The sequence below is a fragment of the Oryzias latipes genome, chromosome 21 (genome assembly GCF_053564925.1).
Source record: "Oryzias latipes strain Hd-rR chromosome 21, Olatipes_Hd-rR_3.1".
NCBI classification, from domain to species: domain Eukaryota; kingdom Metazoa; phylum Chordata; class Actinopteri; order Beloniformes; family Adrianichthyidae; genus Oryzias; species Oryzias latipes.
Window position 1 is genome coordinate 7,675,134 of NC_136257.1, and position 72,089 is coordinate 7,747,222.

Below are 72,089 nucleotides of genomic sequence, written 5' to 3' on the forward strand. Positions count from 1 at the left end.
GTAATACCAAGTAAGAGAAGTATTCCTACCTTTCAAATTTTGATAAAAAGGAAGAAAGTGTGTATTATCATTTTCAAGTTGTGACTTGCTTCTCAGTCAAAGATGTTGGGCAAGCAAACAATGACTGACAGAGTGCCATCTGTTGGTTTTCTTTGGCTTTGCATGCTTCTACCTATTGGTTGGGATGGCTAAATCAGTTTGAGTTGAGTTAGAAACTTGTCTTAGAAAAATACGGTGATTCAAAGTTTGCTCAACCATTAGGTTGAGCAGGCAGTTAAAGGGTTTTAATATAAATAAAGTTTAGCCTAAAATACAAATGGGTTTTATACAAATATACACATTCTGTCTGTAGATTCATTACCCCCTATTTAAACTCAAGAAGCCTTCAGCTAAATTTGTTTGCTCAGCTGTTGGACAGGTCTAGTGGTTCGGATTTTGCTGTGGGTTCTTTTTCCGTGGTTATGAAGGCTGGAGGTCCTCGCCTGGATGAGTTTCTCATGTTGGATGAATTGTTGTGGTTTCTGGCTTATTCTCTTTTGATGTGTGTTGTTTAAGAGTCGGACGTGACTGTTGGCCATGATTCTGTGCTGGCTTTGTTGTGGTGGATCTCTGTTTTGTTTCTTTCTGTTGAAACTGTGTTCATTTGTTAGTTTAGCCTGTGTTCTGGATTGGTCCATCTATAGACCTGTCTCATCTGCGGACGTTTTACTTGTGAGTGGTGTCTTTGTGCAGCATCTGTGGCTCCTTCTCATTTTATTTCACTTAATTCGGAAACTGTGATCCTTGCGTTGTCACGACTGCATGCTCAGTTGTCTGGTTCTGCTCCACCGTTTCTCCCTTGGAGCTGGCTGTTTTGTGGACAGCCACCCCACTCTATATTCTTCAGGGAGTCCAGCCCTAACCTTCAGGGAACTAACATCAGCCTCATTATGTATATGTCTGTTTTTGTATATGGCCTTTCTGCTTAACCTGGCAGACGCGAATTTGTGTGAACTCTTGGTGCCTCACGTTTCATCCATTGTGGGCATCAGCAGCCTAATTTCTCGTGTTCTTTTGTTTGCACTTCGGCTGACCATGCCATCTCCATGATTAATTCCACCGGACGCAATGCATGGCTGGGGAAGGCGGATGTTGCTGGTTTTACTTGGTTTAGTGTTTAAATAACTTTACGAACTAATTTTATCCTGGCTGTAGAAACTAGATCACTGAGGCTCTCTAGGTCAGTTCCAAGAGTTAAAAAATTTGTGTCTGCAAGCCAATCCTCAGTCTGCCTGAATTAAGCAGATTACACTCGACTAAGAGTATCTCAATGTAGAGACTTTTTGTCATCCACATCTAAATGCATGAGGTTCAGTCAGTTTAAATACTATCAGAACCTATGATCCCTCATCGATCTTGAATTGTTCTTCATTGCGGTGTCCAGACACTTTTTTGCCAATTCATATTTAAGTTATCTGTGCTCTTGTTGTCCACCTATTTGAGAACCGCTGATATCAAGTACAAAACATCAAACCCACCCGAGCTGCCGTCCATTGCTATGTGAGATGGCGACCTTCCTCATCTACAGAATCTCCTTGGACCTTGGTTACCCTTCTATTCGCCTGCTCCTCGATGGCCTTCTGAAGGTGCATCCCTCCGGAAATGACGAAAGGTTACTTTAAAAAAATGTTGGTGTTAATTTTACAGCAGGTTCCATATTAACTGTCATTTCTTGTTGGAATCTGTGCTCTGATGGTTTTCTATGGTGCAATGAATACACAAATAGAACCTTCTCTTTAAAACTCACTACTTGATTTTACCTTCTCAGAATTGTTCTTAAAAGTACTTTTATCCCCTTTATCTCAAGCAGTTATTTATATATTCATTACTAAGACTAATACTGCTTTGTCTTTATCTATGCATTGCTTCCTGAGCCTGCGACCCATACTCCCCGGTCAGCAATTCAGTTTCTGGCGGATGATGTAAAACCCTCGACAAAGTCGAATGCCTTCCAAGTTACACAGTCGTCCTGCGGCTTCCCTGCAGATCGTTGGCCCTGCACTCCTTGATCTGGAGCTGCAACAATGACTGCTGTCCACGTACCCATTTATGCACTGAAAGTGATGGGGCGGTTAACCTCCTCCGAGTTTCAATTAGATTTCTTACTTGAATCAACCAATGTGTTAGCATTAGAATGGCATACAAAATCTTGGATTATAGATGTTTGAAAACTATATTGCCAGGTGGAAGCCTCTAAATTAGGACGTTCTAAAGCTGTGTTACGCCATGCAATGGAGCACGAAATTGGAGGTTACTTAAGCTCGTATCCTAGTGTGCTGGATGGAAGCATCGAAATTATAGCGTTAAGCTCGTTCATAGTACTCAGATGGAAGCTTCTAAATCATGGATATCACTTAAGCTTTTATCATTTGCCGGTAGAAGCTTCGGATTTGGACGTTAAGTTGTGTCGTCTAACAGGTTGGTGTTTGGTGGTTCAATTTGTAGTTCCCTAGAGTGCTCTTGCAGACATGGCTCCATGTTTAATCTGCTTGGCTTTTTTTCTGTTCTACCTAGATAGTATGCTCCCTTTGCGGTGCTGTACTCGAACGGGCGCGGCCCAACGGTCAATGGTGCCGGGTCACACATAGCAGATCCACTAGTGTGTTCCTTTCATGGCGCTGTACTCGAAAGGAAGCGTCCCAACGCTCTGAGTTTCCTCAGTCTGAATATGTTCCATGCTCAAAGTGGAAGAATTGAAACAGAACTACAAAAGCGTGAAATTACAGGATGTTACTACAGTAAGGGAGCAAGAATGAGACACAGCAACTTATTGAAGTGTGGTCGGAAAAATGCAGGCTCATTAAAACAACTTTAAACATGATACACAGTTTCTAACACTGTTTTACTGACAATCTATCTGTTTTAAACACTTATCTGTCACGATGCGGGTTGAGGGAGTACCCATATGCAGATGCAGAGAGGAGGAGGCAGGTGGTTCCAGGAGAACAAGGTCTTTAATTCACAAAGTCCAAAAGCCAAAATAAACACCACTGCAGCAGGCAGGCAAACTCGAAAACTCCAAAAACATAAGAACTGGGGATCTTAAAACTAACATGAGACTACAACAGACTATGGACCAGCACAGGAGGAATGGAAAGAGGACTGAAATACATACAGACAAACGAGAGACAGTTGAGTATTTTTTGCCTGGTAGACCATGCAAAAAAAATATTTCTTCTTTTTTAAGGTAAAATAAATTCCAGCAGCTCAATTACAAAGTGAGATAAATGTTTAAAAAATATTACTTAAAGAACGTAATCAGTTCTTATTTCAATATCTACTTTGTTCATATGTCTGTGTGGATGGTGGAATAGGGGGAGAGGTAGATTACGAAAGATATGGGGGGGAATGAAGAGAGTGTTGGAATGTAGGTCACTGGAAAAGTATGCAAAAAGGAGATTGTATGAGGGTGTGGTGGTGCCTGCAGCATTATATGGGGCTGAAACATGGAGGGTATAAAAAGAGCGCTAAATGCAAGAGGGATGACTGTGGTGCAGGGGAGAGAGGCTGCTCAGGACAGGGATGGGTGAAGAGAGTTTGTGTATGATTGAATGGATGGGTGTGGTAGAGGTCTGGGGCCTCATTTATAAAACTTTGCGTAGGATTTGCGTCAGAAGTGGCGTACGGATGAAACACAGGACGTGCGTACGCACAGAAATATTCAGATTTATAAAACCGTGCGCACGCACATCCTACGCATCTTTCCCTTAATAAATCACAACCAATTCTAAATGCAGCGCAGCTTTAGCGGCGTCATGACACGCCCATAGTTGCCCATAAATAGTCCGTGAAACGCCCACAAATTAATATTCATGGCTTGCTAAATCATGGCAAACACAGAGAGGGAATCAAAAAAACGTAACTTCATTCAATGTGAAGTAGAAGTTATCGTTGGCGAGGTGGAAAAGAGGAGAAAAATGTTGTTTGGAGGACACAGTGTGGGCATTACTAATGCCAAAAAGGCACGTGAGCGGCAAACGGTGGCAGACGCCGTAAATGCTGTAGCCTCACAACCTCGGACCGTGGCCGAAATAAAAAAGAAATAAAAGAAATGATCGGACATCAAAGTCGAGGCAAAAAAACGTCTAGCGCTGCATCGGCAGAGTGTGTCCGCCACGGGGGGGGACACCGGAGCTGACCCCTCTTGATGAGAGACTGGCGGCTATTATTGGGCAATCCCTATTAAATCCCCCTCATCGGCGTCCTCCTCCCCCTCCGTCACTCGGTGACTGTGGTGACTGAGGCGGAGGAGGACGCCGACGCGCCAGGTGACACAGGTAAGAGAAATAACTAAAATGAATGCAGTCAAGTCACATGTATGCAGGCTACACAATTACAGGTTATTAATATAGAACAATTTTATTTTAGTTGCTGGGTGTTCCAGCGGGGCCAGTGGTTACGATGCTGCAGCTGAGCAGCCGTCTGGCCCCAGCGTCTGCACGGCACGCGGCTCTCAACCCTCCAGCAGTGGACGCGTCCTCACCGATGCAGTCCTTGAAATGCAGAGGGAAGTCAGTAGTTCAATCAGAGAGGTGGCCAAGGAGTTGGGCGAAATCAAGACCGCCCTGACTGAAATATACTGCACGATGAGGGAATTCTTAAATAAATAATATTTTCCACACCTTTTGTTGTTCTTTACAAGCGACGCATCACTTCCAAACGCTGGCGCACAGCAGCAGCATTTGGCTCAAATGCGTGGGGATGGGGTTCAGGGTCGGGGCCAACACAGCAATCGGCGCCAGGGGGTAGAGGCACGTTTTGAAGCTGTGCCACATTGTGTAGCACAGCACATGCCAGCACGATTTGGCACACACTGTCACTTTCACGTGTTTCTTCCATCTGCCGACGGTGTCGCCGTTTCTCATTTCACCCGTTTTTGTGCGTACGCCTGGGTCAGAGCTTGTGTGAAGGACCGCACATTTTCCCGTCAAGTTTGCTTTTTATAAATCTCAACTATTGCGTAGAGAGTGGCGTACGCCTTCTTTTGTGCGTACGCAACGTTTATAAATGAGGCCCCTGGTCTTGGTATGAAGCAGCAAGGGAAAACCAGCTTTGGCTGAGGCCCTGCTGTGGAGGTGCCCACACTGGACTGTGCAGCTGACCCTGGTGCAGTGTGGTGTGGCTTAGACCAGGCCTTAGATCAGTCACACACACACACACACTGAAGGAGGAGGGTTTGGGGAAGAGAAGGGGGGAGTTAAGAATGTGTGCCCTGTCTAGGCTACCCCACTTTGGTGGGACACAGCCTGGGTATATAGATAGATATAGATAGACTTTGTGTCTGACGATTTTGTTTTTAAATTTGACATTTCAAAGCCAATCGAAGAAATACTTTTTTGACTCCAGTTGAATGAGATTCCTAAATCATGTGGTGTCTTACACAGTGTTAGCTTCTGCCAGCAAAGTCACCTTTCATGGAATACCTATTTCATTTGTAAATCATCGCTCATACTTGGTGAGAGTTTTCTGTGGCATTTTATGTCTATGCAAAGCATGTTAAAATTAAAATAGGAGTGGGATTATATAAACTTGCTTCTTCTGTAGTGCTTGCTTCTGTAGTGTCGGTCATGTGCATGTTTGGTGTGCTGTCGGAGTTCCTCAGGCTGCAGCCAGAGATTACTCTCAGAGCTGGCAGCACAGGGAATTGTGGGAAATAATCCCCTCTGCCTGCATTGGTCAAGATAGGGTTAAGCACGGGTGTTTCTTTTTGCCTATGGGTCCCTTGGCAGTTATGTTGTTTCACCCTTAGTTATTTCGTCCTGTTGTGTTTACTTCTTTTTAGCACCATGAGTGTGTGAAGGGGAGAGGATGATGACAGCTGTGCGATGTACAATGTTTAGCGTGTCAAAGTAAAAGTGCAGAGTACATCTTATCACGTGTCTCTGTCTCTATTGTAGTGTCTGCAGTGTGTGTCCACCACATATAATATACCGGTCCATGAGAATTTTGCCAGACGCCAAACTGGTCCATGGCGCAAAAAAGGTTGGGAACCGCTGCTCTAGATGACCCAACTCCTATTGTTAAAGTTCCTAGGATAGCACACGGGTTAAATATGTTCCAGGAAAAACAGGATGTCCTGCAGAATGGACTAGATTTGGTTCATCTTGCTACTTCTTCTCTGCGGAGTCTAAGTCCTGGGATGAAGCAAAAGAGTTCTGCAGAGCCAGAGGCTGATCTGGCAGTGATAAACACAAATGACGGAAATGTACATTGTTTTATTTAGTTCATGTTCGTTTGGATTACATCTTTTTCAGAGGAAATATAAAAGAAAAAATCTTAATAACAGAGCTTAGACAACAACAGTAACAAGAATAATGATAATTTCGTAAAATGTTAGGCACAACACACTAAACACATTACTTAAAACAAGCAAAACTTGTTTGTTTTTTATCTACAAAATCTGAATTCCAATGTTCTGCAGAACTTCGCAAAAAGACACTTTCTGTTCCTCCTGCTTGGTGTCAGGAAATAGTTTTAACATCTGTCAGGTATTTTTATATGCAGCTGTTGCAACAACATTAGAGTCTTAGCTATGGCCTTGTTGATTTTTACACCGCACAACTTCTATACAAAGCCAGTGGGAAACCATTAACATTCAATATCCAAAGACAGTTCTTAGAAAATTTATGAAACAAACAAACTGAGAGGATGTGGAATGTGAGGAGGATGGATTTTGTCTTCAAATAATCAGATGTTTTGGTGAGTGAAATTATCAATATGATTAATTATATTCCAAAATTATGTGGTTGTTTTCAGTTGTATAGCAATTTATTCAGTTTATTTAGAGCCCCTCAACCATTCATGAAGCATAAAAATGCTTAATGAAGGGTTAAGTGATTCAGACGTAGCACTATTAAAGGCCCAAGAGTGTAATGCACGGTCCCCCACTGACTTTGTGTATACAAGTGTCAGAAGATTCATAACCCCCTATTGTCACAGTAAAATCTGTCCAACACAAGAAGCTTTCAGCTTACATTTGTTTGCTCAGCTGTTGGACAGGACAAGTTAAAATAACAGTAAAAGCAGAACTTCTGTTCTGTTTTAGTAACCCCACTTGGATTCACTTCATCGAGGCTTCCTGTCACAATGACTTTCCACCGCATCTATGACAACCTGTGGCAGGAAAAGTTGTTCAGTGAACACATCAGTCTGCCAAGTGTTTCACATGTTCTTCGACTTTGTATCCTTAAAATGGAAGCCATTTATGGAAATCTTGATTCCAAAAATCCTGTCTGCCAGGTTTCCATATCAAATCCAGGTAAGAGTAACTCACAGATAAAACAACCTGAATTCACTTTATGTTTGTCTACTGTGGTTTCAGTTATAATTCTTCCCCTTTAGCTTCTATCAAGTCCAACAGGAGATGCTATCTCAGTGTTATTACTTTCATGGTGATGCTGAGTGTTCTTCTGGCTGGACTCGTCATTCTTGGCCTCCTCTGTGAGTATTTAACTCACAATAGACCAAATGTGACAATAAGATTCTGTCGTTGTTTGACATTCAAGTCAAAAATGTAATTACATTTTTTGCCTTTTACTAAGTTGTAGAATAGGAGGCTGCATGGTAATGTGATGGTTTACACTTTTGTTTCAAATAGTTAAGTCCCAGCTGGGAATTTTCTTTCTCTGTGTAGTTTGTATGTTCTCCCCGCACACACACGGGTTTTCTTCTTCCTCCCACAGTCCAAAAACATGCTACATAGGAGGATTGAAAAAGGAAAACATTTATCCTGCAGTGGTGCAGATAATAAGTCTGACTATAGGATGCTTTATGTGTTGCCTATGGATTTTTTAATTTTTAAAATATTTTTTTTTTTTTTAGTTGGCTCACTGTAACGGTTTCGGTTTCTTTGTGTTTTGTTCCTTGATTTCCTGTTTTATTTTGTAGTATTTACTGTTCTGTTGTTGTTTCGAGTTTTACCCTTCCCCATCAGTCCTGAGTGTTTCCACCTGTGTCTTGTTGCCTTGTATGTATTTAAGTCCTGTCCTTCCCTTCTTCCTGTGTTGGTCCATATTGTGTCGTTCCCCGGTTTAGAGTTTTTCGAGTTTCGAGTTTGCCTGCCTGTTGCAGTGGTTTTGTTTTGTAGTTTCGAGTTTATGTTATTAAACCTTCCATTCCCTGCATCCTCCTGCCTCCTCTCCTCTCTGCGCCTGGGTACCTCCTATTCTCCCCGTAACACTCACTGTCTTTGTAGAAAATTTTAGTATGTAATTATAACACAACATGGAGTGGTATAGGACACACTATAGTTCCTGTTTTAAAATGAACTAGAACTATTTAGGTTAAAATTGTAAGGAAAGCAGAAACAGGAAGAGGTGGGATTGATAAGTAATTTTGATGAACCAGTCAAACTGGACAGTTGTGCAACAAGGTCAAAGAAGCCAATTATGATTTTCAGGAGTTTCAGGTGGTCATGAATGTTTCAAACCTGAGTTTTAATACATTTTTGTCAACATTTTTTTCTGCTGTCCATTCAAGACTATATTCAGTTTAAAAGCTAAGAAAAGAACGATGGGTCGGCAGGTCAAATGAAGATCTGTATTATGTTTGACCTTTTTTAACATTTATTTTAGCAGGACGTTAAGCAATCTTTGCAAGAAACTACATGTAAATCTCTGTTTGTAAATGTAATAACTGTTTCCTTGTATAAGCAAACAAAATGTGGTACAAAGACGTGTGTAACAAATCAGTCTCACAAATGATTTTAATAATATCAGCTCAGAAGAGAAAAATGAAAATAATATGTTTTTGAAAAATGTTTTCCATGGAGATCTGTCTTTAGGCTCCCATTTCTCAGGGCGTATTAAGACTGGACACGTTTGATTTGTTTAAAATAAACTAGTCAAATGTTTACCCCAATAATCTGGCACAAAGTGCTTCCTGGTCTCTGACCCATCTTTGATGTGGTCTTGGTTTGTTTCCAATCAGTTCGCTCTGAGTTTCCTCAGTCTGACTATGCTCCATGCTCAAAGTGGAACAACTGAACCAAAACCATAAAAGCCTGGCATTAGGGGATGTAAACAGAGTAATGGAGCAACAATGAGATCCCGACCAAATTAATCGGACTCAATCTAGAGTCTACTCTAGACCAACAGACTTTTCAAGTCTGCCTTATATCAGCTTGTTGGGTAATAATGTCAATCTTGTCTGTGCACCTTTACACTGATAGTCTGTTAGCTAACTGCACTTGTTTCACTATCCATTATGTCATTAAGTCACTGATAAAGATTTTTTTGGCCTGAATTAATTTCAGATGGTGACTCAGTAAGAAATTTGTCAGAGATCTCTGACAGCAAAGAAAATTTGACTGAGCATCTGAATGCTGTTATTGAGAGGATGAATTCCAGCCTCATTGAAACTACCGAGAAGCTGATGGACTGTAAACAGAGTAAGTATGAAAATCCTGAAGTAAAAATCTGCTTTGTGAAGATTCATTGTTCTCCTGAGAGTCTTCAATGCCCATGTGGGCAATGAAGGCATCTGGAGGGACATGGTTTCTGTCCTGGTCGTGATAATATAGACCAACTGTACACCCTCTTTAGGGTGCTAGAGGGTTCGTGGGAGTTTGCTCCTCCAGTCTCTGTGTTTTATGAATTTGGAGAAGACGTTTGAACCCATGGTATCTTGTGGAAGGTGCTCTGGGAGTGTGGGGTCAGGGGAGCCTTACTGAGGGCTGTCCGGTCTCTGTATAACCGGAGTAGGAGCTTGGTTCTCACAGCCAGCAGGCAGTTTGACCCGATCACTGGTTCTGTTTATACTCTTTATGGACATCATTTTTAGGCGCAGCCAGGGGCCGGAGGAAGTCTGGTTTTGGGACCACAGAATTTCCTTTCTGCTCTTTGCAGATGATGTTGTCCTGTTAGCTTCATCGAGTCACGATGTCCAGCATTGTGAAGAAACTGGATTTTCTAGAAAGGACTGTATTAAATTTTAGGTTCGTACCCGTCAGTTTCTTGCACACAGAAATAAATAAATAACGACTCAGAGACAGTTACTTATCTTTTGTGGAGGTTTTACTTCGCACAAACACGAAGGGGACAGACAGATGAACATGGTGCATTCAAAGTCCGAACCAACGAGCTCAGGGATGGGCCTGGTATATAAACCCTGCATTTGCATATTCAGAAGATCGTCCGATGGACCTCGTGTGAAAATCACGCCCCCAGGTTACTGCTGGAGAGAAGCTCCAAGGCTAAAGTGAAGATAAGTCAGAGGCCTGCTCAGCAGATCACATATGCACAGAAAAGAGGGAGGATGAGAATAAACTGTGAAAACAATAGCTTGGTTGTGCTGTCTTCAAATGTAATATAATTTTGAGATGACAATACATGCTCAGTGAATGCAGTTTAAACCATTAGTGTAATAAAAGTTAAGGGCAGTTTCTAAGTATTCTTCACATACCCCCCTGTTTGTCATATCAAAATTATATATGGAAAGTCAGCAGAACTCCTGTCATCATCAACCATATACCAATTCACGAAGATTTTCAGTATAGGCAGCATATTGGCTCTGCATCGAAAACAAAGGTGTATAGGTACAGGCAAATGCACAAGAAAACATAAAATCAACGTGAATAAATGAGCATATCAGAGGTGGTAGGTGATACATGAGTGTTTATGCGAAAACCTCCAGGGCGAAACTTATACCATCTGTGTGAAACATTCAGTGAGCGATCAGGGAGGGCAAAACTCATCAACGGCTCTGTGCCCTTCAGCAGCCATCACTAAGGATACGCATGCATCACCAGTCCAAACCTCAGCACAATTTCGTTAATTAAAGTTACATACTACAAGAAACATATTAAGAAATAAAGAAAATAAACAAATTGAAATCGAACAAAAGAAAAACAATAAAATAAATCTGTAAAGACCAGTTTCAACCACGAGCGGATGCGAATTAGGTTAATTGTAGGCATAATGCTGATAGAGTTGGCCTGGCAGCGATATTTCATTTGACACATGGAATCAAACAGATGACGAAAAGAAAAAAAGAAAAACAACACACAGAGGACCGGAGTGACTAGTTTTATCAGTACACTCCACCAGAAGTAAGCCAATAAAGTGGGGACCCAGACCAGTAGGCGTCAGTCATCTGAGAAGAAATTTGTGATTTAAGGGCCTTGACCTCACTGATGATGTGAGTGAGATCTCCAGAGGAAGAGGGAATAAAAGTACAAGATGAAACCACGAGCAACAGCTGGACCCATGTTAGCTGGTTCGAAGCTCACTGTAGCTGGAAGAGAGCAGTGCTAGAGGAAACACACCAGGGAGCGCCCCTCGCCAGGAGTAGTGTCACACTGCAGCGGTTTCGTAGTTGGACTTTAACCAGGGATGTGTCTCAAAATGTCAGTCTCATAGGCTCTCAGCAATTTACAGTGGCTTACGTGAATCCAGGAGGGTCGTACAGCAATTCGTACTGCAGTTGGCATGGTGAGGAGAACCTTGAAGGGTCCTGTCCACCTCGGGTGTGACCAATAAGTCCGTTGAATGGCCTTCGAGTAAAGCAGGTCACCAACAGAGGCCTTCTGGTCGGGATGCAGAGTCTGTGGGGAGGAGAGAGCTGGAGGCAGACTCAATGTGTTCCGTTGTTCTCACAGCTTTCTTCAAATAATCATGTAAATCATCAATGGTGTCAGTAGAGCCAGGCATGAGAGTAGAAAAAAATCAGGAAAAAAATAAATAAATAAATGAAATAAAAAATAAAAATTGTGATAAAAAAACACATTGAAAGTGAAACAGACAAGAACAGCGTCTCATTTTAACAGCACCATGAACAGGCTGATAACAGTTTGACTAATGGGAAAGCTTGGACGGAAGGGAGAATTCGCACAAGAGAATCACAGGTCACATTGTTTCAACTATCAGCCGCGCAAGCAGCTGCAGCTTACAGCGAGTGAGTAAAGGTGGGGGGCTGATCAGATAAAGTGGTGAGATCCGGGGAGAGAAATAATTTTGCTAGAAACAGAAACTAAATGTCCCAAAAAATTTTAACCTGAGTTTGGGCCAGCTGGAGTTTAGTCTTACCGCACTTATTGCCGTGAGAGTTGAAACTTAGAAAGATTAGCAGAGATGTCCATTAAAAAAAATGTAAGGCGAGTTAGTGAACAAGAGATCCTCAGGAATGCTTTTAAGGGGTCAATCCTGATTTACAAGCAGAAATGCAGGGACCTGATCAGTGGGGTCAGAAGGCTGCAATCAAACTTTTTATGAGCAGGGGAGACTGAACTAAAAAAAGGGAAGCGGCATCAGCCATCTGAGTCTGATCATGTTTATTCAAGATGGAGGTGTGTTCTGCACAAACTGATCCACGTCTGCTTTGTAAGAAATGATACTTTCTATAGCTTTTTCTGAACATCTACCCTAGTCCATGTCCTAAACACTAAAATACCCCCAAAAAATACACACTAAAACACGACCTAGTTTTATTCTGAGAGCATAGAAAGTCGTTAAATCTGCTTACAATGGAGAAATCACCCCTCCTTTCTGCGAGTCCTCATCAGCCTGTCTGCAGGCTCGGGCACGCGCACTCTGATCTGTGAAGCTGCCCCCCCCCCTCCTTTTGCTCGGCCCTGCACTCTGATCTGCTTAACTTTCTATGAAATCCATAATCTTTAACCCATTTATCCAAATACTTGATTAATGTCTGATCCTGACTTTCCACATACTTCCAAACTTTATGAAAAGCTTTCTGAACCTGAGCAATGTGCCGTCTTTCTTTTTAGTGAGATTTTGTGAATGAGCCCCACCCAACTTTTTGAGGTTTTTGATTGACGATCAGCCACAAACGCCCTCAGGAATTCAGCGACCATGTCAAGCTTCTACAAAGGCTAGGCCCTTTGCGGACGTGGCTGTCCTGAGAACCAGCTTCTCAATTTCAATCACAAACCAGAGTTCCCACCCAAGTAACCCGTTTTATGGATTCTCCAGCGCTGAATCTAATCAGCAGAAAAAGCTTGGAGAATCAGAAAAGAAACCTAATTATTTGTCAACTGAGTCACTATTTTGTTTTAGAACTATATTAATCAAAGTGAGCACACACCACAGGGGCTGTCGAAAAAGGGCAAACTCAGACACAGACAGAGAGACATAAAAAGCGTTACACACACATTGTTTCCCCGGAGCTCCGTTTCGTCTCAAAAGTCATACTCAGCCATCCCAAGGCTCTTTTTCTTCGGCTTCACTCGCCGCGGCTGCACCTACACTTATGCCTACACTTCCGGCCTACACTGACGTCCCTACACCTCTTCTCCTTCCCTGGAGGACTTATTTCCCTACACTTATGCCTACACTTCCATCCCTACACTGCCATTCCTACACCTCTTCTCCTTCCCTGGAGGACTTATTTCCCTACACTTATGCCTACACTTCCATCCCTACACTGCCATTCCTCCGCGGAAGGAAGGCGGCTACAATGACGGCCTCGCGCGCCGAACCACACTTGTCCCGTCTGCGCAAGATGACTCGTGCACGCGCAGCACCTTGCCTGCAAGCGGAGCCTGCAAGCGGTGCTCTGTTCAGCGTGCTCGCGCAGCGGACTGCAGCCGTTTCTCTATTCTTCCCCCAACGTTGATGCACGCACACACAAAGACACAGACACAGTCAACATAAAGCCCTAACAAGTAAAGAGAGGACAGGCTTTCTGTGTGGCGTACTCACTTCAAGCAATGAACCTCGCTATTTGATGAGGGTCCGACGACGCTGAGGGCACAACTGGATCCAGGGCGGGGGATGCCGATCCTGAAGGCGGATGTTTCAATGCTGAGGCTGTGATCTCAGACCGAGCTCGGTTTTCGGGCAACCCCCCCCCCCCCCCCCCCAGGGGCTCCAGCGATGTCCAGGGCGCCAGTCAGCCGGCTCGAAGGACCAAATGTGAAGAAACTGGATTTTCTAGAAAGGACTGTATTAAATTTTAGGTTCGTACCCGTCAGTTTCTTGCACACAGAAATAAATAAATAACGACTCAGAGACAGTTACTTATCTTTTGTGGAGGTTTTACTTCGCACAAACACGAAGGGGACAGACAGATGAACATGGTGCATTCAAAGTCCGAACCAACGAGCTCAGGGATGGGCCTGGTATATAAACCCTGCATTTGCATATTCAGAAGATCATCCGATGGACCTCGTGTGAAAATCACGCCCACAGGTTACTGCTGGAGAGGAGCTCCAAGGCTAAAGTGAAGATAAGTCTGAGGCCTGCTCAGCAGATCACATATGCACAGAAAAAAGGGAGGATGAGTATAAACTGTGAAAACAATAGCTTGGTTGTGCTGTCTTCAAATGTAATATAATTTTCAGATGACAATACATGCTCAGTGAATGCAGTTTAAACCATTAGTGTAATAAAAGTTAAGGGCAGTTTCTAACTATTCTTCACAAGCATGTATTGGGGTTTGCTGCAGAGTGAGAAGGGGCTGGGATGAGGGACAGCACAGCTAAGTCTGAGTCCATGTCCAGAGACAGGTAGTTGGTCCTTTCTGGGTGGGTGTAGGGCTCCTGCCACAATAGGAGGAGTTTAAGTATCTCAGGGTCTTGTTCACGAGTGAGGAAAGATCAGAACATGAGATCGACGGGCAGATGGGAGCAGCATCTGCTGTTATGCGTTTGTTATTATGGTCTGTTGTGGGGAAGAGAGAGCTGAGCCAGAACGGAAAACTCTCAATTTACCAGTCGATCTTCGTTCTTTTTAATACTCACCTATGGTCATGAGCTCTGGGTCATGACTGAAAGGACCAGGTCCCTAATACAAGTCTCTGAAATGAGCTTTCTCCGTTTGGTGGCTGGGTACTCCCTTAGAGACAGGGTGAGAAGCTCGGTCACCTGCAGAGAGTTCAGAGTAGAACCGTTGCTCCTTCACATCCTGAGGATCCAGTTCAGGTGGCTCGGGCATGTGGTCCGGATTTTCCAGGCATTTTCCAGTGGATGAAGGCCAGAGGAAGACTCAGGACACGCTGGAGAGACTATATCTGTTGGCTGGCCTGGAAACACCTGGGGTCCCCCCAGAAGAGCGTGAGGAAGACACTGGGGAGAGGGAAGTCCGGGCATCTCTGCTCAGTGTGCTGCCCCCACCACCCAGTTGATGAGCAGAAGAATATGCATGGATGGATAAAAGCAACATCTTTTATTATTTCATGGAACTCAAGCTATGAATCCAAAAAAATAAACATTTAAGAACATTAATAATGGTAAAGGTTTACTTAGTGTGATAATGTTGATGGAGTTAATTGTAAGAAAACAAATTGATTGATAATAACAGCTTTTTCAAATTTTTATTCTGTGAAAACTTTAACTTGACACTGTGGTGCATAGATGGAGCAGTCAATCTCTGTTCTGAGGATTGCAGGTTTAGTTCCCACCTTGCCTGCTCATGTGTCGAAGAAGACACCAAAACCCACATTGTTCTTAGTGGTTGGCGCCAGTGTTCGGCAGTGGAGCCACCATCAGTGTGTGAATGTGTGTTTGTGTGGGTGAATGGGACTGAGACTGTAAAGAAAAAAGATCTTGCCATATTTTCTGCATTAGGTGCGAATTAACACCTTTAGCCTCTTAAGCTTGATGTGCAACTTTGGTAAAGTCAACAAATACTTCCTTATTAATTGGTATTAGAGCACATAACAGGCCAGGTTCTAATGTTGTTGTAACTGATTTAAAAATACCTGATAGGTAATAAAACCATTTCTTGACACCAAGTAGGAGGAACAGAAAGTTACTTTCTGTACATTTTTGCTGAGCTTTTGCACAAATTCAGAATCTGTGGATGAAAAAGAAATCAAATCTGCTTGTTTTGAGTAATGTGCTAATTGTGAGTTGCTTTACACTTCAAATGTACTCCAGGGAAACCAGGATGTCCTGCAGGATGGATCAGATTTGGTTCCTCTTGTTACTTCTTCTCTGTGGAGTCTAAGTCCTGGGATGAAGCAAGAAAGTCCTGCAAAGCCAGACAAGCTGATCTGGTTGTGATAAACACCAATGACGAAAAGGTACTTGTTTTTTTAGTTTGTGTCTGTTTTGGGTTACTTTTTTTTAAAAGATAATACTAAAAAAAACATCTTTACAACAGAGATTACACAAAAACAATGATATAATTATTTAGTGAGTACAACCCAAATCAGTCCAAACAAATGAGGAAGTGATAACTGCAGTCAGCCCCACATTGAGGAAATCTAAAACACAGGATAGAGTTAGTGAGGGGAAACAGAAATTGCAGGGATAAAAATGACAGAGCCATCCTTACAGCATGAATCAAATGTAGGACTAAGAGGTTCTTCCTCAGGGGGAAGAGGAAGAGGCAAAACTCCAAAAAGAACTAGTTCCAAACGACATAATCCACTTCAATCTGTCCAGATGTGAGCAGTCAAGTAAATCCAAATCTTGAGAACAACTTCCACAAACAAGACAACAAAAATCTCCTGACAAAAAAAAAGACAAAAAACTCACAGTAATCCAACATAGCAGTACTCTTCAGAAATCCACTCTGACAGTCACAGCAACATGAAATCAGACCAAAGAGCTTGCACCTGAGTGAATAGAAGTCTCGTATATATGATGTTGTTTACAGGTGACAAACCTGCGTTTAAATGGACGAAAGTAATCGGAATAAACGCATAATCAGAATAAACATGCATCATGTAAACACACCATTCAGAATACTCTGCCCTTATCAGACTCGTTCGGATCAAAATTTCTTTCCAATTGAGATAAGTGTGTTATGCCGTTGTTGATACGATCGTGGTGCATATAAACAGTTTATTATTCTGATTGTAGGTCATTACTGCGCTGGCTTTGTGTCATGTGTTGCTCCAGAGAAAGCTTTCGAGCGTGAACAGAACCGGTCAGCTATTCTGTGCGACCGGACCACGTCTCTGTGCAAAGCACAGTGTTTGCAGGCGAGAGTGCTTTGTTACGGTGTGCGCTCCTGTTTCAGACAGCAGTCCATAGGGCTGCTCTGCATGAGCGAGCGAGCTGCCAGACTCAGGAGATTCGTGTCTCCCGGGAGGACCATGTCTCCAAGCAGGTGAGCTCTGGGACAGTTTTGAGCTAACAGAGGCAGCTTTTGAATGAAAAAAAGGCTGTGTAGAGTCAGGCACAGGGTCAGGAGACAAGAGATCAGGTCCAAATATGACGCTCGGTAAGGAAGGCAAACAAAACATCACACTGAACTTCACTCGGTGCAAATCTTAGGTATCCCTTGTGCTATTTTAGATGAGCCCACCCTTACTTAGCACTGTCTAGTGTGTAGGGGTGCTCATTACGTCGATCGCGATCGACCGGTCGATCTTCAAGGACATCAGGGTAGATTGCGGGACAGAGAAGATTAAAAAAAAAAAGTACTTCTAAAAAATCCACCAGCACATCACCGAGAAGTACGGGACTTGATTGACATGCAGAACGGCCAATCGGACATCCTCTGAAGCATACGTCGCTGCAAACGCGTGTTTAAAATCACTGAGTGCAAACTCTCTGTCATCAGAAAGTTGCTCTCTGCCCCGCGTCACGTCAAGTTCCCGGTAGAAGACCGCTCCGCGCAAGCGGAGTGTTTATTGAAGCCGCCCGCGTGTCTCCTCTTGCTATCAGCTCTGCAGTTCTCGCCCGATAAATACAAGCTCATAAGGAAGCTGTTTTGTCCGAGTCACGCGCTTCGTACGGAGCCAGCAGCGCCTTTGAAACGCCATGATGTTCCCTCTATTGCACGGTTTACAGCAGAGCATGACATACGATGGTTGCTGCTTTCTGTCTTTGTAATAAAAAGCTTCATCTGTTAAGACAAAAGTATCTTAATGTACTCTCACTGTGTAGCTTTTAATCATCAGTACTTAAACAATAATGTTACTAATAAGCATAACTAACAAACTTTTAATAATAGTATTTTATATATATATGTCACGATTTTCCAAATCCTCGATTTGATTGCATTTTCGATTCTAAGGTCACAGTTCGATTCAATTCTCGATTTTTACATTTATTCTTTTTACAGCACAGATTGTCATTTTTTAAACTAGACTTTTATGCAATATAATATCTGACCTTTGTTTGCAATGTACCACACTACATGGTCAAATTTAAAACTTTGATTAACAACATAATGTAACAATAACTTAAAGCTTTTGTCAATTGAAAACTTAAAATACACTGCCATCCACTTTCTCTTTTGTAAGTGCAGTCTTCTTTACAAAAGATGACATTCAAGTTCACAACAAAACAAACAAAAACAACAAAACAGACATGGGGGGCTGGGGGACAGCTGTTTGACCACCGGGGGACAGTCTACCAGCTGTCCCCAACTTACCCCCTTCCTCATATAACCTCATATTAGGGTGAGGGGGTGGGGGGTTTAGCCTGCGATGCGCCTGGGGGGGGCCAATTGGCAGTGGCCCCCCTCCTAGGGTTGCCGTATGGAGTGGGCCCCCCCTCTTTCGGTTTTATTTGCACCTTAAACATGTAGGGTCCTTGGTAGGGGGGGTGCTTGGACATTACTGCCAGCAAGCAGCAGATGTCCTCCTAGCACCCTACCCGCCAATTTTAACCGCACCTTAGACATTTAGGGCCCCTTGGTGGGGAGGGTGAGGGGACATCACTGTGAGTAATCAGGAGATGTCCCCTTAGTGCCCTACCCGCCAATTTTAACTGCACCCCCCTTAGTACACACACCCCTCCCCCCCCAAAATATATACATTCCAACATAAACACACACACATGCACACACACAACCTCTCAAACACACATACACGCACACACATTTTGCAAGGGAGGTGGGACCTAGGACCATCTGTCCCCTACCCCTTCCCTGGTGGGGGGGGCGGGCCCCTTGGCAACGGCGGCCGTGTCCCCTGGGTGCCGGTTCCCTGGGCCCGGCAGTGCTCTCTCCGCACGGTGGGGGGGTTCAGATTACACCTGAGCCGGGGGTGTTCGTGTCCCTGGGGGGTGGGTCCTGGTCCTTGCCCCTGGGCGCTGGGCTCTGCCAAATCTCCAACTGTGGCCGAGCCTGGTCGGGCCATATTTACAACACCCCTTGTGGGCCCCCTTTTTTTCCCCCCGGGGTTCCCCCCTCCTGGTTGGGGGCTGCGGGCCCCTGCCTTGCTCCTCCCTGGACAAACCGTGGGCCGGGTGGGTGGCTGCCTGGAGTGCGGAGCGGGTCTCCCTTGGGGGGTCCTGGCTCGTACCTGGGGTTGGGGCGGGGGGATGCCCGGAACTCCTGGGTGGTGATGGGGTGCTCGTCTGGGGCTGTGGGCGTCCTTCTCCGGTGGGGCCCTGCGTTGGGCTCCTCCCGGAGCGGCTGGGGGGCTGCTCTCCTGGTTGGGCTGGGGCGGCGCTCTCTTTCCCTCCGTGCTTCCCTGCTCTCTGGCTCTGGGGGCCTCGCGGCGGTCCTGCTGGCCCTGGCCTGGGTGGCGGTCTTGGTCACCCTGGGGGCAGTTGTTCCCTGCCTGTTCCCGTGTGGCGTTGGGGGGATTCCGGCTGCCGCTGCTGCTGTGGCGGGGGTCTTGGGGTGGGGTGGCTGGGCACTCTCCCTTCTTCTTTCCACGTTCCACCATCCATTTTAGAAGAACATAAACACTCACCTGAGCACAGGTGTTAGCTCACCTTTGTACTAACAGTTTGTATGATTGAATGACTGAAATATTTCACACTAGTTGGTTTTAAGGCATAAGTATGCGTGTGAACACTATCTGTTTTGTGTACATGTCGACATGTGGACATTTTTGCAGCTAACAGGTGTGTTGATAACATTTGAGTGTGTGTGTGGACAGCCCTTTTTTACTACATTTGAACCTTACCGTAATGATAAACAACCAGTAAACTTGTTGCTTTATGCTGCTTCATGGTCTTATCCCCCCTCCCCTCCTATTATCACCCTCCTACCCCCCTCTCTCTCTAACATCCCTCCCTCTTCTTCCCTTCTTTCCTTTTCCGTCCGGCCCAACACCCAAGATTTTCAAACATGGTTGGAATTAATAAAGTTTGGCCTCAATTACAAAAGGGGTTTATTCAGACATACCTCTGGTTTGTATGAAGATTCATAACCCCTATTGTTAAAGTAAAATATGTCCAGCACAAGAGGCCCTCAGCTCTCATCTGCCTGCCCAGCTGTTGGACAGGACAAGTTAAAATAAATAAATAAATAAAACAGACATGTCCATAGTCTCTGAAAAATCAAGTGTCTTAAACCATTTGATGCAGAGAAAAATAATTAAATCAATAAATAATATTAAATGTAAATTTATCTGAAACATTAACACAGCAGCACCAATATATTTAACGTTTTTAGTCTGAAGAAATAGGTAAAAAACTTTGTTCTGATTTTGTTTCTAAATGATGATTGTTTATTTATAAAGTGCAGTTACCTGCATTACCTGCTGTCTTTATGTCAAATACTGACACCAACTAAACAGGCAGACAAAGAATATGGAAAATAAAGACACGTCACCAAAATGTCTACAATAGTTCATAAAGAATGACATTTTTAGCATGAGCTGAAGAATCCAAAAGGCACGCGGTGATTCTGATCAGCCCACCACCCCTCCCCTTTCATTCTCTCTCACACGCGAGCCGCGTGTGACTGGAGACGGGAGCACGCACCTGCAGGGACGGAAGTTCACTGGTTCAGGCTGTTAAAAACTCTGTGATGTAAGAGAATATAAGAAAACAACAGTGGATCAGATTTTTTCCAAGCACTGAGCTGCTGTCACCGCCGACCCCCGTTAAATTTGTGCACCTTTGCCGGCTATGCCTAAGACCGCTACTACTACGCCCACCCCCGGCATGGCCCCACTATTTGAGAAGCACTGGTTTAACAGATAAATAAATAAATCTATGTTTTTGATGTTGATGTTTTTTTGTTAGAGGAGGTTGACTTGCAGCACTTCAACACAAGTGTTTTTTTCCGCTTGGCAAGTAACCGGACGCAACATGGGGGCATGGCAGCATCGACAATTCCATTTTTTAATCCGAAGTTTGAGACTGTGACTTAATTTCGATCGATTTATATATGTGTATATGTATATATATGTGTATATGTATATATACACATATACATATGTGTATATGTATCCTCTACCAGAGGCCTGGGAGTTTGAGGGTCCTGTGCAGTATCTTAGCTGTTCCTAGCACTGCGCTTTTCTGGACTGAGAGGTCTGATGTCTTTCCAGGTATCTGTTGTAGCCACTCCTCCAGCTTGGGGGTTACTGCCCCAAGTGCCCCACTTACCACAGGCACCACTGTCACCTTCACTTTCCAGGCTTTCTCCAGTTCTTCTCTGAGTCCCTGGTATTTCTCCAGTTTCTCATGTTCCTTCTTCCTGATGTTCCCATCGCTTGGCACTGCCACATCCACCACAACGGCTTTCCTCTGTTCTTTATCCACCACTACAATGTCTGTTTGGTTCGCCATTACCATCCTATCAGTCTGGATCTGGAAGTCCCACAGGATCTTAGCCCTCTCATTCTCTACCACCTTCGCAGGTGTTTCCCATTTTGACCTTGGGGTTTCCATTCCATATTCTGCACACATGTTCCTGTATATTATTCCAGCCACTTGATTGTGGCGCTCCATGTAAGCTTTACCTGCCAACATCTTACATCCTGCAGTTATGTGCTGGATTGTTTCAGGCGCCTCTTTGCACAGCCTACACCTTGGGTCTTGTCTGGTGTGGTAGATCTGAGCCTCTATCGCTCTGGTGCTCAGGGCTTGTTCCTGAGCTGCCAGGATGAGCGCTTCAGTGCTGTCCTGTAGGCCAGCCCTTTCTAGCCATTAGTAGGACTTCTTTATATCAGCCACTTCAGTTATGGTCCGGTGGTACATCCCATGCAGGGGTTTGTCCTCCCATGAGGATCTGTCCTCAAGCACTGTATCCTCTGCTCTCCATTGCCTGAGACATTCACTGAGCACACTGTCAGTTGGGTCCTTGAGCTTGATGTACTCATGCATCTTGGATGTTTCATCCTGGATAGTGGCTTCTACGCTCACTAGTCCTCGGCCTCCTTCCTTGCGGCTCGCATACAGTCTCAGGGTGCTGGATTTGGGGTGGAACCCTCCATGCATGGTGAGGAGCTTTCGTGTTTTAACATCCGTGGTCTGTATCTCTTCCTTTGGCCATCTTATTATTCCTGCAGGGTATTTGATAACTGGCAGTGCGTAGCTGTTTATTGCCCGGGCCTTATTTTTGCCATTGAGCTGGCTTCTCAGGACTTGCCTCGCTCGTTGTAGGTATTTAGCTGTTGCAGCTTTCCTTGTTGCCTGCTCAAGGTTGCCATTTGCCTGTGGAATTCCAAGGTACTTGTAGCTGTCCTCAATGTCTGCTATTGTTCCTTCTGGGAGTGAGACCCCTCCTGTGTGGACTACCTTGCCTCTTTTTGTCACCATCCGGCTGCATTTCTCGAGCCCGAATGACATCCCAATGTCAGTACTGTAGATCCTGGTGGTGTGGATCAGGGAGTCAATGTCACGCTCGCTCTTTGCATATAGCTTGATGTCATCCATGTAGAGGAGGTGACTGATGTTGGCCCCATTTCTGAGTCGGTATCCATAGCCAGTCTTGTTGATTATTTGGCTGAGGGGGTTCAGACCTATGCAGAACAGCAGTGGGGACAGAGCATCACCTTGGTATATCCCACATTTGATGGACACTTGTGCAAGTGGCTTCCCATTGGCTTCAAGGGTGGTTTTCCACAGCTTCATTGAGTTTCCTATGAAGGCTCTTAGAGACCTGTTGATGTTGTACAGCTCCAAGCATTCAGTGATCCATGTGTGTGGCATTGAGTCATAGGCCTTCTTGTAATCAATCCAGGCTGTGCACAGGTTGGTGTGTCGTGACTTGCAGTCTTGAGCGACTGTTCTGTCGACCAGGAGTTGGTGTTTGGCTCCTCTGGAGTCTCTACCAATGCCCTTCTGTGTGTTGCTCATGAATTGATCCATGTGCTTATTTATCTTGGTTGCAATGATGCCAGACATGAGCTTCCATGTTGTGGAGAGACAGGTTATTGGCCGGTAGTTTGATGGGACTGCACCCTTTAAGGGATCCTTCTGGATCAGGATCGTTCGCCCTTCCGTTAGCCATTCGGGGTGAGTGCCATCTCTTAGCAGCTGGTTCATTTGTGCTGCCAGGCGCTCGTGGAGTGCGGTAAGCTTCTTTAGCCAGTACGCATGTATCATGTCAGGGCCCGGTGCTGTCCAGTTCTTCATACCTGAGACTCTTTCTTGGATGTCTGCCACTGTGATGGTTACTGGATTCTGTTCAGGGAGGTTGCTATGTTCTTTTCTCAGAGAGACCAGCCACTGGGCATTGCTGTTATGTGCTGTCTCTTTCTCCCATATACTTTTCCAGTACTGTTCAGTTTCCAGCCTTGGTGGGTCTGCTCGGCTGTTTTGACCCTGCCACTGAGCGTACACTTTTGCAGGTTGAGTTGCGAAGAGCCTGTTTATTCGTCTGGCTTCATTGTCTCTTGTGTACCTCTTTAGGCGGCTGCTCAAGGCTAGGAGCCTTTGTTTGGCAGTTTCCAGTGCTTCAGGTATGGGCATCTGGCTGTATCTCTTAGGTACTTGCTTTCACATTGTACCTGTTTGAGCCTCTGTCAGCCTACTCACATCCTTCCGAGTTGCCTTGATTTTAGCCTCTAACCGTTGCTTCCATGGTGGGTACTGTTTTCTTCCATGGTTGCTCTTATAGCCAAGCATCTCAAGGATCACTGCTGCTGAAGTGTAAACCAGTTCATTGGTTTCTGTGATGGTTGTGGTAGGAATTGCCCTCAATGCTTCATTCACAGTTTCCAGTAGACTTTCAGGCGGTACATCACTTAACCGTTGTAGCTGGTGTCGGGCTTGCCTAGTCTTCATTGTAGACATGATCTTGTCTTTCAGGTCAGTTGCTGCCTTGCTCAGCGGAATTGTGGTATTTGGGGCTGTGTACCCAATCTCAGGGTGGGAGTGTGGTATAACCTCCTATCTGAAATGTTCTGGCTCTCCTGTGGCATTGTATTGTATCGCTTCAATCTCAAGTTGTGATAGGAGTTGCCGTTTGTGGACGCTGGGCTACCAGTTGTTTGGCAGTTAGCCTTGATTGTGGGTTTCGAAGCATCCATTCATTCCACATTCTCTGCATGTAACCCCTCTGGGTGGGATTACTCGAGTAGTAGCATTCTAACAGAACCTTGTTTTCACATCTAGTCCATTTCCGTCTTGTTCCAGTAGCCCACTTTCCATCAGGGTGCTCTGGTCCCTCAGCACCTGACGCAGACCTTGTTTGGCCGGGCGACGTCTGAGCCGGCATGACATGTGGTTCATTGTCTCTCATGTTGTGAGGTAGGCATCAGCGTTAAGGGTCTTGCCCAAGGACCCTCACTGGGTGATGTTAATTGCCCGCCATTGTTATGGTAATTGCCTCATTTCCATGATAATTGCCCCATTTCCGTTGCCATTTTTTCCATTACCATTAATTGTTCATTCCGCCCTGGGAATCGAACCCGGGTTTCCTGCATGACAGTCCTGCACCTTACCAACCGAGCTACCAAGCCGATCATATATATGTATATATGTATATGTGTATATATATATATATATATATATATATATATATATATATATATATATATATATATATATATATATATATATATATATATATATATATATATATACACACACTATAGGTAGATTCAAGACATTGTCGATTCAAAAGAAGTAGCTCACACGCCAAAAAAGTGTGAGTGTCCCTGGTCTAGGGTCTAGATGACCCAACTCCCAATGGTAAAGTGCCTAGGATAGTACAAAGGTTACGCTGTGGATGATTGAATAGATGAAAGTCTGGGTGTGGAGCATCCGGAAGTGTGTAGAACTCTGGGGACGGCTCCCGCTTATGAGGTGCTGTGTAGGACATTATTCAGAATTAGCATTCATAAACACATATGAAATCTCTCACACACACTAGTGAAATGCTTGTATACATACAACTGAAAATATATTCATTCACATACACATGTGAAATCTCTCACATACACATGTGAAAATGCTCTCACACACACTACCAAAATCCTCTCACACACACTACCAAAAAATCCTCTCACACTCAGTACCGAAATCCTCTCACACTCACTACCGAAATCCTCTCACACACTACTGAAATCCTCTCACACTCAGTACCGAAATCCTCTTACACTCACTACCGAAATCCTCTCACACACACTACCGAAATCCTCTCACACACACTACCGAAATCCTCTTACACTCACTACCGAAATCCTCTCACACTCACTACCGAAATCCTCTCACACACACTACCGAAATCCTCTCACACACACTACCGAAATCCTCTCACACACACTACCGAAATCCTCTCACACTCACTACCGAAATCCTCTCACACACACTACCGAAATCCTCTCACACTCACTACCGAAATCCTCTCACACACACTACCGAAATCCTCTTACACTCACTACCAAAATCCTCTCACACTCACTACCGAAATCCTCTCACACACACTACCGAAATCCTCTCACACACACTACCGAAATCCTCTCACACACACTACCGAAATCCTCTCAGACGTGGAAGACTCTGAAGATAGAACATTAACTATTTTGTAACGATCATCTATTTATTTATAGTGCTCATTACGTTGTTTAGGGTAATTAGATTCTTTAAATTGATATATTTACACACAACAGTTTTTTCTCTTTGTTATTCAGATTTTTTTATATAACACAAGTAAACCAAACAATAGAAAAACCCAAATAATATAATAATCCTTAGTCTCTCAAAACCGATTTGTTTTCTTTAAATGTCCCGTTAATGTCCGTGCTGTAGCGTCTTCCTTTTCAAAGTTCACGGTCACTCCCACCCCCGACACGTAGGCATTCTTCCCAATGAAACGATAGCCAAACGAAAAAAAGGAATCCTCTCACCCAAGGGTTGACTGTCCAAGTTTGTCCAAACATAAATAAATCCCCAAAACGGAATCCAGTGCCTCGGGCGTTAGATGCGCTTCTTTTTTCTTTTTCTCCTCACGTCTCTCGTAGACTCCCTGAAGTTTTTCCCCCGTCACGACAGGATGCGCTGCCTCCCCCCCCCTTACTTTGGTCCCCTTTATCAAATCAGTCCCCGTTACCGTCAGTCACATGACTTACAGCTGACGTGTCCTTAATACAAAAAAACATAAAAAATAACAACACATTTCTGAATGACATTTCCTGAGGAAATCGGAAATAGGACTTTACAGTGTTATGGGAACAAATGTTTTTGACACAGAATTTAATCATAATGTCAATTCCATATTTTAAATAATTTTGTGGCTACAATTTCATTGAAGAAATTAAGTGTAATTTTTTGAATGGTTCTATTTATTTTGATGTCTTACATTTTAGTTTATGAAATATTTATGAATACTGGAAAATATCATGGTTTTTTTTTTTGGCCGGATTTTTGGATTTTCATTTAAATTTTTACAAATGAAAGTATTTTTTTTATAAAACAAGTGATATGGTTTGACTCTGAATAAAAAATACTAAACGTTGAACTCACAAGTGTTTCATGTAATTAGACTATACGACTTATAATCCAATGTTGGAAAAAGAATGTTAAACTCTAACCTTGAGCACAATTAGCAACAAATGCTTAAGTCTAACTAAAAAAAAAACTTTAAGTTAGGGTTAGGGTTTAACTCATAAGTTGTTTGTATCTGGCCAGAGCATCCAGAGGAAATCTTCTGAGACGTCTGCTTCTCCTTGCAGCCCTGTGATGCTGCATATCTGCTTGTTTTCGGTTTGATCTCACGAAAACGGTTGAATTATTGCCAACAGGAGATTCATATTCAAAGCCATTTTCAGTAAGGTGTAAGAAAACTGCAGAAAAATATGCCTCCTCACAAGAGCCCGTAAATCGTTCACTGGCACAAAAATAAAAAATAAATATTGGCATGGACTAATAACTTGGGGGTTTAATTATGAACAAATACATTAAATCAACACCAATGTGTTTGTAAGTTAATTATTTATAAATCAGCCACGTTTTCCATGATCAGAACACAGCAGATTTGTTAATAGTCTTCATAAAATGTTCATATTTATTATGTTTTTACTCTGACAAATAGGTGTCATTCTCCGCATTAAATAGAAGTAGTTTGCCTCCAGAGCAGGTGGTGGCGGAAATGCGCCACTTTGTTTTCGTGTCAAGCGCCTTATAAACAACACCCGAAAGAAAAAAGTAGTGAGCATGGGTGTCCGCATTGCTTTCAAAATTCAGAGAACTAAATAGAGAACTATATAGTGCTGCACTACAAGGTTTTAGTAGTTAGGGATTAGGGTAGGAATTCGGACACAGCCCGTGTTTTGACAGCTGTGTAGTTAACGGGGTACTATCTCCAGTTACGGTATAATCAGTATCAGTGTGATAATGTGGTAGTAAAAGATTCCAGGACGTTTTGCAACTGTAGCTGCGATTACAGGCGCATTGTTTACCTGTTTCTAAGCCTTTAGGTAAGACTGTTCATTGTAAGTGTTATCTGCACATCTTTCTCAGAACATGATGGATGTGTTGGTGGAGCAGTCCGCTGAGCCTGCTCATGACGCGGAGTGGACTCTGGAAGTCGAAAATAAAAATGTATAAAAGAAAAACAAAAATGTCACCCAGACCAGTTTTCCCTCAGGTGCAAACAATCTATTATAGTTTAAAGTTGTTACTTTGGTCCGAGTTGTTTTAGGCTGCCGATACACATCACCATAGCAACGCTTTTGACTGCCATTAAATCTCGCGATAATCAGCCAACTTCCGTTTCTACTGAAATGCCTTCCGTTTCTATCAAAATTTTCAGTAGTATGTGTGAGAGGATTTTGAGTAGTGAGTGTGAGAGCATTTTCGGTAGTGTGTGTGAGAGGGTTTTCGGTAGTGTGTGTGAGAGGATTTCAGTAGTGTGTGTGAGAGCATTTTCGGTAGTGTGTGTGAGAGCATTTTTGTAGTGTGTGTGAGAGGATTTTCGGTAGTGTGTGTGAGAGCATTTTCGGTAGTGTGTGTGAGAGCATTTTCGGTAGTGAGCGTGAGAGGATTTCAGTGGTGTGTGTGAGAGGATTTCAGTGGTGTGTGTGAGAGGATTTCAGTAGTGTGTGTGTGCGGATTTCCGTAGTGTGTGTGAGAGGATTTCGGTAGTGTGTGTGTGCGGATTTCCGTAGTGTGTGTGAGAGGATTTCGGTAGTGTGTGAGAGCATTTTCGGTAGTGTGTGAGAGCATTTTCAGTAGTGTGTGAGAGCATTTTCGGTAGTGAGTGTGAGAGCATTTTCGGTAGTGAGTGTGAGAGGATTTCAGTAGTGTGTGTGAGAGGATTTCAGTAGTGTGTGTGAGAGGATTTCAGTAGTGTGTGTGAGAGGATTTCAGTAGTGTGTGTGTGCGGATTTCCGTAGTGAGTGTGAGAGCATTTTCGGTAGTGTGTGTGAGAGGGTTTTCGGTAGTGTGTGTGAGAGGATTTCAGTAGTGTGTGTGAGTGCATTTTCGGTAGTGTGTGTGAGAGCATTTTTGTAGTGTGTGTGAGAGGATTTTCGGTAGTGTGTGTGAGAGCATTTTCGGTAGTGTGTGTGAGAGCATTTTCGGTAGTGAGCGTGAGAGGATTTCAGTGGTGTGTGTGAGAGGATTTCAGTAGTGTGTGTGTGCGGATTTCCGTAGTGTGTGTGATAGGATTTCGGTAGTGTGTGTGTGCGGATTTCCGTAGTGTGTGTGAGAGGATTTCGGTAGTGTGTGAGAGCATTTTCGGTAGTGTGTGAGAGCATTTTCAGTAGTGTGTGAGAGCATTTTCGGTAGTGAGTGTGAGAGCATTTTCGGTAGTGAGTGTGAGAGGATTTCAGTAGTGTGTGTGAGAGGATTTCACTAGTGTGTGTGAGAGGATTTCAGTAGTGTGTGTGAGAGGATTTCAGTAGTGTGTGTGTGCGGATTTCCGTAGTGTGTGTGAGAGGATTTCGGTAGTGTGTGAGAGCATTTTCAGTAGTGTGTGAGAGCATTTTCGGTAGTGAGTGTGAGAGCATTTTCGGTAGTGAGTGTGAGAGGATTTCAGTAGTGTGTGTGAGAGGATTTCAGTAGTGTGTGTGAGAGGATTTCGGTAGTGTGTGTGAGAGGATTTTCACATGTGTATGTGAATGAATATATTTTCAGTTGTATGTATACAAGCATTTCACTAGTGTGTGAGAGTTTTCATATGTGTTTATGAATGCTAATTCTGAATAATGTCCTACACAGCACCTCATACCCGCTGGTGACCAGAGGGGGAGGCAGAGCTCTTACTTCTGACTGTTCCACTGAAAGTTTTTTCCTTTTTTCATTTTAATGAGGATAAGTTAACATTGTACTGTAAATTGAAAATGGATCCAAAAAGAATCAAACACGATTGTTAAAAACTCATTGTTACTTAGACAAATTGATCATTCTAGAAGGTTGATCCACAGGAATCCTTCAATAAAATGTTGATGGACAGAAGCTTGTTTGTAAAGGATTAATTAGTTTGTTGATATCATCTGTATTGTGCTTATGCTTGTTTCGTAACTTAAGATAATAGTTTATTTATTTATTTTTTTATTTTTTGTTCAATTTTTTGATGATATCCTATTTAAATCTAAATGTGTTTAAATTATTAGCCTCTGTTATTGATTTAAACACATTTTTCAATTTTTTGCAGACTTTTCTTGTTGCATTCAGAGATAAACCAGTTTGGATTGGACTGACTGACAAAGCCGAGGAGGGAACCTGGAAATGGGTAGATGGAAGTCCTCTAAATCTGAAGTGAGTGTTCAGTCTGGATCAGTGCTACTAAAACACAGAGTGGGCTGGGGGTTGGTCTACTGTAGCTGCTTGCATTTGATTCTAATTTTTTTTTATGTAGTGGGGTAAAACCCACAAAATTAACACACACAGACACACACCTACACCCTTTTTAAACCCTTGTGTTATCCTGGGCACTGTAACGTTGGGAGTTGGGTCATCTAGACCCACTAGACAGTGCACTGAACCTTTTTTCTTCAATGTTTTGTGATCTTCACTGGTGTCAATGGATTACATGAAATCTTTCCACCTTTATCCACCTTTGTCATGGTAAGGAGAACACATCGATGTAAGGGTGGGGTCATAGGATAGCACAAGGGTTATTTGTAAGTATATGGTACATTTTGTTTTTATACTTAAGAGATTAAAAAAATTGGATGCATGTCTGTATGGTGTCTGAAGAAGATTCTTTTATTTTCTGAACTGACAGATTCTGGGGAAAGAATCAACCTGATAGTGATGGTGGAGGAAAAATTCACGGAGAGGAAGACTGTGCTGAAATTAGAGAAACTCTTGGATATTGGAATGATCTTGCATGTGGAACTTCTCTGCGGTGGATCTGTGAAAAAGAAGCAACTTTATTTGTTTGACAACTTTAAAATAAGATTCATATATTTCACCTTTTTTTTTTGTTTGTCAGAATACATACAAAAAATGCCGAAAATGAGCTTCTTTTTCTAAGGTAAAAAATACCTGCAGCTTAATTTGAAAGTGAAATAAACATTTTGAATATTATTCCTTATTCAAAGAATGCAATCATTTCTTTTATCAATATCTACTTTGTGGTTAAAGATTTTTTTAAATTTGACATTTCATTGCCAATCGAAAACATTCTTTTCTCTTTTTTTTACTCCAGTTTAATGAGATTTCTACATCAAATGGCTTCTTACGCAGTTTTGGTTTCTGCTTAAGTCACCTTTCATGCAACACCTCCTTTCATTTTTACATCATAGCTCATACTTTGTCTGAGTTTTCTGTGGCGTCCCACAATCTTCTGTCTATGCAAAGCATGTTAGAATTTTAATTTGTTATAGGGAATAACAACATAAAAACTGTTTACTGTTCTGTTAATTGATTGTAGTTTTCTGTGTTTTATTATACATTTCAGGGCCGGACTATTAAAAACAAACAACACAAAACACAATGCTAAGGTAATAAAAACCTTGACAATATTGGACTTGAGTTTTCCCAAACTGGGTAAATTATTTTTTTGAGTGTCAATCACAACATAGATGCAACACGAAAATACTTGCAGCTAAACTCTTGAATGTTTGTAAAGCCTTATCTAAAATATTTTCACAATAAAATCAGATTCTATATAATCACAAACTATTCTTCTAAATGGATGAACCAAATAAAAATGTTGATCTTTAAAGAAATAGCACTCCAACACTGTTAGCAATGAATCTGTTTTAGCCATGTGTGATGACCAAACAATAATAGCACATTGCAGTCGGTATGTATTAACTACACACCACAATACCGGTAGGTTAGATTATTCAATTGATTATTTGATTTCAATAATTTACTTATTTTTACAAAAATTGGGGTCCTAGCTCATAAAACCCACAAAAAACAGGATTTCAGGGAATTAGAGTACCTCTGAGAAATCACTGTTTACTTCTTAGTTTTTGCAAAAAGACAAAGACTGAGATTATGATCACATCAATTAAATTAAAGTATTTCCAAAACAATATGTCTACTTGGTTGGGAATCTCTTTGCCTGAATGACTGCCTCAATGTGCCGTGGCACAGATGACATCAGCTTGTGTCATCGCGTGGCAATTATGGAAGCCCACATTTTGTTGATGTCCCCGTCTTGTGCCCCTCATTTTCTTCTTAATAATACATTTAGGTTTTAGGTCCCCTGAGTTGGTGGGCCAGTCAAGCACTGTGATGGTATGGGCATCAAACCAGGAAATCAGAGTTGACCAATACCAGCGCTGGACATTGCAGCCCAAATCCTGACTGTGGAAATTTCCTACTGGACCTCCAGCAGTTTGGGTTCATCTGGTCAACAGTCCAGTTCTTCTTCTCCTTGGCCCCATTGAGATGATTCCTCTGTTCATCCAGGCTCAGAAGTGGTTTGACCGGAGAAACACGGCAGTTGTAGCCCATCTCCCGAACGTGTCGGAGTGTAGTGGTTCTTGAAGTTGTTCCCCCATCTCATTCCACTCTTTCTGGATTTCTGCAGCTTTTTGAATGTTTTGATAATCCACTGAAGTCCACAGCCGTCTCTTCTGCTGCTGCATCTTCTCCTGCCACATTTTACTCTTCCATTGAACTTTCTGTTGATCTACATGGACACAGTGCTCTGTGAACAGCCAGCCTCCTTAGCTAGGAACTTTTCTGGCTGATTACACAGTGGCAATGCCAGGCCTGAGAGAGTGGAGATGCTGTCTAATTTGCAGGTATCTGAAAAAATAAGATTTTACTAGACCGAATGCTCTATTTAGCAGTTCAAATGTAAAATGTTTTGATGCCCTTCCTTGTGGCGAAGGGAGGGTAAGAAAAAATAGCCGCGTTTACATGGGCAAAAGTAATCAGAACGCATGATCGGAAAGAAAATGCTTCATGTAAACGCGGCGTTCAGAATACTCTGCCCCGATCAGACTCATTCGGATCAGAATTTCTTTCCGATCGAGATAGGTGGGTTATACCGATCGTTTATCCGATCGTGGAGCATGTAAACGCTCATTCCGATCGTGTGTCACTATTGCTCTGGGTTACGTCATGCATAGATGCTGTGTGGCTCTGCGGACGCCCCGTGAAAAGCGCCGCTCCGCTCTCGCCACTCTGACTCTCCCCTCTCTTTCACCCCTCACGAAGGGGATGCAGGGAAGGAGCGCTTCGTGCCCCCCGACGCTCACTCGGTCCACTGGCACCCGAGTGAACAGAGGAGCTGGATTAATAATTTTGTGTCCGAGGGGGGAGGATGCTTTGCTACGTGTGCGTTTTGTTATGTGTGGGAGAATCCAGACTGCGAGCCGCCCCGCCGCTCTGGGTTAGCGGCTGCAGGACTCGGGAGGAACCGTGTTCGAACAGAGCTCAGGCCGCTAGCTCACAGAGTCGCTTTGGGGCGGCCCGTGTGAACTTTTCAGAGCAGAAATAAATGTCGCGTGGTGTCACGTGGATTTGTGTTTCCAGTTGTGTCCCGACAAAATAAAGGCTGATGTTATTTCCATACATTTATGTGCAGCTAAGATGCAGTTTGCTGCGTTTCTCGCACGGTCCTGGATTTTGTGTCCATCAAGGCTAATGTTGTTAGCCCGTGTTAGCCTGTCCTAAGCCTTCTTCCAGCTCTGTTTCATTCATAAAACAGCACTGATCACACGGATTAAATATAACGATGAGCAAACAGGCGCTTCATAATATTCATGACATTAATAAAAGCCCGTTTGGAAGATCGTCTCGTATTACGGAACTGCAGCACATGCTGTCTGTCTGTGGCAGTGGTTTGTTTACAACGGGACCTAGTTCCGCATCCGGGTGATTTTACACTACTGCGCATGTCCAGATGATTCATTCCGAACGAAAGTGTGAGCCATGGGAACATTTGTTCTAATCGGAAAAAGGTTTTCTGATCCCATGTGCACGGGTGAATTTTAACCCAACCATTGATCCGATCAAGATATTCTGCCCATGTAACCGCGGCTAATGATTCGAAGCAATAGGGCTCAAGAGTGAGAAATCGCACAGATCATAATGCTTCCTAAACTGAACCCATATACTCAGAGAGTGTTTAATTAATGGGTTGCAGATGTCTGTAATGGAGGGGAGAGGGAGAGAGGAACCCAGCCATGCAGGAAGAGGTGTTTCTGCTCAAGTGTAGTTCCATCGCCACCCAGTCGGGGGAAGCATTGCACTTTTATGGAATGAGATGTCTGAGGTCTTTCAAGGGATCTGCTGTGGGCCCTCCTCCAGCTTGGGGCCGTGCTCCAATTACCACGGCCACCACTGTCCTTGACCTTCAGCTTTCATGCTTTCTCCAGTTCTTCTCTACCAGATATGGAAGTATTCTTCAACCTAAACTTTTAAAAGGCTTATTTGATTTGATTATTTCAAGCAATAAAAAATAACTAACTAATGCAACAGAACATTTTTTACAGATACAGATATCAAGTAATCCATTTTTTTGAATATATAGTACACACATCACATTAGATTAATTAAATGCAATGATAAGTGAATGGTACTGCATTTAACAGACATGGAATATTCAGTGACATTCAGCAGAATATTTTATCACCTTATTCCAGTGATCATCGCTACACATTGCTGATCAAATAAAGGAAATTGATAGCTTTTTGATTGTCATCAGAAAACACTTTCACATCATTTCAGAAATTATTGGTATGTTTCACATGTCATGTAACTGTCAGGTGGGGAGGTTGCCGTAGGACCCAAAATGCAGAGACAGGAGGCAGGTGGTTCAAAGTATAGAAGGTTTTAATCCTATAAACAAAAAGTGCTGAGGATCAAGGAAAAACAAACAAACACAACTCTTGTGAAAACTAGATAGACATGGGAGAAGACAACCAAGCAGATGATGGTATGGACCAATGAGTTATATCACTAGAAGAGACACGCCCGCTTTAGAAGCCTGGCCGACGGTGGCGGAGCGCGACGCCATCTTGGTGAAGTCGATGACGCCCACATGACAATGATTTCTATTGCTTTTAGTGGTGTCTAAGTTGCTTTTATATACTATATATATTTTTCCTTTTATATATATCTATACATATATGTAAATATATTATATTTATACATATAATATATATAGATACATCATTTGTTGTTGTTAAAGCAGAGAAACAGTCAGCCTTAAAAGCTCAAACTTTAATGAAAATGCATTGTTGCAGGACTTCTTACAAATAAAAAAATTATTACAAAGAATTTTTAAAAATAATTTCTAAACATTTAGAAGTTTTAGACTTTTTTGACATGTAATTTAAATAATTTAGAAAAACCCAACAATAAGTCAATAATAATAATAATAATAATAATAAATCAACAGTAAGTCAATACATACAATAAATAACAATAAATAATTAATAAGTAAAAAAAAACAATAAAAAATAAGTCTGTTAATAATAATAATAATAATAAAATAAATATTCAAAAGAAGTCCAAAAGTGAACAATAGATTTACCATAAAAAAACAACAACAAAGAAAAACAATAGATTTATACTGATTCATGTGAGTGATCAATGTAACACAGATGTTATGGTGTTGGGTTTCAAGCAAACAGTCTGGCCTCTTATCTAAATGTGTTTCCACAAATGTTCTGAACATAGCCAGACTGTATTGCTAGTTGGTACCACAGTGATCCCCTCTGGGTTAGCTCTTTTTATTGCTAAAGCCAACTTTTTCCTTAAGTCTGAATCCATTGGAAACCTGCAAGAAAAGTTAATTCAATGAGTCAGAAATGTATAAATCTATATTATTATAATAGCCTAGTCCTAGTATGCTGTATACAGGTTTAGCAAAATAAAATGTACATTTATGCTGACAGCAAATTATATGTACATCATGCAGCATGTTGATAACAGCCCTGCAGCAACATGCATGTCAACATGTGTATGATTAATGAAGCCCCTGCAGCATAAAAAGAAAAAAATTATAGTACTTACCTGTGAAATGATATACCTTCCTCCTTCATGGACTCAGTTCTCTGATTTTAGCAGTTGAAACCCGCACAATGAACTGGTATTATGCAAAATATGTGTTCACATGCATTCACTGCAGTAGTAACTTGACCTCACCAAGATGGCGGTGCTCTTCTCCCATGAGGAACCACGTGATGTCTCGTCTAGTGATATAACTCATTGGTATGGACCAGCACAAGAGGCTTCTTCTTCTTCTTCTTGTGATTTTATTGGCGGGAGGCACCAACGTGAAGGTGCATTACCGCAACCTACTGTGTTGGAGTGTGGGTCAGAGTGAGGATTACCTAATCAAATTTAACTAACAAAAAAGAAAACAAAAACACCCCTAAATTCTCCTCAACAACCTAGTTCTTTTAAAAAAAAACTATAATTACACCATTTAATATCTCCTCCCCTCCCAAAAGCTTCTCTAAAGTCAGCCGTTCACCCTCTTTCATCCGTACCCTACTTTCCAGTTGTCGTCTTTCCTCCCTATACAGTTCACAATGACATTGAGCATGCTCCACTGACTCTTCCCCTTTCTCACACTCGCACAAACCAGTTGGATGTTTCCTTATCAGATGCAATGTATTATTTAAACCAGTGTGTCCCATCCTCAACCTTGATATTATGCTGTGATCTCTGGTGTTTACCCTGACATTCATACCTGTCCCTACTTTGTCCTGAATACTAAATAAATGTCGACCTTTTCTCTCCCTTTCCCATTGTGTCTGCCATTCTTCCACAATAGGCCTCCTAATAATTGCCCTAATTTCCATTCTACCTAATGGAATTTTTATCTCCATACCCCGTTTCAATGCCCTTTTTGCCAGGAAATCAGCCATTTCATTTCCCTCCACCTCCTATGTGCTGGTACCCACATAAATCTAACGTTCATTTTCAAGTTTGCCAACCTGAACAAACTCGCCTAAATTTCATATAACATATTTGATCTGCTCTCAGAATAGTAAGACTTCAGAGATATCAAAGCTGACAATGAATCTGAACAAATTGTACCATCTCCAATTCTGTTCTGTTCTAACCAGTGTAAACTATATGATATTGCCAATATTTCAACTGCAAAAACTGAAAGATCCTTTGACGTCTTAACTCCAACATATTTGTCCAATGTAGGGATACAGAAAGAAAAACCAGTTCTCATTGTGTCTGGGTCTTTAGATCCATCTGTACATATGGGTATAAAGGAAGCATGGACTGTGTCTAATCTGTCTGCTGTTATCTCATCCCAGTTTCCCTTCCCTTTTCTATCCTCCGTTGTTCTATGGAGATACAAATCCACTTGGAGTGGTCGGGTACAAAAACGTCTTAACTAGGGTTTTACATGAATATTTGCTTTTCTCCCTAACCTAGCTAATTTCCAAGCAGCACTTTCGTTTGTCCCATTATCACTTTCCCAACAAGGATCAGTAGCTCTCCTAACCATGTTCTTTACACCTACACAACCCTGTATTTTCACCCAATAGTTAAGTAGCAGCTGTTTAATTCTTAGTTTCAATGGTAGATCCCCCAGTTCAACTTGTAATGACACAGCAGGAGTTGACCTCATAGCCCTAGTGCATATTCTCAAAGCCTGATTTTGGATGACTTCTATCTTATGTAACAGCGTTTTGCACGCTGTATTGTAAACAATAATTCCATAATCTGTGACTGACCTAATCATTGTAATATATATTACAATATACATGTGTGTATATATATATATATATATTTGTTTTAAAGCCTGTGCACTAGCTCCCCACCCAGTCCCTTTCAAGCATCTCCTTATATTTATGACTTTCTTACATCTTCCTACTATACTATCAATGTTCTCTCTCCATTTCAATTTTGTATCCAATATAACACCCAGATACCTAAAACTATGTACCTATTCAATTGCTTCTCCATATAACCTTAAGTTCAAAACAGTTCCACGTTTCCTAGTAAAAAACATGCATTTAGTTTTAGTCACTGAAAATTTGAATCCCCAGTCATAAGACCAGTTTTCCCCTCCGTAATCGCGTCTTGTATATTTCTCTCCACATACCGAGAGAAATACCACATACCCCTCTTCCACAAGGCTCCATCATCTGCAAATAATGCTTTCCCAAATTCACATCCAATTGAATTAAATATATCATTAATCATAATTGAAAAGCACAGGGCTAATCACACTACCTTGTGGGGTTCCATTATCCACCACATACCTATTAGAAAAGGACTTTCCTATCCTAACTTGAACATATCAAATAAAAAACCCTTAATCCAATTATAGATTCTTCCATGAAGTCCTAACCTAAATAATTTTATCAATAAAACCTCTTTCCAGACCATATCATAAGCCTTTTCTATATCAAAAAATACTGCCACCAAATATTCTTTATCTACTTGGGCTTTCCTAATGTCTGCTTCTAGGCAGATTACAGGGTCCACTGTCCCTCTACCTTTGATAAAACCATTTTGATATGGAGACAGCAAATTTTTACTTTCCAGGTAATAATACAATCTCTCATTTATCATTCTTTCCATCACTTTTCCAACATGTGATGTAAGTGCTATGGGCCTGTAATTTTCTGGGCTGCTTGGATCTTTCCCAGGTTTTAATATAGGAGTTATCGCAGCCTCTTTCCAATCGTTTGGCAATTTACCGTCACACCAGATTCTATTATACATGTCCAATAATTTCAACTTCATTTTCCTACCTAAATGCTTTAACATAACATAACTTATACCATCCCTACCAGTTGATGTCATTTTAGATTTATGTAGTCCTAAATCCAATTCAAAGTTAAACGGAGCATCCATAGTTGTCAAATAAGTGTTACCATCAAATTCCTTGTAGTGCAGTTCCCTAATTTCATCTCCCCTCCCTTTCCTATATCCTGACAAGTTCTCATTACTTTGACTTCTCACAAAAGTTTTAGCCAACATTTCTGCTTTATCCAAATCCGATATCACCAGGTCATCACGCATTTTCAATACTGGATATTGTAACTCCCTCCTTATACCCTTCATTTTCCTAATCATTCCCCAAACCGTACTAACCAGAGTTGTTCGACCAATTTATCACAAAAACCCTTCCAGTACTCCCTTTTCTCCTTTTTAATAATCCTTCTTACCTGTGCACAAAGTCTCTTATAATTCAACAGATTTTCATATGTGTGAGTCCGTTTTAAGAGTTTCAAACCCTTATTCCTATTTTTAACTGATAACATGCAGTCTTCAGTCTACCATGGAATATTTCTCCTCGTCATAGTTGCTTTACTTCCTGAAATTGTCTTTTGGACAATTCGCAAAAATTATTACATTTCTAATTTTCTTTTCCATTTCTTCAGCTGTACTCTCCATACTAATGTTTGAACATTCCTCCTCACACATATAAGTAAATTCATCCCATTTTGCTTTATGAAAAAGCCATCTTCCTTCCTTTCCATTACTTGGTGGTTCTCTATATCCACCAACCCTAGAGAACACAGGATAATGGTCACTCCCCATTGTGCTGTTGTATACATCCCACCTACAACACCCTGCCAAAACATTTGAAACAAAAGTAAGATATAGTGCTGAGATATTCCCTGTTCGAACATCAGTTCTTGTTCCTCTCCCATCATTGAGACACACCAAGTGTAATTCATCCATCAAATCCTCCACTACCTCACCTTTAACATATGTCACTCCCCCCCCCCATAATGTGCTATGTGCATTAAAATCCCCACAAACAATGACACACCCATTTTCCAGATGAATAATTGATTTAAGAAGACTCAGATCTAACTTTTTGCATGGATATAGTAATTAACACCGCATTCCCGTATATTGGGAAATTTTAAATTCTAAATTTGGCGTCAACCATGTCTCTTGAATACATATAATTTCCGGTTTTTGATCCAAGTCATCTATACACTTTTTCAATTCCTGTCCATTCGCCAATAAGCTCCTTGCATTCCATTGAAGTATAAGAACCATTTACTATCCCACACTTCCCACCTCCTAGACTGGGCACTTAGGTTGTTCCAAACCTCTTCCCATGTCAACTCATTGATGTCCAAATGGTTCGCCGCCAATTTTACAATGATTTGTATTCGTTCTGTTTTTTACTTACGTTGTATTAATAACTCCCGCTACAAACGTGACTAGTTTCTTCAAATATAACAACATTCTCAAATTACTGAAGTAATTTAATTGGGGCAGGCAGCACATCAAAAAATGACAAGCTGGACTCACCCAAAGCTATATGTGATGCAGAAGGGGCTCCCTACCAAGTGTCCATATTGGAAGAGTGTCAGGAACTGGTGATAGGGAACCTTAAATGCAGGAGACCAGGCATGGAGACAGAACATTAAACATTGAATAAACAAACTGAAAAAGACAAAACCCAGACAACAAAAATGTGACACAGCAGAGATGACCTGACAAGGACGAACGGAAAATCTGAAAAACTAAATAGGCTGAGGGCAATTAACTAAAATGAGGATAGCTGTGGATAATGATGATCCTTGACCAGTGTGACTGAGGACCACTCAAAAGATGACCAAAGACCAAAAAAAAATAATAATAATAATAACACAGAACCCTTACAACGAGTTGGGGTGAGAATGTGATGGTCTTTGTTTGTCTGAAGATTATTAACCAACTATTGTAATAGTCAAATCTGGTCATTATCTCTTATTTGTTTGCTCAGCTGCTGGACACTTAGAGGTAATATAGAAAAACAGTAAAAGTTTAACTTAGTAGAAATTCTGTGTTATTCACCCCACTTTCCAACATTCAACTCACCCAAGCTTCCTGTCACACTCCAACTACTGTCATATGACATTGACTTCCCATCACTTCAGTAAAAACCTCAGACAGAAAAAGCTGTTCAGTATGCGTTCAGTCAGTCTGGTACACACTTCACACGTTCTTAGACTTTACATCATTATAATGGAAGACATTTATGAAAATGTTGAACCTAAAGCTCCTGTCTGCCAGTTTTCTTTGTCAAATCCACCAGATAAGAGTGAACTCACTGATAAAACAAAATTGGTCACTTTTCTATTGTAATTTCAGTCATAATTCTCTGTCTAAAGCTTCCATCAAGTCCAACAGGAGATGCTATCTCGGTGTTATTACTTTCATGGTGATGCTGAGCGTTCTTCTTCTGACTGGACTCGTCATTCTTGGCCTCCTCTTTGAGTATTTACCTCACATTAGATCAAATGTGACAAGTTTTTTTTTTCTTTTACATTCAAGTCAAAAATGCAATTGTTTTAACCTTTATTAAATTGTGGCATGTCAGACTGCATGATAATCTAGTGGTTTGCACTTTCATTTCATACAGTCTTATACATAAAATAAATAAACCATGTGGGTCTCACCACCAGCTGACGGTGCCACACCGTCACATCATCCCCCTCCTCTGGGAGATTGACACTGTGCGGCAATCCAGTCCAGCAGTCCGCCACCGTGCAGTCACCACGCCGATTCCCTCCAGGCAGTTCCGCAGACGCCCCTTGTCCAACGTTGTGGCACTGCAGTCCAACAGCCAGGCATCAGCGGGGCCCTCCTCTGGCTCGTGCTCCTCCACCCACGTCCATACGTCAGATGGATGCACTCGCTGCAGCTGCTTCATGATGGCGATCCTTCCGATCTGCTCCTCGGTGCGCCGCTCTGGTCGGACCCTGCCCCGGCAATGGCCCTTCAATCGGCGACACGCCCCCCGCTGGCCTCTTGCCGGATGGCACCCCAACAGATCGGAACCGCCGACAACAAGCCTCTGGCGAGATGTCAAGCCTCACCCGGAGGGCTCCGCTCAGGCCCGGTAGGCGTGGGCCCGCCCCCTGTACTTCGCCTCCAACGCTTGCGTAGGCTGCAGTGGAACTGGGCGGTTTGGCCATCCCGCCTCCGGCCATCTCCGCGCTCCGGCAGTCCGCCGCTCTTGCTGTCCGTGAAGTCCACCGCTCATGGACGCCGAAAAGTCTCTTTCCAGGCTCCTGGCCAGGCCTGATGCACTGATGAGGCCACCCGGATCCACCCCCTCTTCCTCAGAGGATGAACTGCACAATGGAGGAGCTGAGCCTGATGTAGGATCCTTCTCATCCCCAAACCTCTGCGTCTCCACCTTTTTGTGGCTGGCCATCTGCAATTCCACTTCTGACACCATAATTGTTGTGGGTCCTGCCGGGAAATAATGCAGAGGAGCCAGGGTGAGAGTGGCCTTTCCTTTATTCAAGACCTCGAGCACTTCACAAGCTCCACGCAGGGCACTACAGGTCATAGCACATCAGTCTCTCTCCCTGTTTTCACTTTCTGTGACACATCCATATAACCCCTAGGCCCCTCTTACTGGGCGTTGCTCTCCTTAGACCACAGGTAAGGTCACAGAAAACAGTCTTATACATAAAATAAATAAACAATGTGGGTCCCACCACCAGCTGACGGTGCCACACCGTCACACTTGCTTCGTAGCTGAATGGTGACTCTAATTTTCTATGAAGTGTGAATATGTGTGAGCCTGTAATGGAGTACAAAAGGGTGTAACTCGCACTCCTCCTAAGAGAGCAGGGATACACTATAGAAGCAATTCTGTAGCATAATTAAAAATAAAAGTCAAAACCAGAATAGCTTTTTCATTTTCAAAATGAAGCTGCATTTTTTGACTCAAAATTTTTGACCCAAAATTAAAATGAAAATGCAATCCACCAAAATGCTTTTTCATTTTCCACGCTGATGCCTGGCTGTTGGACTGCAGTGCCACAACGTTGGACAAGGGGCGTCTGCGGAACTACCTATAGGGGATCGGCGTGGTGACTGCGCGGTGGCGGTCTGCTGGACTGGATTGGGGAAGGAGGGGGATGATGTGACGGTGTGGCACCGTCAGCTGGTGGTGAGACCCACATGGTTTATTTATTTTATGTATAAGACCGTTTCCTGTGACCTTACCTGTGGCCTGAGGGAGAGCAACGCCCAGTAGGAGGGGCTTAGGGGTTATATGGATGTGTCACAGGAAGTGAAAACAGGGAGAGAGACGGATGTGTCATGACCTGTAGTGCCCTGCGTGGAGCTTGTGAAGTGCTCGAGGTCTTGAATAAAGGACCGCAGTGCTGCTACGTAGTCCTGAGAAGCTGTGTAAAATCATCAGAAGTTCACTACCATCACAAAGCCCTTTCCTCTGCTGCTAACACAATGCTCCACTGCTCCAAGCATGTCTGTGCCTCTTAGCAGCCGGACACACAGAGAAGGCACTGACGTCATTTTCACTGCCTCCCCGCTGGAAATGCTTTTTCAAATTGAATATTGAGACAATGTTCGCAGGGTGGATGTTAAAATGCAAATGCAATCTTCTGTTTGTATTTTCGTCTTAACTATGAGACAGAATAAGTGGGTTTTAATAAAAAAAAAAAAAAAAGAATTTTGAAGTATTGATTTTTCATTTTATTTATGAGTCATTTGATGCAGCTTCATTTTTAAAATTAAAAAGTATTTCTTTTAATCTACTTTAATTGTCAAATCAGACATTTCTAAATGAATTTTGCTACACATTTACCAGAGAACTTTTTGAAAGTGAAATTTCAAATAGCATTTTCATTATCATTTTAATTAAGTGACAGAATAAGCAGTGTTGAAGAAGAAAATGAAAAAGCATTTTGGTGGATTGCATTTTCATTTTAATTCTGAGTCAAACAATGCCGCTTTCATTTTGAAAATGAAAAAGCATTTCTGGTTTTTACTTTTATAATTAATTATGCAACAGAATCGCATAATTAAAGACCTCGAACACTTCACTAGCTTCACGCAGGGCACGACTGTTAAGTCATAAATTCACGACTTAACATCTCGTAATTTTTAACAGTTATGACTTTCTTTCTCGTAAAGTTATGACGTAAAAGTCGTAATTATTTTTTTTTTGTAAACTGGTTCTAAAACTCTTTCATAGTATTAGGGTCTTGAATAGGTCTTAGTTTTTCTGCCATCTATTTGAGACTATCTTCAGTCTAACAGCATAGAAAACAATTTTCAGTGTGTTTTCGAAAACTCTAAGGGTTAAATAAAATAAGCTGATTTAAAAATAATCTGATTGAACCATTCCTCTCACATGTATACATTTTTAAGTGTAATTGCAAATACCAGACTCATGTTAACTTTTGAAAATCAGAATAAAATATGTTTTTAAATATCTTAAATTTGACACATCAGATCAATCTAGACATGCAAAGGTTGATAGGGATTTAGATTGAAGGGGTTTTTAAATACAGAAAACCACAGGAAAGATCTAGGAATGTCGTAGAAGAAGCAGGAAGGCAGGCATGCAGCAGATGACAGGATGAAAAAACTTTGCAGTAAGAGAAAGTTAATTATGTTGTTTTATACTTTTACTTCAGTGCGATCAATATTAGATAACATTTGTAAATGTTTTTAGGCCTCAGTGTTTCATTTGACCCACTTGATCAAAAATCTTGCTTGAATTATGCTGCAGATTCTGGAAAGTGTCTTTAACAGGAACTGCTCAAAGCTGTTGTGACACATTTTTATCTGATCATGTTAATAAGGCTTCCTCATACAGCAGAGTTAGTCGTGGTGTAAAACAGGGCTCTGTGCTTGGTCTAATGTGCTTTTGTCTTTGCATGCCTCTATTGGGTAACATTAGCATAAATCACACTTTTTTTCACTATCTGGCAGTTTTGAAACTTCTCTAAAAAGCTTGTCAAACAAGTGGTTGAACAGGCAATGGCCAAAGGTCAAATTAAGATCTGTTTTACAGGGGAACAAAAAAGTATTTGTCAGCCACCAATTCTGCAAGTTCTCCCAGTTAACTTAGATGACCCCATCCTTACTTTGACGTGTTCTCCCTACCATGACAAAGGTGGATAAAGGTGGAGAGGATTTCATGTAATCCATGGACACCAGTCGAGATCACAAATCATTGAAGAAAATAGGATCAGTGCACCGTCTAGTGGGTCTAGATGACCCAACTCCTAATGTTAAAGTGCCTAGGATAGCACAAGGGTTAAGATGCAAAAAAATCAAGGAGGAGAGGCCTGTAATTTTTTATCATGAGTAAACCTCAACAGTAAAATGCATAAAAATCACATTGGCATCTGTACACAAGCAAGATTATTAGTTCTGACAGCCCTGTAACTTCTTCTGTTAGAAGATCTGTTGTCCTCCACTTGTTACCTGTTTGAACTGGTTATCTATAATAGACACTTGTCCACAACCTCAAGCAGTCGTGCTGGACTTTAACGGGAGCTGCTGAAAGCTGTTCTAAGAAATTTTTATCTGATCATGTAAATTAGTCTTCCTCATACAGCAGTGTTAGTTGTGGTATAACACAGGGCTCTGTGCTTGGTCTAATGTGCTTTTGACACCTGCCTGTCTATCAGAACTTTTACCAACCATTTTAACCATATCTGCATATGAGATTCTATGTAGTACTCTGTTTTTTTGAACATGGACTTCTCTCCTCATAACCTGACAGCCTGCATATGCAGCACTATGGTCCCCCCACAGTTACAACACTTTGGTTTCAACTTGTTTCCACAGGACTCATAGCTATGATCTTCTCTACACCTGGGACACCTCTGCTTACCTTTACATACAGCAGCAGTGTGTCCAAATCTCTGGCAGTGAAAACATCTAATGGGTTTAGGAATGTATTTTCCCACAGTATATGACATGTATCCCAGGGACACTCTGTCCGGCAGGCTCCTTCCCATAAATTCCAACAATATTCCCTCAGAATCCCTCCTCACACCATCCCGAAAAACACAGAATCTCCTTGCTTCTCTTATTTCTGCCCCTCGTAGGTTAGCTTTGAGTTCTGTAATGGACATCTCCACAGGTGTGCCCCAAATCACTCCCCTCTGCCCCTGACCTCCCAATCCTTCCTTGCTCATACTAACAACATTATGTTTCCCAATTTCTATCATTTTACAGGCCCTGTCCCTCTGCTCCTCACTTCAACAAACAATCAACAGATTCCCATCTCTTAGTACTTTAGCAATTTTAATGTCCCCCACTTGATTCTTCAAGATAGTTGTCAGTTTTATCGGACTCAAAGAACTTAACCGTTGTCCTTCAGGAAATCTCAGAATGACTTTATAGCCATCCCCTCCCTCCTTCTTCATCACTGTCAGTTGACATCACCCGTCTTTGTTTTCTAGCATCAGCTCCATCAAAACTATTGCCCCTCTCAGAATAAAATATGTTTTTAAATATCTGAAATTTGACACATCAGATCAATCTAGATATGCAAAGGTTGATAGGGATTTATATTGAAAGGGTTTTTAAATACAGAAAACCACAGTAAACATCTATGAATGTCGTAGAAGAAGCAGGAAGGCAGGCATGTGAGAGGTAATGCAGCAGATGACAGGACAGTTAATTATGTTGTTTTATACTTTTACTTCAGTACGATCAATATTAGATTACATTTGTAAATGTTTTTAGGCCTCAGTGTTTCATTTGACCCACTTGATCAAAAATCTTGCTTGAAATTTGCTGCAGATTCTGGAAAGCGTCTTTAACAGGAACTGTTCAAAGCTATTCTAAGACATTTTTATCTGATCATGTAAATAAGTCTTCCTCATACAGCAGTTAGTCGTGGTGTAAAACAGGGCTCTGAGCTTGGTCTAATGTGCTTCTGTCTTTAAATTTCTCTATAAGGTAACATTAGGCAGCACAGCATAAATCACACTTTTTTCACTATCTGGCAGTTTTGAAACTTCTCTAAAAAGCTTGTCAAACAAGTGGTTGAACAGGCAATGGCCAAAGGTCAAATTAAGATCTGTTATACAGGGGAACAAAAAAGTATTTGTCAGCCACCAATTCTGCAAGTTCTCCCAGTTAACTTAGATGACCCCATCCTTACATTGATGTGTTCTCCCTACCATGACAAAGGTGGATAAAGGTGGAAAGATTTCATGTAATCCATGGACACCAGTCGAGATCACAAATCATTGAAGAAAAAAGGATCAGTGCACTGTCCAGTGGGTCTAGATGACCCAACTCCCAATGTTAAAGTGCCTAAGATAGCACAAGGGTTACAAAGGTAGGAGAGGCCTGTAATTTTTTACCATAAGTAAACCTCAACAATAAAATACATAAAAATCACATTGTCATCTATACACAAGCAAGATTATTAGTTCTGACAGCCCTGTCTCTTCTTCTGTAAGATGATCATTTGTCCTCCACTTGTTACCTGTATGACTTTTCGTCCTTCAAATCCTTCGACTTTTCAAAAGTGAAAACTTTTGTCCGTTTTTTCCACATAAAAAACGAACTGTGGCATGAAATAGTTTCAACTCGGCTTCTCCCAATAAGACGATACACGACGAGCCTCATCTATGTAACTAATGAATCTATTTGTTTACACCGGCGGCTTTGTTTTGTCACAAAAGTGTTAGCTCAGTGGATTAGTTAGTGGGTTTACCATACAGAGGTTCTGGGTTTGAGGCTATCAGACTATTGGCGCATAGTTTTTTTCCCTTGCCTTTCTTGAAAAAAAATTGAGTTCGACTAACTCAATTATATTTCGTTACATGGAAGAATTTTCTTTGAGGTGGGGTTACTCATATTTATTGGATGGAAATCTTGCCCACAATTAAATTGAGTTCATCCAATGAGTTATTTTTTTGAGTCCGTGAGGCCAGACAAAATTTATTAACTCCCTAATACATGCACATGGAAACTTATAAAAGGCATAAGAACACAGCAATCACTGTATAAATTCTCTAATTCAATTAAATATTTTTTTTTATTTAGCACAAATTCGAACTACAGACGTCTCAATGGGCTTCATACCGGTAATTGTAAGGTAAACATACAATGAAAAAGGGATCATGAATACAAAGAATGCATTAGGATTAATACTAAACTTTAACAAAACAGACTAAAGGCCCGTACACACCGGGACGAATATTCGCCAGGCGTTATTCGCCAGCGTTTTTCGCCACGTTTTTTGTGTTCACACCCAGGCGATTTTCGCTGACGATGAGTGGAGTGAACATGCAATTTCATTCCCTGACATTAGATGGCGCTTAATGTAAAACAGAAATACTCCTGTACACAAGGTGGCGCTGCGCAACTTTACGCTTCTTAAAATCGCTTTTCACTCAGAAGAAGAGAGCAAGTATTCACGCGCTTGTCCGAATAATACAAAAAAAACATGAATATTTCAAGCACCAGTAGCTCCAACTGGTGCTTGGTTCGGGGATGTTTTAGAATGTCCGTCATTATTGCTTCGCGGCTGTGTAGACGCTACTTGGCGTCTATCTTCTTCGCTGGTATGTGTGCTCAGCAAGGCAGTTTTGTGTTTGAGCGCCCCCAAGTTGTGTTTTACTGTAACTTCAGAAGCTCCAGACACGTGAGCAAAAGCGCCGTTCTCATTGGTCGAGTAGATTTCGACGCGACGCGTCGAAAAAAAAAAACGAACCCGAGGCGTTTTTTTTTTTTGACGCTTTAACGCCTGGCGTTTTTTCGCGTCGGTGTGCACACTCTCGTTGGTGCCCTTTGTTTAGTCACGAGGCGTTAAACGTCGGCGAAAATCGCCGGCGAAATTCGTCCCGGTGTGAACAGGCCTTAACTAAAGTGATATTCCTGCCCTTAGACCCCCCCCCCTTCACGGTAAGGAAAAACTCCTTAAAAACCGGTAGGTGGCAATGTTGCACATGGAAACTTGTAAAACCAAAGAAGAAGACGGGCTCAGCATGGGCGGGGTTAACATTACACAGCGTGTTCACATTCCTCAGCGTTTCAGCATTCCACTATGTTGTGCAATTCTGCGGGCTGCATGGAGTGATGTGTGCATCAATGCATGGTAGACACGGAGAATGTGGAGAGATCAGGTTTATTATTTTGAACAGTTCTACTTGGTAATCATGTTTCCATGTTTGAGTTCATAAAATCATCCCAGACAAAGTCTCTGCTTCAACTCCCGCAGTGAAAGCTGCGTCTTAATCTGACGCCCGTGTTTGCATCTCTCTGACAGAATTTGAAGCCAAACCCCCTCCCCTGCCTCTTTACCTGCTTTTCCTCTCTACCTGTTCACCTGTTCATATCCTCTGCAGCTGAGAGTTGTTTTTCCCCGCGCTCCTCAGTGTATTCTACACAGAGCGTGCAAAATACGGTCATCGTAGTCGGGGCGCTCTAGCGCAGCAGAAGGATAAAAGAGCTGTGACTCTATCTGGCAACACTGCTCGGGATAAGGAAGAGGCAGGTTTCCTGGCAGGGACATGATGTCAATTGATGAAGCAGAAAATAACCTCAAACGAGGTTCATTGTGAGACACGCATGGAATTCAGATCTGCAAAAACCTGGACAAGGCTAAAGCTAAAAAAAAAAATTCAGTCAGGGAAAAATTAATTCATAGATTTTCAGCTCTGTTGAACCAAATGTTTTTTTCTCTCCATAAATCCAAATGACTTTGACCTGCATCTTTACCAGCTAGTTCAGCGCCCTTTAGGCCGTCTGTCTGCGTGCGGACAAACGCGCCCTTTTAACCGAACAGGATTTGTGAAAACATGTTTAATAATTAAGTTGCACATTACACAAAAGAGGAATGCATGAAAAGATGAGGCTGGAGGAGGGACATGAATCTCTTTAATAATATCAATACAAATGCGGGTTTTTTTTCTGCGGGACGGGAGACGATACAAAATCAATGCATCTCTATTACTGTGCTCAGAGTTTTGCGGGTGCGGGCGGGAGTGGACATACATATTGCGGGTGCGGGCAGGAGTGTAACGCATACGTTGCGGAGCGGGCGGGATTGGTCAGAAATTCGGCGGGCGCGGGCGGGAGCGGGATGAATAAAATAGTCCCTATTGAGAAACATGTCCTGTGGGTGTCGCTGTTTTCATATTTTGCTGTCAATTATAAATTGGTTGATGACCTGACTTCAGACAGGTGTGCATGAGCCAGATGGAGAAATGGTTTTTGACCGCTTGTGCGGGAAATGAAGCAAAAGAGTAGTCCAATCCGTCCAGTAATGTTAATAATAAAAAGAGACAAAGTAATGCAAAGTTGATCGGAGTGAAAGACTCATTTTTCTTCGTCGTATAGGGAAACGACAGCCCACTTGGCACGTCAATCAACTCTGGCGTCGCACATCTCAGTGTATCAAAGGGGCTAGAACTTAGCTAAATAGTTTGTAGGCCTTTAGCTCCTACAACAAGACTTCAATTATTTAAATTTAAAGTGTTGCACAGGCTCCGTTACTTAAAGGTTAAATTACACAAATGTTTTCCTACCATTTCCCCCATATGCGACCGCTGCAAATCCACGGAGGGCTCTTTGACCCACATGTTCTGGACCTGCCCTAAATTGCACCACTTTTGGCAGGAGATTTTTTGCTAGTTTTCAGATTTATACAAGCGCAACTTGGTACCTGACCCCAAAGTAGCTCTGTGGGGAAATAGTTCATCTCTTCTGTGCTTCAATTCCTCTGAACAAAAAGCAATTGTTTATGGAATGGTGATTGCAAAAAAAATTATATTAATATTGTGGAAATCTGACTCTGTGCCTCTATTTGAGATGTTGCTTTCTGAACTCAACAGTATTCTGCACATGGAAAGGATTCGATATGTTCTGGACTTTTCAAGTCTGAACACACCCTTATACCAACTTGTTGGAGCAGGTGGTGGTGGGCAGACTGCTGGCTAAACTGGGGACCATCATGGACAATCCCTCCCATCCTCTCTTCAAAAAGGTGGACAAACTGAGAAGCAGCTTTAGCGGCAGACGTACCCCCCCCCCCCCCCCCCCCCCCCCCACACACACACACAAACACTGTGCTAGAGAACGATACAGGAAGCCATTCCTGCCATCAGCCCAGTGCCGGTTCTACACTAACTTACTCCCTGGGCGAGTAACCCCACCAGCGCCCCCCCCCCCCCCCCCCCCCCCCCCGCACACATACAAAATTTGACAACATCCTGTAGTGTTCCCTATCTTCTATTTAGCCATCGTACTCAAACAATGCATGAATTTTCTAGACTCGTATTACAGGGGAGTCAAACTCAGTCACACAGGGGCCTAAGTTAAAAACACGCTTCCGGCCACTCTCTACGCTTCCGGCCACTCTCTACGCTTCCGGGTTAGCATGACGCTGTGACGCGGACCGGCTCGAGACCTGGTGGAAAATAAGATGATTTAATCCTGGGAAACTAAAACAACAAACAAGCCAGCGGAATATCTTTTTTCTCTCTTTTTCTTCTTTTTTGGGATAAATACACCGTCCCTGTGTCATTCCCCCCCCCCCCCCCCCCGATTTTTTTCCAAAGAAAAACTCCGAACGTCCTGGAGAGCTGCAGCAGCGAGGAGGATCTGGACAGCCTGACAAGTTACATCGACGAGCAATACGAGCGTCTCGTCATGGGAAAAACCCCCAGTCAGCCAAGCCAGCCGCCCCCACCAAGCGGAGCCGACCCGAAGAATCACCGGGGGCTTCTCCACCGAAGACGGAGTTTGAATCTAACGCGTGGGATATGCTTCTTAGCATTGATGCAAAACTATCCAGCTTCGACAGCCGTCTTTCCCTCCTGGAAGTTCTTCACCGGGAATTTCAAGAGATCAAGGATGCTCTAGAATTTTCCCAAAAACAAGTGGAAACCCTGACCGCGGAGAATTCAGCGCTGAGGGAGTCGGTAAAGTCCATCACTGATGGAATGAGCCAACTCTCTGAAGAAAATAAGAAGATCAAGGAGTCCATTCTGGATCTTCAATCAAGATCCATGAGAGATAACCTGGTGGTCATGGGAATACCAGAAACACCAGAAGAAAACGCCGAGGAAAAAATTAAAAACTTTATTCAAACCCAGCTAAAGCTTCCAGAGGAAAAAGTTAAAACCATAAACTTTCACCGTGTGCATCGCATGGGAGCAGTGAGACCTGGGAACCGCAGGCCCAGACCCATCGTGGCCAAGTTTGTCCTTCACAAGGAGAAGGAAGAGGTGAGGCGCCGTGGCAGGGAGCTCCGGGGAACCGACTTCAGGATGGATGATCAGTTCCCCAAAGAAATCTTGGAGCGTCGAAGGATCCTGTTCCCCATCAGGAAGAAATTTCTGAATGAAGGGGCCCGCGCTGTCATCTCTGTGGACCGACTCTACGTGAATGGACAGCTCCATCGCGACCCAAACGTCACTCCCTGGCTCTTCTAAATCAGATATGTATCCACACCCTTTACACTCTCTGCACAGGTGTTAGTTTATGCTTATATGTGACACACTGGGCATAACTCACGGGGCATAAAGGTTTCCACTTTAGGTAAAATCACCACCAGTCTCCTCAGCAGCTTCAAGCCTGTTCATGATAGGTTTGTTCTGTTTCTACCCTCCCTCTTTCCTTATTTATCCCCCCCTCTGCACTCCTTTCCCTTTTTTCTTTTTTCACACACTATTCCCTCCCCCTCACCTAAGCTGCCACATAACCCAGCCACTCTACAATAGTACTGATCTGCACAACACACTCAGACACTCAGGATGTCCAGCATTACATCACATGCACTGTGCATTACACATTAAGCCTCATAGCAACATCAAGCACACAATTATGTGTACATATATACTCATTTTTGCCTCCATCAATAACATACAGTTTCTAGCATTCACCTCAACAGCAGCATGTCCACCCTAAGGTTAGTTACTTGGAATGTGCACGGAGCTGGAACCAGAGAGAAGAGACTGAAAGTAATGAGCAAATTAAAAGATCTCAAAACTGATTTTGCGTTTCTTCAAGAAACTCATATGTCTAGTTCCTCAGTGAATATTCTCGCCACAGCAGATTTTCCCAACGTATATTCAGCCTGTTATAATTCTAGACAGAGAGGAGTAACAATTATGATAAATAGGGAAATTAAATTCACAGAAACTAGTACAGTCATAGACCCAGAAGGAAGATTTATAATAGTCACTCTTTCCACTCAAAATATGCAGCTGTGTTTAGCTAATGTGTACGCCCCCAATGTAGATGACCCTAAATTCTTTCATTCCTTCTTCTCTGCGCTATCTGAACATACAGACAAATCGCTAATCATTGCAGGTGACCTCAACATGTGTTTAAATCCAGAGATGGATAGGCTAAATAACACAGGAAATCTTAGAATCTGGCAATCCACAAACACTGTTAAACAGTACATGGAGGATTTTGGTCTTTGTGATGTTTGGCGTTTATTCCACCCCACGAAAAGAACTTATACCTTTTTCTCCACAGTTCATCAATCATACTCCAGGCTAGATTATTTCTTGGTTAACAGCTCCTTGTTGAGCATAACTACGGAAGCACAGATCCACCCCATTACTATCAGCGACCACGCACCAGTTTCCCTGACTCTTAAAAACAAAACATCACCACCTTCATTAAGGAGCTGGAGGTTCAATACATCGTTGCTCAGAGACCCTAACTTTATAGATTTCTTTGCTAAAGAATGGTCCTCATATCTTCAAAATAATGACCACCCAGGTATTTCCTCGTGCCTTTTATGGGAGGCCGGGAAAGCAGTCATGAGAGGAAAAATAATCGCCTTCTCATCCCACAAAAAAAGAAAAGAAAACTCTAAACTAGTGGATTTAGAGCAAAAACTCAGACTGTTAGAGGAAACCTACAGCAACTCTCCGGATGAACAAACTCTACAACAAATAAGGAAAGTAAGAATCGAATTAAATGAAATAACTAATCAAAGAACACAGTTTTTATTACAGAGACTACGCTTGGAGAGGTTTGATCACAGTAATAAATCTGGGAAATATTTGGCAAATCAACTCAAAATAAACAAAGAGAAGACAACTATTTCATCAGTCATAGACCTAACAGGAAATGCAACACATGATCCAGCTGCAATAAATTCAGTTTTTAAAAACTTTTACCAATCTCATCCCAAATTAATCCTTCTGACAATGACATCAACAGTTTTCTCAATAGCATAGATTTGCCTAGACCAACAGAGGAACAAATCACAGCCCTGGAGTCCCCTTTTACTAAAGAAGAGCTACATAAAGCATTAACCAACATGCCTAGTAAAAAAGCCCCAGGACCAGACGGCTTCCCAGCAGAATTTTATAAAGAGTTTTGGCAAATCTTAGCTCCCATTTTTCTCAGAATGACAATAGAAATTAAGGACAACAATTATCTACCTCCAAATATGAATTCTGCTAATATAATCTTGTTTCTGAAACCTGGGAAAGATCCCACATCACCATCCAGCTATCGACCCATATCGCTGATTAATGCAGATCTTAAAATAATCTGCAAAGCTTTGGCGGGAAGGCTGGAGAAGGTAATTCCCTCTCTAATACATCCTGACCAAACAGGTTTTATAAAGGGTAGACATTCATCTACCAACATGCGCAGATTAATCAACCTCATAGATTATACAACCATCAACAACCGAGAAGCAACCATTTTGTCACTGGACGCAGAAAAGGCATTTGATCGGGTCAACTGGAAATTTTTAATAGCCACCCTGAACAAATTTGGCTTTGGAAAATCATTTATTAACTGGATTAAAATACTATATGCCTCTCCTAATGCTCGTATCAGAACAAATGATCAAACATCTCCAAGCTTTAATTTACAAAGAGGAACCAGACAAGGCTGTCCACTATCTCCGTCTTTATTTGCACTATTTATTGAACCTCTAGCTGCTGCTATTAGGCAAAGTCGAGACATTGAAGGCATTCAAACCAAAAATTTAGAACACAAAATAAGTCTTTATGCAGATGATGTTTTACTATTTACTCCTAATTCACAATCTTCCATCTGCCAAATCATCTCCCTAATTAATAGATTTTCCTCAGTTTCAGAATACTCCATAAACTGGTCTAAAAGCACAATTTTACCAATTAACTGCAATTATCTAAATCCGTCATCTATTAAAATACAAACAGGCAACATAAAGTACTTAGGTATAAATATCTCCTCTAGGCTTTCTGATCTACTCAAGCTAAACCACACCCAACTACTTAAAACAACCGAGGCTGATCTCACTAGATGGAAAACTCTACCCATTTCTCTAATCGGGAGAGTTGCAGCCATAAAAATGATGATTCTCCCAAAAATTAACTACCTATTTTCAATGATTCCTTCCAAACCTCCAACTACTTGGTTCAAATCATTAGACTCATTCATTTCCCAATACCTCTGGGAAGGTAAACCCCCACGGATTAGTTTAAAAACTATTAAAAAACCTAAAGTTAGAGGAGGACTAGGCCTTCCAGACTTCCAGGACTACTACTCCGCGAACAGATTGTGTTATGTACAAAAATGGCTAAATCCTGGTGTGCTGGATGAATCCTGGCTAGACATTGAACAAAATCTCTGTGATAACCTAGATATTTCTAATTTACCTTTCTTCAGTTCTAAAATTAAACAACACAAATGCTTCAGAAGTTTAAACATCAGCTCATCCTTAACAGCCTGGTGGGATTTTCTTAAAAAAAACAACCTCACATTATTTCCATGTAAACTTACCCCCATTTGGAATAACCCTGACATTTTGATTAACAAAAACATGATTCATTTTGCTTCATGGAAGAACAAAGGAATCCAGCAGTTCCAGCATATAATTCAGAATAGAAAATTTATGTCCCTGTCAACGTTATCCTCAACCTATGGAATTAATATAAACAAATTTCTAGAATATCAGCAGCTTAAATCAGCTATAAGCACTAAATACTGCCTGACCCAAATAGACCTAGACCCTCCCCTTACAGTAACACATTTCATGGACCTTAAAAATCCCAAACTCACCTCCAAAATTTATAAGATGTTATCAGACATAGATGAAACCATTTACTTACCCATGACAAAATGGGAGTCTGAGCTATCATTGAATTCTAGTGATCAATTTTGGCTACAGATCTGTTTGAATGCCTTTAATATGACCAAAAGCCCTAATCTGCAACTTATTCAATACAAGATTCTCCACAGAACTCACTACACCGGACAGAGGTTATTTAAAATGGGTCTCAATCAGTCTGCTATATGCACACAGTGCATAGGTAACAACATAGACGACTATTTGCATGCCCTGTGGGTCTGTCCACCTGTCCAATCATTCTGGCGTAAGGTTTGTGAGGATTTATCAATCTGGTTTAATCATAAGATTCCTGCTTGCCCCAAATTCTGCTTATTAGGTGACCTGAATAACATCAACATGGAATCTAACAAGGCTTATATGGTTCTCACCGCTGTATGTATCGCAAAGAAAACTATCCTCCTAAACTGGAAATCTAAAAATAATCTTAGCATCAACCACTACAGAAACCTCATGTCAGAGCATATTAGTTCAGAGATAATGTCCTCCACAAAAAACCTGTCGGCTTCAGACTCTCCCTGGCTCCAGCTGGTTAGTCACATCACCTAGTGGTGGTGGGATGGTGATAGGTTGAGCCGGGTCCTGGCTGGTTGGGTGGGCCGGGGTGGGTTTGGGGGGGTGGGCTCTGCCGGGCCTGTCGTTCTCCCGGCTCGGGGCTCTGGTTGCCTGGGTGGGGTGGTGGTGGGGGCGCACACTCTGCCGGCAACTTGGCAGGGGTTCCTGGGCGGGTGCCTGCTGGGCGCAGGGTAGGCAGTGCGGCTGACCGGGAACGGCGGCCGGGTGCCGTGCTGGGTGGCTGGTCGCCGTGGCGGGGGCTGGGGGGGGGGGGGGGGGGGGGGCTTGGGGCTCTGGGGCCTGGGGTCGTCTGCCCGTGGCCGGTGTTTCGCCCGTGGCCGGTAGTTGGCGCGTGGCCTGGCCCCCCGGGGGTCGGCGCCGCAGTCACAGCAGGGGTTAATGGGTTCACTTGGGTGGGTTTATTTCATTATTATTATTATTATTATTATTATTATTATTATATTAATCATTATTATTATTATTATATTATTATTTATTTTATTTTTTTTGGGGGGGGGGGGCTGGGGGGGCAGTGTGCTAGTCCTTAGGGGGGCCAGGGTATGAATGGTGGGGCTGGACCCCCTGCCCCCCCGTTCTGGCACCGGGACCCTTCCTTGCTGGCTGTCTCTCGGCGCCGCGAGGCTCTGGCCTCCAACTGCGGCTGGCTTGGCGTTTCTGGCTGCCCGGCCGCTCTGGGAGGGGGGGCGCCTACCGCGGCCGGCTGGGGGGCCGGTCGCTCGGGGGAGCCTTCTCCCCCGGTTGTGCCCATCCGCCCGCTCCTCCCCGCTCTCACCCAAACAAATATTGCACACAGGCACATAGGGCCCCGGGATCTGGATGGGAGGGGTATGCTGGCGGGGCTCACTGGGGATGCCCCTCTCTGGGTTCTCGTTGGCACCCGCCCTCCTCCCCGCTTTTTACTTGCATATTAGACACTCTGATTCATTTAGGGCCTTGTGGAGAGGGTCTGGTGGAGGGGGGCACGGTGAAACATCCGTGCTCACCTTTCGCTGGCCCCCCCACAATTTTAACTTCCTCTGTAGACACACACACTGCATGCTAGCAGCACACACACAGCAAATACACACCACTCACAGAGGGACTCCGGAGTGGGGGGCTTTGCGGCTTGGCAGCGGTGGAGCCCCCCACACTGGTGACCTCCTATTTTACCTGCAGCACACACACAGCACTCCCACACCTCCATACATGGGTGGGGTCGGGGGGGGGGCGGCCGGTCTTCACCCGCCTGGTCCTCTCAGGGCGGCCGGGCTTATGGGTGTCCTGTCGGCTGCGGGAAGGGTCGGGCATGCGGCGCTGGGGGTCGGCCGGCTGGGGGGGGGGTTACTGCTTGGCGGCGGGGGTAGGGAGGGTAACCAGATGATTGTGAGTATGTGTGTGTGAGTGCATGGGTAGGACCGACCTGGGGGCTGGCTCGCTGGGACCCTCTGGGGCTTTCCCTCCCCATCACAGAGAGGGGAGGGCACTGAGAGGGTTGGGGAGGGGGGGTCAGATATTATGGCGGGGGGGGGGGTTGTAGTGCGTCGGGTTTTAGGGGGGTGGCTGTGGCTGCGGGTGCGTGGCGATCCCTGGGTTGCTAGGGTCGCGTGCCTTGGCTGGCTTGCGGGGACGGGGCGCCGGTCGGGTGGTGGCCGGCTCATGGGTTCCGGGGCCCTGGCTTCGTCCCTGGCCTTTGTCTCGGTGTCCGGCGCCCGGTGGCCCCCATGGCTGCCGCCTGGTACGGCTAAGCGCTCCTGTCTTGTGGCCTGGGGGCCGGACACTGGGTTCGCTTGTGCCTCTGGGCATTGGGGGGGCCCCTGTAGGGGGGCCCTCTCTGTGCCTGGCTGGTGGGGTGGGCGGTCCCCTCCTCCTCCCCTCCCGGGCTGCGTGGGTCCGGATGCTGGGGAGGCTTCTGGCCTGGGGGGCTCTCCTCCCCTCTCCTGGTCTGGCTGGTCTGGCTGGGTAGGATCTGGCTCCCTTTATGAACACACGGTTCACGTCGGCAGCAGGCATGTATCTCCACCCCCACGTGCACGTGCACACTGCCACACTGCTCCCTGTCTGCTTCATCCCTCCTCCTTACCTACAGTGTATTGATGGACAGTTTTTTTTTCGCTCATCTTAGTGTCAGATTTTGACCTTTTATGTAACATTCGTCTTTCCAGCAGATCTGGTATAATTGTTACAGCTTAAATTAATAACTTAGTCAAATCAGTGCTTGTATCCCCCACCTTTTCACCTTTCTTCCTTTTACTCTCTTCCACCCTCCCCTCACATTCTTCCCCTCTCCCTCCCCACACACACTAAATGTAACAAATAAATAAAAAATAATACGACAAAAAGGGGTTTATACAAATCTACACTCTAGTTTCTTGAAGCTATATAACCTCTTTTTGTGATAGTAAAACCTGTCCAACACAAAAAGCCTTCAGCTCTAATCTGTTTGCTCAGCTGTTGGACAGAACAAGTTAAAAAGAAGAGAAAAAAAAAAAAACACGCTTAAGGTTTTGGGCCGAAGAAGATAAACATTTACTGAACACACTAAAGCTAAACTTTTAAACCTTTTAAACTGAACTTTTTGAACATAAATATGAATAAAAACAGGAACATTAATCCAGAATAACTCAATTTAAACCTCAATTTACTGAACACACTAAAACTAAACTTTTAAACCTTTTAAACTTGACAAGGCAGAACACAGGACTGGACTCAGATGCAGAGTTTCGAAGAGACTTTAATTCTGTGGCTCAAGAGAAAGGCTAAGTTTGACTGGTTAAAGCACAAGACAAACAGGCACAGGACAAAGGGAAACACAGGCTATAAATACATGAGGAAGGGAAGCACAGGTGGGAATGATCAGGAAATAATGAGACAGACTCAGGTGTGGGGAACAGGCAAGGCAGGAAGGGGAAGGTCTGGAACGAGAGGTAAGTTAGACTTTCAAAATAAAACAGAAAACTTGACGAGACATGACAAAACTGAACTTTTTGAACATAAATATGAATAAAAACAGGAACACAAGTTAAACCCTAAATAACTTGTAATATTTTTCTCTCCATAGAAATATATTCTGTCAAAATTATATAAATATGAACATGCTGTAGAACAAAACAAAGAAAGCCTGGAAATATTAATAAGAAATTACATATCAAATAATTCTGTTTTTTTTGCTCTTTCATCCTTTTTTAGAGCATTTTTTTTTTAGAGCTGGACTCCTGCTTCATTTTTAGCAATAATTTCTTAATGTGTGACGTCCTGTGTGTGTCTTTGTGAAACATATCAGAGGGATTAGATCTAAAAAAACTTATTGTGATTAATATGTTTAGGTCTTATAAAACATTAAAGACTAAATCATAGAACTCATCAGTGGGATTACTCCAAAAATATTTGGCATTTCCCTAAATTTGTGCAACACCAGCAGCAGAAATCCTCCAAAAACCCTCAATCCATAAAAAATGGTCTGCACTCATCCCCCCTCCCCCTCCCCTTCCCTCTCACACACGCGGCTCTCTATGACGGGAGGCGCAGCTGCGGCCCAGAGTTGATTGTCAGATAGAAAAAGACTCCCAATCACCTGTTAGTGTGATTCAGCCAGCCACCGGCGAGTTGCGCTCCCCTCTCGAGTTTTTTGACTTATGTTCCAAAGATTACCGCAAAGAGGTTTGGCCGCAAGCGTCTTGCAGCAGAGAGCGGTGGTCACGTGCGCATCGGGTCTGCTGTGTCGGAGCAAAGAATTGTGGGAAATAATCTCCATTGCCTGCTTTTGTCGAAATTGGGTTGAGCACGGATGTTTGTTCTGCCTAATTCCTTTTCATGTGCCTGTTTTACGTTGTTTCACTCTGAGGTATTTCATTTTTTTTTTTTTTTTTTTTTGCACCATAAGTGTGAAGAGGAAATAGGAGGAAGACATTCTTGAGAGTCTGATGTGGCAAAATAAAAGTGTCAAGTGTCGGCTCCTGAAGCAATTTCAAAGTAAAAGCTCTAAGGTCCCTCCTTTGAATATAGTATGTAGCACATTATGTGTAACGCATCAGGCACGGCAAATGTCGCCCCCTAATGACGTGCCGCCCTGGGCGACCGCCCACATCGCCCATATCAAAAACCGCCACTGCATCAGCCATTAGACTTCACAATTCATCTGGCAGACTTGAATGTATAAAAGATTTTTAGGAGCTCTAGAGTTGACTGTATATTTTCTGCCTGTTTATTTTTTATTTTCTTCCCTGTATATTTTGGGTCTTGTGTTTTATTTTTATCTCTTATCTTATTTCCGTGGTGCTGCTTCTACAACCAAATTTCCCTTTGGGGGTTTATAAAGTTGATCTTGAATCTTGAATAATGTCAATCTTGTCCGTGCACCTTTGCACTGTCTGTTGGCTAACTGCACTTGTTTCACCATCCATTCTGTGATTAAGTCACTGATAAAGATTTTTTTTGGCCGGATTTCATTTCCGATGGTGACTCAGTAAGATATTTGTCAGAAATCTCTGACAACAAAAACAATTTGACTGAGCAACTGAATGCTCTTATTAAGAGGATGAATTCCAGCCTCATTGAAACAACCAAGAAGCTGAAAGACTGTAAACAGAGACTGAAAGTCCTTTAAATGTACATATGTGAAGATGCAGCTTTACCATGGAGCATTTCAATTATTTCTATAAAAAAAAAAAAAAATAAAAAAAATATCTAATTAAAAATAATTAAATAAAAAAATATTTAATAAAAAAAATTCTATAAAAAAAGCAACAGAAAAGCTATGATTGTTTTTAAATGAAGTACAATACACAATATTTAACAATATGATCAACTATTTTGTTTTACAATCATAGGTCTTCCTTTGAATCATTGATACCTAATTGGGATGACAATATCAGTTGAATAAGAATGCTTTGGATAAAACAAAGTTACAGAAATAGATGCAAAAAAAGTACAATCCCCATGAAACTAAAAATATTCTTTTGTCCAATGCTTTCGAATAAAATTTCACAGTCAGCTTCAGAATGATAGGACTTGTATAACTTGGAGTAAAATGTGTGTATTTCTTTGTTAATCTCCCTTTGGTCTACATAAACAAATTTTTTACTGATAATTTGTTAATTTGCTTTTTTAATTGCATTTGTTTTCCAAGATTAAAAAAAATATTAGGTGTTTTTTTCTCCCTCTTCAATCCAGCGAGCTCGTGATCTTACAAATGCACCTTTAGCTTTTTCAATATACAAAATGTCTAAATCGCTTTGTAATTTATTTACCGTAAATTCCGGACTATAAAGCGCACCCAATTACAAGCCGCGCCCTCCCATTTTCACGTGTTTAATTAATTTTATACATTCACAAGCCGCATGTGTTAGGCAACATTGTCATCCTGATAGATCACGTCCTGACTCCCAGAGTAAGTGTGATTCATTAGCACACAGTGGGTGGAGACAGCTTTGCCTCAGGCGCATGTATTTGAGTATAACAACATCTGTCAAACAGCATGGACCTCTATTCTGTTCACAAGTTCCTCAGTTATGGTTTTTTTATTTCATTTTTTTTTTTTTACTTATTGACAATCTAGGTATCATACATAAAATTACAAACAGTAACCATATAATCAACATTACATCCCTCAGTTATGATGAGGAAATTTAAATCCGCGATTCCCCATTTCCCATGAGTCTTAGGGGCTAAAGGCGGGGCCAAAGCCCGGCTCGCCATACTGTTGTACGTGTTTAAGAATGAGCAAGTATCAGCAGTGCATGGAGGGGTGAATGGGAACAGCTCTCCTTCCGCTTGTGGGAGTAACGGGGCTTGTTAAAAAAACACACCAGTAAAATAAAGCAGCGGCGACTGAAAAGCGCGCGCCTCAGCGCGATATGCGCTCCTAAGTGCGGCGCGTGCATCAGAAGTATCCTTCCACAACAAACACTGTTGCTCCACGGACGCCTCTGCGCTCCGCGCTAGCCCCTTCCTATCTACTCCGACACCTCTGGCCAGGGCGGCTTCAAGGTGGAGCACTTCGTCCCCATTGCGCCGGTAGAAGGAGCAAATCGTTTCTGTGCAAAGCAATCGGACTTAATACTGTACGTTTTGTGTATGAGGGGCGGATGCGTTGTTACGTGTGGGAGCCTTCAGACTGCCATCGGCCCCGCAGCTCTATAAGAGCAGCAGGAGAAGATGTCTCCAGCTCACACGGAGGCTGTGAGCTTTTCAAAGCAAAATTCCGCTCAGTCCTTAGAAACCGTAAAAACGATCACGTCGATTTGTGTTTCCAGTCGTGTCCCCACAAAAAAAAGGCTGATGTTATTCCCACATATTTACGTGCAGCCAGCTGAGTCACTATGACTCAGAGGTAAAGTCACTCCTGAGCATGCGCTGTTCTCTCCGTCACGCAGCTGACCGGCTTTTCCAAACCCGTTGGTGATGGTGAATTTTTTCACGCTGCTTTTAACGATTGCTTTTAACTTGAAAGCTTCATCATATTGTAGCGGCGATCACGTGCACGTTGGGTCTAATGGCACCAAAGGATTCTGGGATGCGGCCGGGCATGCGTGCATTCGGGCATTCTTTCGTTTTGTTGAACCATGACTGAAGTGTCTAAGACCTGAAGTCAACTCCATGCTGTTTGGCTGCTTAGAGGTGTGTTGAAAAATAAATGCCTTGTGCTTGGTGTTAGATAGAGAATTCAAACCATTCACTGAGTCTGAAAGTGCGTACATGGCGGCCGTTAATTAAATCCATAAATTAGCCGCGTCACTGAATAAGCCGCAGGGCTGTAAACGCAGGAAAAAAGTAGCGGCTTATAGTCCGGAAATTATGGTAATTCTAATAATTCCTCAGTCGACAAATCCATCTTTTTACATAGGTCATTAATATTTCTTTAAATATTTTGTTGTTTTAGACGTTTCTGTCTTAAGGCACTTTTACTGAATTCAATTGCAAGACTTTTGATTTCAAACTTAAACCATTCCCATTTACTCACAGGTGACATATCCAAAGCATCAACTTCTGTTATAAGTGTCTAACCTTGTTGCATAAAAAGGAATCTTTCAAAAGCATATTGTTGAATTTCCAAATTTGAATGAAATCAGTTTCTGACCTATTAATAATAATAATAAACTTTATTTGTATAGCACCTTTCAAGATAAAAATCACAGTGCTTCACAGTAAAACATAGTAAAACAATAAAACACAATAGAACACAGTAAAACACAGAATACAGCGAAAATTAAGAAAATTCTATTTTAAAAAGATAGGTTTTTAGCTACTTTTTAGGGACCTGCTGGGAGTGTATGGCTGCGAGAAGTCTTTTTGCAGCCATACACCATTTCATTTTGCAGCCGGGTCCAGAGTCACCCCAAGGTTCCTGACAGACGGCTTGATAGAGGAAGCAAGAGGACTAAGCCACTGGACTATCTGGGGAAGGCAATTGTCAGGAGCACAGACTAAAACCTCAGTTTTAGCTTCATTTAGTTGGAGAAAATTATCATTCATCCAAAATTTGACTAAGTCCAGACACCTGTGTAAAATCTGTATTTTAAAAACATCCTGGGGTTTATAAGACACATAAAGCTGAGTATCATCAGCATACAAATGATAAGAAATATCATTAAAAGAACTTAAAATGTGCTGCAAAGGCAGCATATTACATTGAAGGGATAAAAAAAACAACACAGTGGTTTTCACAGTGTTTTCACAGTGGTCTGTTAAGGGTGAAGCAGAAATGGAACATTTATCAATATATTTTACTAATGATGAAGATATTAACCAATAATCTAACCTTGAACATTGTCCACTTCCTGCAGCATTAAATCACTTATATTGCCTGGTCACTGGGTTCTGAATTCTCCAATAATCAACTAAATTGACAACATTCATAAATTCAACAACCAGATCATCAAATTGTTACATTGTGCTCTAGGTGGATTTCTGTCTAACCAAAGGTCTGGCACCAAGTTAAAGTCACCTCCAACTATGACATTATCAGTTAAATGAGCATGTTTAAGGTCTCGAATTTGTTTACATAAGTCTGAGAGGAGAGTTTTGTTTTTAGCTCTTTCATTATAACCATATACACAAACCAAAATAAACATTTCACCATTAAACTCAATTATTAATATCAACCAATGGCCATAAGTGTCCCCAAAGTGGTTTATAACTTTTCTTGGGAATTTGTTTAAAAGTATCACTACACCAGCTGAATGAGAGGTCCCGTGACTGACATAAATAGAATCACCCCACTGTAATTTCCAGAAGTTTACATCTTCTTCAACTGAATGGGTTTCCTGCAAAAAAAAAACATTTTGCTTTCTGCTCCTTGCAAAATAAAAAAATAGCTTTTCGCTTAACATTTTTTAAGCCTCCTCGTGTTTAAAGAAATTAAAGAAAACATTTAAGAATTATCAATAGCACAACAAACGCAGAAGATGTGCAGGAATGAACAATATTGTCCTTACCAGACAATTCAATGAGCATTCTTCACCAAGAACATGAACTAACAGAACACTAACTCTCACTGACTGGAACCTATTGAGGGTCCACTCTTCCATTGTCGATCAGTGCGTACCCCTCCTTCAGGAACGCTCTCTGACCCCTCTTCCTCGCCTCTTGGACCAGCGGCCACAGCTTGGCTCTCGCCTCCCTGTCCTCCTTAGAGAAATCTTCTTTGAAGTGGATGTGCACTTCCTTGCAGACTCTCGCTTCTCTTGACCGTTTCCAAACGTCATCTCGGACCACCCTGGACACAAACTGCAGGATTATTGACCGTGGTGTATTGTTGGAAGTCGCCGTGCTCCCCTTTCTTCCCAAACAATGGACCGTGTCAACTGCCTGTTGCAGGCGGTCTGCGCCGATGGGAACCACCCTGGTCAAGATGCTGATGACAGTTTCTCTGACGTCTTTTCCATCTTTCTCAGCCAAACCATTCAGCCGCAGATTCCACCTCCGTTTGTAGTGGGCATGCTCAGCCACCACTTCCCTTAGCCGCTTGTTGTCTCCTTGAAGTTAAGCCACTCTTTTCTCCAGATGTTCTATAACTCCTTTATTCCTTTTTATAGCTTCAGAGTTGGCATCAATTCTTTCATCAAACTTTTTCAGAAGCACTGTCTGCTCATCCATTTTGCCTGTTTGCATGTCGACCTTCTCCGTCAGGGCGGTCACTGCTACCATAATTCTTTCAAACATGCTTTCATCCGGCAAGTCCTGCCCACTCCCTTTATTTTACTTTTTAGGATGAGGGGCTTTGACTTGAGTGTGTGCAAGGTTCACTACATTTTCTTTGGACCTTTCTCCATCCCCTGTAGTGACTTCAACAGCTTCCTCACTCATCTCGTGAATATCGGACTGGGAATAATAGTCGTGCTCGTCCATTTGCTTTCAGTTAGCTTACTTTAGATTTTCAAAAGGAAGAAAAAATAAGTTTACGGTAGTCCGCGACTCCTATCACAAACTTTAAATAGAAAACTATAAAAAGCTTGCAGTGTTCTTGGTTAAAGAATGCAAAAAAACACTCAAACAAGGACAGAAAAAAAACTCTTACACCGGAACCCGCAAAGTACGTTAGTTCATTCCGCCATCTTGCCTCCAACCCAGGAAGAGAAGGTGAGAAACATTACAAAAATCAAACCAGTCTTAAACATTTGGTGGTTGTGCATTATGTGTCTAAAGTTGATGAGTTATGACAGACAGGTGACAAGTAGATACAACTACTTTGTCACAATTAGTAAAAAAAAAAAATTGCATGCAATTGTTAAAATGTGGCTCTGGCGACTATACAAAAAAGCCTCTTGGGTAATCTGTAAAAAACAGATAAATACAGCAGAGGGGTTCTTAGCTCAAAGAGGGGCAGGTCACAACCACACCCCTCTGCGTTCCAACGTCTCTTCCCCCTCTGAACACTGTCTGGCTCCTGGCTCAGCTCCTCCGGTGCCGGTCAGCGCTCATCCATCCTCACGGCAGGGTGTCTCCCCTGGAAGTCTTCCGGTGCCACTTCACCCGGAGATGCTTCACTCCGAGCGCGTTATTATGCTGTCGGCCCGGTGCTGCTCCTCTAGCTCCGCTCGTCCACGCAACCAACAGCTGGAAGGAGCACCCCCCCGCCATCTCCTCGCTTCAGAGCTGCCCCTCTTACGTTGCTGCTGTCCAGAGCCTGCTCCTTCGGAGCCTCTCTCCAGAGTTGCTCCTTCGGAGCCTCCTTGCTGAGTGCACCTGTTTCCTCATGTCCTACTGTCCTTAAAAGCAGTCTCATTGGCACACCCCCAGTGTACACCTGTGTCCAATAATTAAGTGGCCCCTTTAGGGGCCTCAGGATTAAAAAAAACACAAGCAAAAATAATAAAAGTTCACCTATGTTGTATAAAGGAAGCACTATATTCCTCAGACTGGGACTTCTACATCCGCATCAGGACTCAGATAAGAGAGCACAGGACAAGATGAGCGTTTTAAACATTTATCTTCAGTTTCCTTCAGTTTTCAGTTTCTTACAGAGGTCACAGCCTTCCCACATGAAGCCTGCCTGCTCCCCTCCCTCCCTCTGTTTCCTCTTAGGACCCCACTCGTCCACATACATGCCTGAACAAAATGTACTAAACAGAGAATAATTCACAGCAGTGCCTGAAATATAATATCTGAACAGGTGGGAATTTACAACAGCCGCCCCCAGAATAGCAGGCTATTATGAAACACGTAAATTCACCAAACAGAACAAATTCTCTAGACAAACTACTCAGCTTCTGGAACAGCTGTCAACTGGTGCTACAGGTCGTACATTTGTCTTGTTTCGTACTCTGACCTCAGCTGAACGTATATGTCCATCAGCACTTGGAATCACGTTGACGACTCTGCCGATTGGCCAGTGGGCTCTAGGGAGCTGCGGGTCGACGATAATCACAACTGAATTTAGCTGAAGATCTTCAGTTGGCCTCTTCCATTTGTGACGCACTTGCAGAGAGGGTAGGTAATTCCTCAGGAATTGTGTCCAAAAGTGGTCAGCCATCCACATAGAACGACAGTGACTCCACCGTCTCTTGGTGAGCGTGTCAGGTGCGGATGTGACTTGTGGTAGGGAGGCATCTCGCCGCCCCATCAGCAGCATATTGGCATCTCGCCGCCCCATCAGCAGCATATTGGCAGCCACCTCTGATGACACGTATCCCAAGGGCTAAGCATTGAGGATTCCCTCCACTTATATAAGTAGTGTCAGAAGAACGTCCTCACAGAGGGGTTGATTTCCCAACACTACTTGTTAGGCCTTTTTAACTGACTGTATCTCACGCTCCTAGCGCAACCAAAAAGTAAGGAGCTGCAGGTGGGTTAAACTGGAACTTTATTTGTTTCTGCGAAAGCCTGTCCTGGATCTCTGGCATCATAGCTGCTTAGGCTTCAGACAGTTCTCTTTCTGCACCTCGAAAGTTTGTTTCTTGATCCGAGAGAATCTCTGACGGGGTTCCTCTGCGTGCAGTGAACCTTCTCATTGCTAATAAGAATGCATCTGTATCAAGGCGTCAGCATCTTTGATGATAAGTTTGGTTATATCATGACTGGGATCCAACACAACCGGATGTATTTCATCGATGCACGAGGAGTCACTCCATCGGAGGCGTCCTCCCACACGGATAAGACCTGATTCAGGGTCCATTTCTGGGCCCAATGTGCAATGTGTCTCATTTGCTGTTGGTGGTACTGGTTTGCCATCTTTAAGGCATTTCACTTCTTCAGTAAAGCACTCCATTTGGCTTGTCCTCACGAGCAGGTTTTCTGCTTCACCAGATCTCTCTTGAGATTGCTCACCATCTCCAGCCGCCCCGTGAAGTCATTGCTGAGTGACGTTGATTAAATCAATCCAGTTGTCAAACTGTGTGATTTCTGATGTTTGTGGATTCTGTTTTTTTTGGATATGACCAAAGAATATGTGCTGCTTGATCTCTGTGGTGTCCTCTGGTGCGGTGGAGGCTGGACGTACTGGCCACTGATCTTCTGGACTGCGCAGAAAAGATGGTCCATCAATCCATCGATTTGGAGTTGCTATTTCAGCCAGAGTTCTTCCTCTTGTGAGGTCCTCGGCTGGATTATTAAGGGTGTCCACATAGCGCCATGTGTGTGTAGCACCCGTGGAGCCCTCCTGTTAGTTTAGAGTAGAAGGGTGGGTGCTTGGGTTCGAACAATGTCCAGGTTGATACCATAAAAACTGCACCTGATAATTCAAAGCGTGTCTTCTAATAAGAAAATAAAGAGACTCAGAGATCTTTCAATATTTAGCCAAATTTTGCAAAGGCTTTGTTTAATAAATTATAATAATTTGGTAAATAAAATATAAATTGATGCCCCAACAAAAAATATAAACCACTCCAATTACGTAAAAAAAATGTATTAAATTGCCCTAAAGTATACTCAAAATGTCCCCTTTGGCCTAATCTAAACAAAGGTAAACACTGGTTTTCAACCCAATTTACAAAATTAATGTCACGAAATAAAAGTTTCCCAGATATCACTACTGTTTAGTTAACAAAGTCACTGTATACCTTTAACAACTGTGGAACATTAACAGTTTTACCCGTTTGAAACCTTTTCTCGTGCGCGCGCGCTCACACACACACAGTTCAGTTTACTCACGGTACCGGCACCTCAAAAACAAAAGAAAAAAAAACGTTGCAGGCCTGTTGCTTCTCTTGCAAAACAATGAGTGCGTTGAAATACTCCAGTTGGATCCAAGGAAAACAGAAAACACGACTACTTCGCCTCAATGTGATCCATCGTGATGCACACTAGCTTAGCAGCCTCCGCTCCCGACTCCTGCGCCGTCCTCTCCGACCCAGACAACGGCTCGCTCGCTTCCAGCTCACCCGCCGTTCCTCGACTCAAAAGCCAAGATTTTCTTCTGAACTCTCCGTTCAAATTTCTTCGTTTGTGTCCCGGTTTTTTGTCTCTCCGAAAACTCAGACATCTCTCCCGCAGATCTGGAGGGAAAAATCCTTCGCCGTCCACCTTCTCGAACTTTCTCCACTTCTCCGTTCTTCTTTTCCTCCTTTACCCCGCCCCCTCACGTCTCCAGAGCCAATCACAATTGGCTAAAACGAGGGACTTATAAATGAACCAATAATCAAAATCATACAAGGAAATAAACTAAATGAGATTACACCTTTTTTTTCTTCTTCTTTTCCTTTACCATTTAAAAACAATATAAACCCAAACCCTATTAATCACTCAAAATAATAGTTACATGCATACCAGAAAATAATCTTTCACTTTATTTATTTATTTATTTTAAATAAAATTACCACCGGGTTACACCCTCCCCCTTCTAGAAGATTTTGATGCCCTCATCAAAATAAAATTTAGAAGACTCTAATAGATTTACAGTTAAGGGTAGGGGCCAGATAGGAACAAGTGAAACACAACGCCATGGGGTGGCACCAGAGAGTTTGACAGGGATTGCTTCTGGAGTCTCTGTAGAGTCCACTTCCCACCAGCACTCCATGGCTTAAAACATTCACTGGATGATCACAAGGCTTGCCCAGTTGATCATAACACAACTTGACTACTGGACGTGTGATTCTTTTTTCTCGTCCAGCTATTTCCATCTCAGCTGCAGCATTTTCATCTGGGTTGAGATTGGCTCCCTCTTCTAAAACATTGACTTCTGAATCAGTGTTTGGAGCTCCCTTTCCTATGACGTTGACCTCAGAATCAACATCGGGAGGTAGGTGCGAGCAACCAATAACTGACTCTGTCTCAACCAGATCTTGGGCTGGTCTTTCCACTCCAGCTTCAAAATTTACTGACCGAGTCGGCTCGGCGGACACATCAGAAAATGGCACCACCCTACTCCAGTCGAACTCCAAAGTTTGTGGGAGGTTAACTTCCTCATACTCCGATCCTGAGGACATTTCCTCATCATGGTTGTCGGTCTGACCTGGTTCCTTCACCCTTCTTTTTTGGGCCCTGGTAACAGGTCTTTGTTGGGTCAGATCTTCACTTTGGTCATCAGGGAGTCTCACCAAATACCCGATGGGTAATAAATGGTTACGGTGTATTGTCTTCTGTGGTCCCATGCCTTTCTCTGGCTTGATCTTGTAGACAGGTAAGTTGGGTAGCTTCTCCACCACAACATATGGTGAAGACCTCCATTTGCATTTTAACTTGTGTTTGCCGGTAATTCCAAAGTTTCTCAACAGCACTCTGTCTCCTTTGCTGAGAACTTGCTCTTTGACATGCTTATCATGAGCTTTCTGGTTTCTTTTATGGTTCTTGTCTGCTGTTTCTGTAGCAAGGCTGTAAGCTCTTTCAAGATCTTGCTTGAGCTTTTCAACATACTGATGATAAGACTTGGTCCTTTGATTGTCATCAGTCACACCAAAACAGATGTCTACTGGTAACCGAGCTTCTCTGCCAAACATTAACAGGTAAGGTGAGTAACCTGTTGCATCATTCGGAGAACAGTTATAGGCGTGGACTAAATGACTGATCTTTTGACTCCACTTTAGCTTCTGTCTTGGGTCAAGAGTGCCAAGCATTGACAAGAGTGTTCGGTTGAATCTTTCTGGTTGCAGGTCTCCCTGTGGGTGGTAAGGAGATGTTCTTGATTTGCGAACACCCAGCATTCTCAGAAGGTCTTTAATTAATTTGCTTTCAAAGTCACGCCCTTGATCCGAATGTATGCGGGCAGGGAGTCCGTAATGCACAAAGTAACGTTCACACAGAATTTTGGCCACTGTTGTCGCTTTTTGGTCTTTAGCAGGAAAAGCTTGAGCGTATCTAGTAAAGTGATCTGTCACTACCAAGATGTTTGCAAACCCTTGTGAATCTGGCTCAAGTGACAGAAAATCGATACAGACGAGGTCTAGAGGGCCTTGGCTGGTAATATGGTGCAAGGGAGCAGCTCTTTGTGGAAAAGCTTTACGAGTGATGCATCTGCCACAATTCTTTATGTACTGCTCAACCTCAGCTCCCATCTTTGGCCAGTAGAACCGATACCTAATAAGTTCAATGGTTTTGTCCATGCCCAAATGACCAGACTCATCGTGTAAAGACCTCAGAACCATTGGGACAAATTCTCTGGGCAGTATCAGCTGCTTTACTTCAGTTCCTTTTCTCTCCACTTTTCTGTATAGTAACTGGTCTTGGATAACAAGCTTGCTTGCTTCTTTGCTCAGTAGGACTGAATTTGGGTTGTCTATGCTTGGAATTGATGGACCTCCACTCAGAGTCTGTTTGACTGGAGCAATAGTGGGGTCAGTGTCTTGGGCTCTGACAAGGTCTTGGTGACTAAACCGAGTCAGTGAACCAAGTTCTAACTGAACTGGGATAACAAAACACTCTGGCAAGCCATCAGGTGACACTCCAAGAGATTCAGCAACAATGGTAGACTCCTCAAGAGTTTTGCGGCACTTGATCTGCTTGCACAGAGCCTTTACGCTTTCAGGTGGTATACTTTGCCAGACGTCTTCCATTGTAGAAAGAGGATTTCGTGACAAGGCATCTGCATCGATGTTACTTGAGCCAGGCCTGTACTGCAAAGTAAAATTGTAAATTGAGAGTGCAGAGAGCCAGCGGTGACCTGTCGCATTGAGCTTGGCAGTAGTAAGAATATACGTAAGTGGGTTGTTGTCAGTTCTTACAGTAAACTGGGCCCCGTACAGATAGTCGTGAAATTTGTCTACCACAGCCCACTTGAGCGCCAACAACTCAAGCTGGTGTACTGGGTAGTTCTTCTCTGAGGCACTTAGCTTGTGGCTTGCAAAGGCGACTGGTCTTAAACCGTCAGGGTGCTCTTGGTTAAGAACCGCACCGAGCCCATGAAAACTAGCGTCAATATGAAGGACGTAAGGCTTGGTAGGATCAGCAAATGCCAGTACAGGTGCATTTGTGAGGCACTGAATGATCTTTTGAAAGGCCTCGGTACAGGACTGATCGCATCGGTCACCAAAAGGCTCATTGACTTTGAAGTAACTTTTATCTGGCAAAGTAAAACATTTTCTCTTCTTTTGAGTGGGAGGGTACCCTTTGCACAACTCAGTGAGTGGCCGAACAATGAGGGAGTAATTTTTTATAAATCTGCGGTAGTATCCACAAAACCCCAGAAAAGACTGCAGGGAAGGAAGATCATATGGTTGTTTCCACCGTGTCACAGCTTCCACTTTGGCTGGATCTGTTGAAATGCCCCGCTCAGACACAATGTGCCCCACATAGGTGACTTGTGGGCGGCAGAACTGGCACTTGTCCAGAGACAGCTTGAGCCCAGCCTCTTCTAGACGAGTGATGACCTTGATGAGCCTTTGCTCGTGTTCCTCTAGAGTCTTGCCGAAC

At 42.9% G+C, this 72,089-nt stretch overlaps 1 protein-coding gene and 1 long non-coding RNA gene across 3 annotated transcripts; one reads left to right on the forward strand and one right to left on the reverse strand.

Moving 5' to 3' along the window:
* Positions 1–7,121: 7,121 nt before the first annotated feature.
* On the forward strand, positions 7,122–31,617 carry LOC110014021 (C-type lectin domain family 4 member E-like). 2 transcript variants are annotated; one of them, XM_023951033.2, is made up of 6 exons: positions 7,122–7,297; positions 7,381–7,479; positions 9,293–9,427; positions 15,872–16,017; positions 29,679–29,782; positions 30,252–31,617. In XM_023951033.2, the coding sequence occupies exons 1-6, from the start codon at positions 7,126–7,128 to the stop codon at positions 30,409–30,411; spliced, it is 816 nt and encodes a 271-aa protein (XP_023806801.2). In that variant the 5' UTR covers positions 7,122–7,125; the 3' UTR covers positions 30,412–31,617. The 2 variants fall into 2 exon arrangements, with proteins under 2 accessions (XP_023806801.2, XP_023806802.2); XM_023951034.2 differs by lacking the exon at positions 30,252–31,617 and having other exon boundaries at positions 29,679–30,198.
* LOC144988775 (uncharacterized) lies at positions 10,035–13,684 on the reverse strand. The gene is made up of 2 exons (XR_013652795.1): positions 13,356–13,684; positions 10,035–13,279 (listed from the first exon to the last, which is right to left on the reverse strand). It is a non-coding gene; the product is annotated as an uncharacterized LOC144988775 (long non-coding RNA).
* Positions 31,618–72,089: the final 40,472 nt, after the last annotated feature.

What these genes read in the sequence shown, in the direction of transcription:
- LOC110014021 (XM_023951033.2), top strand. Translation starts at nt 7,126, where the DNA reads ATGACTTTCCACCGCATCTATGACAACCTGTGGCAGGAAAAGTTGTTC. An exon ending in TAAACACCAATGACGAAAAG is followed by an intron (nt 16,018 to 29,678) that starts GTACTTGTTTTT and finishes AATTTTTTGCAG; the next exon opens with ACTTTTCTTGTTGCATTCAG. An exon ending in GGAAGTCCTCTAAATCTGAA is followed by an intron (nt 29,783 to 30,251) that starts GTGAGTGTTCAG and finishes CTGAACTGACAG; the next exon opens with ATTCTGGGGAAAGAATCAAC.